Below are 71686 nucleotides of genomic sequence, written 5' to 3' on the forward strand. Positions count from 1 at the left end.
TCACATATAATATCGTTCCTCCTGCCAATCACGTATCTCTGAACAGCAATCCCCTCCGCTTTCAAAATATTTACGACTATTTTTACGAGGAGATAACGATAATAACGTATAACATGCGTGCACGCATGCCGCACATTTCTATAGTTTTATACCCGTAAGCGCGGTTTTGATGAGAAAAAGTAATTTGACAAAACGACGAATCACGAGTGAAGGCAAAATCTCATTGAAATTTTGAATATACGAAAATAGTAGAAGTTATTTTTAAATTCTCGCGCACCGTAAGTTGCCGAGATTCGTTTGAAAGAAAGGTCTCACATTCGGTACTTATCAAATAATTATGTCCCTGAGTAAACGAATGTCTCTTAAAAATTTATACAAAAATACTTGTGAATTTGTAGAAAACAGTATTCTGAATCAAATGAACTCTCGTAGAGTGAAATCGAACGAATCTAATAGATTTTTAACAATTTTAAAGCGATATGAAGTGAAGCATCGATATCTAAGCTTTTGTTTATAACTTCAGTATTTTCAATTTTACATTTATAAAGACACTCTGGTAACTTACGAATATAATAATTTGACGAACGAAGAACGATACAACTGTCTCGAAACAGAATTGACAATAAGTTGTTGACCAAATAATGTTACTCGAGAACCAATGCTGCTCGTCATAAAATAATTATCAAGCTTAGTAATTTTGTTGGTCAGAAAAATAATTACCTATCAATTAGTGTAATACAACCAATTGGTTCGAAATATTAGCGTAGCGCTCAACTTTGCGAGTGGATACATAATTATTTTTCAAACAATATTTCGTGATCAATGGGCTCGTTAAAAATGAGAAACGAACAATAATGACTGATTTCGCGTAATAACGTAGAACGTGTATAGAATCGGGTGATTGTAGTAATGAAAATATACGACTCGACCCCAAAGACGCGAAGGGGAGAAAAAGACTCGTCGAGGAAAATGAAAAAACAGGGGCTTTTTAATGAATTGCGTGGGCAGTTGAGGACGCTTAGGCGGAAAGCGCATTAAATTAATTTATGTACTGAAGGGAAAAAAATCATATTGAAGTTAAAGCGCCGTTGCTGTGTTTGGTCCACCTCTGCTCACGCGGACGTAAAAATTAAGCAATAATGATGAGATAAAAAATTATACGAACTCGGAAGTGACTCGGAAGAAAACGGCGCCCTTTAACCGCGTTAATTGTAATGGCATTAATCAAGGTAATGGTGCCGCAAACTCTTCCGCGCTTTAATTAGCCAAAGTTCAAACGATAAACAATAGGGTTGGCAGTAGTTATATTTTGCAATTCCACGCTTGTACCTTTACGTCTGATCCTCATGAGGACCCGACGATATGGAACCAGACTACAAACAGTAAGTAAGCTAGAATTATAATGCAGACGCACGATTTAATTGTAAATTGAAATGCTACGGTTGCTTTATTCAAATAAACGCCTGATGCGGCAAGCAACATTTCACTAGATTCATAATAACGAAGGATTTGAGCTTTTGAAGAGAATTTAATCCACCATCGGTTTGTCGGTTATTGAGTTACAGCTGTAAAACGACAGTGGTCATAAGTGCCTGTTATCGAATTACTCAGAAGGCAGTCCAATTGTTAACCAACCGCCCCAGTTTTGAATTTCACAATCAGGAAAGGCCGGTAAATACTGTACTTACATAATAAAATACGCTGCGGTATTACATACGAGGTGTGTATATTACATGCATACATGTATGTAGGAGAGGTCATGGCATTCACTTGTAAATCAAGTTAATAATTACAATTCATTAGCATTGATTTTGCGCTCAGAAAAACTCATTTTTCTTATAGTTACTGAAAAATTATATCAGGCATCGTTGCAATAATAAGTTAAATGTTGTTGGAATGACACGAAAATTTAGTACGAGTCATTATTCAGTGTGATTACTGTTGTCAGTACTAAATAAACTGGGTATTGCAAAGTCAACTCTTCCTGTTCGAATTATATTATTGTTTCAGTTAAATCAATCCTTAACGGGAATCAATAAAAATCACTTGAAATTAATATTAACAAATGGAAGCTACGAAGCATTAATTGCTCAACATTAACATGTGATTTCAATAATTCGAGATGATTTCCAACGATTTCAGATATTCAATATCCATATACGTAAAATAATAAAATAATCATCTGACACGTAGATGAATTGACTCGATTTTTTTCGTACAGTTGGTATATGCTAATAGAAATTTCGAAATTTCTTTCATTGCTTAGATGAAAATGAAGATAATCTTATTGCATTTATATAGATGCTTGCGAACTTTCACCGTTCAACTCACTTTCTTCCGACTCTAAACTTTGAACTCTCGACCGCCTCGTAACTCCGATATCGCATCAGAATTCAAATAATGCCGGGTTCATTCAAAAGCTCGCCAGACACGCCGGCCGTTGCTCTACTTACTATCGTTGCGTACGACCGCACCGGCGTCTCTACTACTGGCTACAACGCTTACGTTAGATATACTCGTGCTGCCTCTTTGCATCGGGAGGTGAGCCGCTTTCGACCTTGAAAACTCTTGAAAAGGAGGCGAGTTCAATGGCTCATTTTCGTGGGAACACCATTTTTGCAGTACTTTTTTTTGTTTCCGAGAAAAACAAGGATAAACTCGTGCAAAATGTTTACAGAACACAGTGTTGTAGAAAATTACGGTTTTCCACATTACACCAGAATAATACGCTAGATAACAAATTCATGATGCTTCCGCGAGAAACTGTCAAATTTTAATAATAAACCAAAAAACTTTTTTTTATATCACATTGATCAGGCTCAATTTAAGAATGAACCAATGTAGGAAGAGACCCAGAGTTTAATAACTTTGAACGATGGAATTATAAAAAATTTTCTCAAATTGTTGGTATACGTTATTCGAATTTGCTCGGAATAATTGTTATTCCATATTGGGAAACGTTATTTCATTCGCACTCACCGCATCATTGCTGTAATATCTCGTTTAAGTTTTGTTCTTTTACGTTCGGTTGGCTAATTTTATCCCAGTTTCAACAACTTATAAGCTGGAAAGTTAACGCCTCCTAAAAGGCGCGCGTCGCGGCAAAATGAGTGCTAATACACCTCCCTGCGCACCTATTACACTTTGCCAGTTTATAATGCTTGTATAGTATGCATATACAATTGCAGTGCCAGAAAGTTTAAACGTGGTTCATCGTATATTACCGTGATAGATTGTGAACATAATTTTACAGTTTCTAAATATCGTTACGTCTTATTTATTCTCGATCTGATATTTCAACGTCAATCACTTTTGACTGGCAATTACTCTTCACGTGCAGATTCAGAATTTATGGTGTAACGCCTTAGAGTCGCGGAGAAATTTGTGCTCGACTCAAAATCGAAATAATCAGAAATAAGAATATTGCACGAATTGCGACCATTCGCTAAGTTCATCGATTATAAATTATGCTGTAATCATTTGCACCGATGCTGTAAATCTCATCAGCCAATAAATAATTTGCAGTAAAAATTTCTACGTCTGTATGTCAAATATAAAAGCTAATCGTATCACGGTGAACAAATTAGCATCGTATTGTCTGGAAATTAACAAATTATTCTCTAACCAAATAACAAAGTTTTAAAATTGAAACGAACGTTCCGAGAGAGTCTGTGAAATTGGAATTATGAATTGTGACGAAAACTTTTTCATACTGTATAATAGAACATTTTTCAAAATTAATCTTTGATTCAATAAGAAGTTTATTGGAACAGCTTTTACAATTCAAAATAAATTTCTGTCAAACTAATAAATTTCATTCGATTTTTCTGAAATTTACTGACCATCGAAATCACTTCTATTCGGTCCAATAGATTCTCAAACAGGTTCGAATCACCATAAATTTTTTATCTGGATGCAAAACTCGTTATTACATATCGTCGAAAATGGGTATAAATTTTTATCAAGCTTCCGTCGTACAAACCGTAAATCATAGAATGACACATGCAGTGTGATCATTGACACAAAATTCGGAAAAAATAAGCACGAAAAACGCTGTGGAAATTCGTTTTCTCATTCTTCAGGAACTTTCACGCAAAATTTGTATCGTCATCAACACTGTAAAAATATTCGGCGTGTAACATAACACTGTTCAATGTTGAATTCAACACCATTTGGTGTTACTTTACAAAGAGCAACACTTTCTTAGATGCAAGATTTTTGTACAACTTATGCTGCACACCTGTGCGTAACAATGGTGTCACACCGGGGTCACTGGAGACCCCACGTCAAGGATCATTGCGAAGAAACGGAGATATCGATTCGAATAACTTGACAATATTCTGGGATACTCTTTAACTATTATACTTCAAGATGAATTAGTTATCTTTAGCAAAATGAAATTTTGAATATGCAACAAAAATCAAAAACAACAAAATACCGGAAAATGAATGATTCTAGTCAAAAAATCATAACTCAGTGAATTTTCAACATTTTGAGCTGAGAGTTGATGGATTAACTCTTGAGATACAGATGTTTAAGAAAAAAAGGAGATACTGCGTAATGAAAAAAAGGTATTTATTTGAGTGAGTGAAATTGAATTTTTGGCAAAAGAATGATTTAACAATTTTTACGATATTTCATTATTTATCTTAGATCAAATCAGATTATTTCGGACAATTTTCATATGGAATTTATGGTGAAGACGACGTGAGGTCAATTTTACCCCGGTGTGCAGCGGGTTTCGTGGTGTTGTCCCCTATCGGCCATGGGAAAAAAATTTCATTCAACGCGAAACAAAGTGGGCAAGCAATGAATTGAAGAGGACTTAATTTGAACATGGTATTTTTTCCAAGACCCGATAAACGAGGTCCAATGATTCTCGATTTTCAAACAAGGACCGAGCAATATTCACTGAGAGTTGTTAGAGTGCACAGCTTTAGAATGAGAATGCGGAACGTACAGTCATAAATGCTTTTGATAGAAAAACGTGATAAAGAAAAGATTTACAAAGCGTCAATCATTTACAGATGCAAAATTTGGAACCCTGAATTTCTAATGTAAACACCAAAACACCAACGTATTTTAACAATCGTCAGAGAAATTCCATTATTTTATTATTTTTCACTGATTCTGACCAGCAATAACTCATTTTATTTGCAGATGAATTTTCCGTAAATCGAGTTAGATTCTGGATAACAATAATTGACCCGTTGCTAAATCACAAGTTTATTATCTGTAAACTAAAACGTATTTTTCAACCAATTGACGTGCTTAAAAAATGGTAATTTGCCACGTCTTAATTCGTGAATAAATTAATCTATTGTTCAAAAAAGTCATACAATAATTAAAAAAAAAAATAAAAATAGCAGAATAATACGTGATTTCTCTGTATTGTGACTAACGGGATGTTTACAGTTGAAATTCGTCGTTTAAACATTTTTTTTCCACACTGCACGGATTTGTTTTTTTTTCTTTTTTATTCTTGATTAGGTTGAACTCGGCGAGGATAAGTTACACTTTTCGAACCTTTGTTTAGTCATATTTTTCATTCGACACATTTTCGAGCCGACCGTACGTCCATCACGTGCATCCTTATAAACACGTTCAGGGTTGTTCCATAATATCTCTGAAGTGTTTTTTAAAGCGAATTAAAACGCGGCGCGCACATGGTGTCTAGGTTCCCGGGGCTATTAAACTCGAGGTGTTTCCTGCTCCCATTCGCTCGTTTCTGCGGGGGGGGAGGGGCAGGGGGAGGGAGGAGGGGGTTGAAAAACTTCCCACGCATGTTTCTGCGGGGCATTCCTTCGGTGCGGATGATTTTCGAGAAGCTTACCCTCAGAGACAGCCCTCGACCCTCCCGGCTGGACGTCCGTCCGTCGATGCACGTCGGAGGCTGAGCGCGAACTGAACTTTCGAACCGAGGGCTGCCACCCCCACCACCGAAACGCCACCCTCTCGCGCTGCTGTCAACCAGGACTTGTGGACCAACTTCTCCCGCTGAAGACCCGCCGCCGTTAACCCCGATTTAAACTTATCCAACACTATTGCGTCACACCGAAGGCTGTATCAAGTGCCCGGACCCCTCGAGCACCCCAGAAATTTCATTAATTTCTTAAATCTGCCAATTTTTCCACCCTCTACAGAAGAAATATAAATACCTACATCTTTCGGATTGACATGCACAAGTCACAGCGATTTGAGTATTCGACAAATTGGAAAGTATCGGGATTTTTCATCCCTTGGTTGTAAAAGTTGTTTACCGCAACAGTAAAAATGATCCCACGCTAATGGAAATGTTCCGATTGTATTAAGCGAACTGCGATGAACGTGAATTTTTTACTCTTTGAAGGCGTACCAATTTTTCAAATGAAATAATCGTTAATTGGCCATACGAACTTACCTGGGATTGAGAAGGAAAACGCCAGGAGAAGACATGAACGATCGGCTGCCGGATGGTAATTGATCAGTGAATTAAACAGTGATGTAGCCGCTTCGTATTTCTGACTTTCCAATAATTATCCCTATAGTGTTACATTTCGCGATGAAAATTAAACCCACGCTACATTTTAGATCCTCTAAAATTGATTATAGCGTCTTCAAAAATTCGATATTGTCCATGAAGCCATTTTCACGCAAATACACGTGTTGAAAAATTCTAGAAAACGGTGAGTGATAATGTGAGTGACGAATCGTGTTTCGAAGTCGAAAAGGATGTTTTTCTACACGACGTTTTTCAAGAATACAAACGCAATAGGTACTCTGCTTTACGATCGTGACTAAACAACGCAAAACTGTGTAATAACATAATGAGCTTAATACTGATCAATAATTCATGGGCGTTTGATGGATCGACCGAAACTTATTAGAACCCAGATAATTTGGGGTTACAGCGATGAAGACGCGTCCTGGATCATAAGGATCGCATTACGCCTGAGGATGTCACTGCTAGGTGATCAAACTTGCGATCATTGCCTCAATAATCGTCCGTCTCGAAACTTCCGACTCGATTTTAACATCCTCCTCTCGCAACGGTCTCGCAGATTACCATTTAATTACCGACAGGGGATCAGACTCCGGGAAGTTTCGTTCGTGCAGTAGTCGATGGAAAAAAGGTTCAGGTTGAATTCGTAATTTGCTTCCCATTGAAATATACGTGTGTACAAACACCCTCGAAGAAAATATTCGCACCCCCCGGAATCCACAATGACGTACAATTTGGATACAACAAAAAAGAACCCGAAATTTCTTCCCTCGTACAACTTTTTCCTTTAATTTTTTCAATCGTGCAACAAACGTTGTACGAAAATGATGAAAATATAATATTCGTCGTACATTTTTCTCCTGCAGGGTTGTTTTCACGTCAGCTCTTATTGTGCCGATGTATAAGAATAAGCTCCTCCCCTTTAGAAAATTGATTCCGATGGGAAGTGAAAATATGTTTTATACATTATCCACGACCAGCTAAAGCGCTGCGATCCTGAGATCACGGAAAATGCTTGGCTTGACTCTGTTTAAAAACCCGAATCAATTCATGTCGTCGAGACTAACGAGCTGCTCCGTTTGAAAGCACAGCGTCCATCGATGTGTCAAAATTCCTTCAACACCATTGCGTGTCACTTCTATTATACACATAACTCTGAGACTTCAGATACTCGAAATTTGGCCATCACAAAATAGGTCCCCTCATCATCGATTCGGTTAAAAATTCACTTTAATTCAAATGGAAGGTTTCCCTGCATTTTTTAAGTGGCATTATTGACGTGTAAAATTGCCGATTGACTGTCAATAAACGAATCCCGATATTCGTTTCTGTTTCTAATTCAGTTAGTGCACCCGTAAATAGAGAGCTGACATTAAACCAGCTTTGCAATATTCATGCGCTTCATTGTTAGACACTTTCCAAATTTTACGTCAGATAATACGATTAATTATTTACACGGCAGACATGTGACGGCTAAAAAGTTGCCATGTATTACTAAAAACTTGTTTTCAACTAAAATGAAAAGACAAAAACGAAATTTGAAAAAAATACCATCATCGTGATTACTCGCCCTACATATGTAAACTGTAAATGATTTCGACAGCGAACATTGAGGGCCATTTTAAAAAAATGCCACATTCTTTATAGCTATGCGCGATAACGGCGCTTTATTGATTGTCGGGACAAATCAGATCAAGATTGTTTACATCCACTGTTTGCCCGTTCCTCGGTGCCGGTCAAGCTGAACTAACAACGGACAGTGTAGAGCTTGTGCGAAGGGTGTGTTAGGCGTGTATCTTCCAGCTCAAGCTGCTGCGATGATCAGCTTTGAGAAGTAGATTTCCGACCAAGGCGTTGCGTTGCCATGCAGTTTCATGGAAAGACGGAGAGCTGGACAAAGACTTCGTCAAAATATTTGGGCCGGTATGTAAATCTCACGTTTGTTTAGCTAAAATGTGGACCGAATGGCTCGTGGATTTGAAAAAATCCTAACGAATCACTGCTAAAATGTAGGGTAGAAAGTTGATAGAATCACAAGTTCCGAACAAGGTTGCAAAAATTGAAAAAAAATAGAGGAAGAAGAAAAATAAAAAACTAAGCGCTCCTTAGTGCATCTTCCGAAATTCGATGGATCTATAATACGTATGGCTTATACGCGCACGTAATCTAAGGATTTATAATGGATTTCTCAGTAAGTCCGTCATCCACTTATTTGCAGAGAAATCGATGAAATGAGGGTAATAAAAGAGAATAACATTTTCTTTTGTACGACTCTATCGTTCGGGCTTGCTGCTTTCCTCATTCTCCACTCCGAAATGCCCACGAACATCCCTTTAGCCGGTTTCTCGGTTCCTCATCCGCATTGGTTTTGGCTTATATACGCGAGGCTTTTATTTATTCAAGGGATATCTGCCTACGAAGAAACACTTGCAAGCTTTTACCCTCTTCTTCTTTCTGTGCTTTTTTTCAACATTGTTTTTCTGTTTATTTGTCCCCCTGCTGCCTCGCCAAAGGAACACATTTATAAAGTAGACTAACAAAACATTCATAAATATTCGTGGAGCATTTTTTTTCAAATTTCAGCCTGTCATCACCTCTACTGTTTTTTCACACCCCTCTACAGAAGTCGTACAACTATTTTGTAGAAATTATAGAAATGAAAAGCATCTCTTTCACCGTCTAGAAAATGGATTTCTTAGGGAGTGAAATTTATATAGAGATTGCTGAATTTTTCTACAGATGCTGCGTAAATTTTGTGGTGTCGCTCTTTTTGTCGTGGGAATTAAAATTATTTGTTAGAAAGTATGAAATCTTATATTACTTACTTGTGCGAGTGAAATAGAACATTTCATTGACAATAAGTGCTATTTGAATTGAAATAAGAAAATGCTGAAGAAGAGTACAGATTATCGCAGATAATAAATATTCAGACACCAGCCACAAAAACGTTTCTAAATAACTGTTCATTTCTTTATTAAATTTTTACAATTTGTTTGCGTTCTTCTCTGACAGAACAAAAAAAAAAAAAAAAACGCTTCACAGCCTCGTGTAAGTATGACGGGAAAAGAAATGTCTTTGAAGAACTGAGGGTGTCTCGAGGGAATTTTCTCGATAACGCAATTTTATTACGGCAGTTGCCTAGTCTTTTGAAGTATAATCAGGTAAAAGTTGGGATTTGTGAGACCTCCCCTCCCGGAGTTACATGCGTATACTTTCAGTCAAAACGGAGGCAGTTGTATAAAACATCGCTTCAACCGCTGCTTCGATTTTATTTCTTTTGATCTGTAATTGTTTACAAAAGTCTTCCTATGGGAATAAACACAGCTTACTGGTTGATGCCGCATTCAAATTACCATAGCCAATAATTTCTTTGTCAGTAGGATTCAAAGAACAAGCAGAATTTGTTATATCTTTTTTCTTTTACCATCTATTAAAAGATAAATGTCGCAACAAGTTTTTTGTTCATACGTTCAAATATAGGTAGATCTAAACCTGTGTTTCCTCATTTTTATTCAAAAGAAATGCGGGGTCAGAAAGCTCACGCCTTGAAATTTTTGCAAAAATATTTTTGCACCTGAAAAACGTTAAAAACCAACTATTATTATACACATTAAGCTATACGTATTCTTCTTAGATAAATTCAAAATCAACATTTCGGCAGCTAAAAGACAACAGATTTGAATTGGTCACGACAGCAGATATGCTTCGATGTATTTGTTATAAAAACAGTATGCAAAAAAATGATTCGCCCTTTTCCTTTTCAGACCTGCCAAATAGTGATATGTTGACGCTCATGGTATATGGAATTTATAATAAATAGAATAATTTTCTCTGATTTTCTATACATTTACCTAGATTATATTTGTTTTTCAGCAAAAAATCGTACAGCAATTTGGACAGTGTTTTCACATAACTGGTACGTATATATTCAATCAAGTAAACTATTGCATCTTGCAGACATTACGAAACAAATGTTTCCCATTGTTTGCGTATGCGTGTAACTGAAATGCTTTTTATTCGCATGATCCTCCGCATCGGTTCACACCACGCTGGTTTCGCATCATACAAATATATGTACGGTATGCTAAAAATGTCAAAATATACGTATTCACTTTTCGGAATACAATATACCCAACCCGAAATATCGGAACGGTCGGAGATCCCGCTCGAAGGTGGATTTTGTATCCCGTATGCAGCATCATCTATAAATATATACAAGTACTAGGTTATACAGATGTATACATACGTACTACACAAATTATTTAGTATACATGCATCTATGCATACAGCACACACATAAGTATAGGCATGCGGCTCACGTCACGTACACTTAACTTGTTGGATTCTGACTGATCATGGGCACGTGTATTTGGCCTGAACGCGAATTTCGTTGAGAACCGCTTGATACGTCGGTAACGCGCGTACTGACACTGTTATATCCGACTCACTCGATATGTTGGCGCACCATTTTACCGATATCTCAAACGGTTCTCATCGTATTTCGTGTTTGCGTCAAATACACGTGCCCCTGAATCGCTCAGAATCCGACACGTTAAGTGTACGTATACGTATACACACCACAGGTCCATAAGCCCGTTGCAATTTACAATATTAAATTATTCATGAATCTCTTCGCCCCAGTGGCGGCTGGCGCACTCTTCGCTTTATAGACACTCGGCGAGCGCGAAGATCGTGAATTTACATTTCACTGCTGAGCATGAATCCTCCCGTCGCTCGCTCATCTCGTCCATTCCCATACGGGCAGGGATGTACGCATTCACGTAGGTATTATACATCTTACATACATGCATACATATCGCATCCTCGTCCTCGTGCATTTGTATGCCTGTTGAGTGTGCCAGGATAGAAATATCCACGCACCGTAAAACGAGGATGGGGTTTCGATAACTTACAGCTCCCGGAGCTCTTTTACTAATTACCGCCATAATAATAATATGAATAAATTTAAATAACATGAGCTGAGATAATAACAATTTATGGAACGGTTTTGTAATTAGAACGTTCAAAATGCACAGAAACAAATTTTCGGAATAGACATTATAGGGATTACGGATATATAAAATACTTGATGATAATTTTCAACACTGTTGAGGCAAACGAGAATGATGACAATATGAATCCTCGAATGACATATGTAGATAATTTTCAACAGCCTCTTGTCAATACTTACTGTTATATCGTACAAAATGATGAAGTTGTACCTCCATTTTTAAATCAGATTTCAACAGTGAAAGTTTGCATCATCACAGAATCTAAAAATGCATTACTTTACACTCATAAACATTCTTTATGCCCAGACTTGCGATCTCTTTTTTTTTATCAGATAGTTACTTTCGTTATGTGATCGAAGTTAGTAACATTTTCCTGTATGTTCAGGAAAAATCTTCACTCTGCGACATTAGGATTGTCTGAAATTTAATAAACCACACTGAACCAAACATACCCATATTTTTCTAAAGCAAACTATTCGAAGGTCATTCTAAAACTGTAAAATAATGACATTTTGTCTGATATTTCGAGACATTAATGTTACTTACTTCCACCTCTTTTGTCGTACCAAGTTTTCTCTAAGACCATACAAAGTCACAAGAGACTCTCTAGAAGTTAGATGTTCGTTACAGTATGTGGTCAACGTCTTGAGGGCATTTGGGATTACAGATTGCAATAGTTGATGATGGTATACCGTTTTAGGGGCATTTTTAACCTTTTAAGGACGGGGATTTTTGCGTTGGAATCGACCTTTTATTTTACACGAAATTTGTGTATAATATCAATGAATTTCTCACGTCGAGTGTCCGGGTTAATTACTCGTTTATCGATGCTATATATTTTGCGTAATTGTGCTCATCATTTTTTGTATTTCTAAAAGAAAACATTATTGCTACATCTTTTTTCTCTTTGAAATTGCTCCCAGTAAATTCATTTTATTTTCTACGATTACTCTCCACGTGAAACCACGAAACACTCCAAATTATTGGCCGTTTTACACTCATTAGCGTTTATTGAGAATTAAGAGCGGATTTGGGCTGATTATTCCGAGTGATATTTGAAGAATCATGTAATATTTTCAAAAAGTTGAATAACCTTGAAAAATACCAAATAGTCTATAAACTTTTCTGCAATTCACTAAATAGCGAGTAGAGAACAAGCATCATTTTGGAAATGGAAATAAGTTAGAGGTTTTATTTACAGAGCAATAAATACATAGGTACATTAGTATAAATATATGATTTTTTGTTTATATAAAGATGGATTCTTACTCTGTAATACATACGTTATTGTAAATATAGGTATTAGCTTATGTTGTATAAATATTAATTCTTTATCTGTTACAGTATATTTTCTTCCAGTTTTTAAGAATTTTCATATCCCAAACCACATTTTAAAAAATATACATTCATAATTATACACTAGTACTTAACCACTAATATGAATAATTCGTTTCCACTTTGTCTTAGCACGCCGCGTTTGTTTTCGAATAAAAACTTCTATTTCATCTTACAAATTTGGCCGCTGTCACAAATCAAGCATTACAAGCAAAAGCTTCCATGGTATGTTGACCATCTGTACCAACAACATTGTGCGTTCAGTATAACTATATCGTTATATATATGGAAATCTTGTATATACTTGCATTTTTGGACTCATTGAGTAATTCCCAAAATCCAAGTGAGCTAAATTTACAAAATACTGATCGGAAGTCAGTTATTCGAGTGATAAAATAAGCTCCGAATTGTTCAGGCAACTATCACATTGACAAATTGTATTAAACTGGATTTGTTGGGTCCGTTGTAAATAGCTTTGGCAGTATAGTATAAAAAAAAAAATTACGACTATTCTTATCACCGAATAGATTTATCTTCTTGCTTTCGATTAGGTTAAATATCCTGTATCAAAATCACACTTGAAACGTTACATTAATTACGTATTCGATAATTCGATGACTTCACATCATAATGTATGGTAACATTATCATTCAACAACCTATAAGCAAATAGAGTTAATTCGTTATTCAGCATTTAGGACAATGACTTAGCTGCTATAGTGACTCGCCGGTAACGATTAACGTTTTCATTTCGCTGAAATAATATTAGTTCGTTATCGAACAGAGTATATCACGTATAAAAATGAGTATGTTGATAATATGTCGAAATAAAAAAATAAATGCATAACGACACACCGAAATTAAATAAAATTAATTTTCGGTACAAGTACACTTAGCACTATAACTGGATGCTCAAGTAGATGTCTCAGTTCCCAAATTTACTCAATCCATGTTCACGTAATGACCGGTTATGGTTGAAGTTTGATGATATCTTCGTCTTCCGGCAAAATCTTCATTCTCTTCGTTAAGTTGAGAGGAAGATATTTCTACACCTGGATGATTTGGTGTTACTACAATTTGCTCGTAATCCGAAACTCGTTTCCTGAAGTCAGAATCGGAAAGTAGTGAATGATATGGAAGTAAGCATGTGATGAAAAAAAAAAAGCACAGAAAAGAAAACGAATAACAAAAGCAAACGAAGCTTACCCCATCAATTTTAGTATTGCATTTTTGAGCCATTTGAAAAATTTAAATTCAGCAGATATTCCCGGTTTCACTGCAGGATTAGCATGGCCAATGTAACTCCATACAAGAAATACAACAATGATATTAGCTATCGCATAGCCCCAGTGAACCAAAAACATGATCAGCAACTTCACCAGAGCCTAAAATTTGGTAATAAGTAGATGTAAAGTTACTGAAGCTTGGTGGAAAAATATTATATATACATAAATTGTAATAGTTATTATAAGATTCTAAAAATTACTAACCCCGATTAAAGAAGCCCATCTATTGCATAGAGGACTGTACCAATTTCCCAACTTATTGTGTATATGAGGCCGTTCTTCTGTGTTCACAACGCTCGCATTTTCATCAGCAGCTGGAGAAGAAACCTGACTTGTGCTTTCTGAGATGCTTGAATTACGCTGGAAAAATTTGTAAACGGTATCGACATAAATTTATTTGAATACTGATATACAACCAATTTTTTCCTCATTGTATCGCTTCATTTCGCTGCGTTTAAAAAACGCCTCATAGCTCATGTAATTGCTTGAATTTATGATTGTTGTAGAAAAATCCCATACAAAGAAAAAGGTGGCCCAACTAAAATATCAGGCTCCGAATCTAGATGCCACACCACAAAGTAAGATAAACTCACAGCTAAAGTTTTATGTCTGATTCTCTCAGGAAACAGACTATCCAAATCGTTGTCAATTTCCGTTGATTCATTCTGACCCGCAGCTCCGTAGCCTCGATCAAAAGTCGGCGTTTGATTCCGAAATCTTTGTTCTCTGATGTGTTGCAAGTCAAACGTTTGTGCCAGTGCAAAATATGCGTAATCCATACATGCATACGTTAGTAAAAACGGCATAGTCACAATAGGTGCCAGAGTGTTGATTTGCCCCGTTACTATGAATGTCAATGTGATAACAGCGACCACCACCATAGCGTATACGGGAACTTTGTTGGGACCTTTCTGTAAAGTGATCCATCAACATGGTTTGTCATTACTACTTATTCTTCATCTTTTTGTTCTTTGATCGACTTAGTAAGCCGCTAATGAGCAGTACAAAGGACTCACTCCTCTTTGCAAGCAGTTGATTCCTGGTATTACATTCTGACTTGCAATGGATTGTAGAACTCTAGGAGTGCCATACATAGCACCTAAGCAGCTACTAAATGACGAAACGTATAATCCAGCCAATAGTAAAACGGATATTAAAGAAACAGTCGACGCTATCATGAAGTCATTGCGTAAAGTTTCCCTGGTGCAAGTTGCTCCGAGAAATAATGAAAAGCAAAGGTAGAGAATTGTCCTGAAAAATAAAAATACCTTTGGTTTTGCCCGTTGTCTGGTGATGGATCTTTTTCAAAGTAAACCCAGTTGCAGTTCATGGAATTGACATTACTCACCCAGTTCCTAGAGCTGATAACGTGCCATTTGGAATATCTGTTGACGGATGTCTCAAATCACCACTCATATTTATTCCTGCAAGTACCCCAGTAACGGTGGGAAAAAAAACACCGAACACTGTGAACCAACTATAGCCATCTTGGTAATCGGGTAAAGTGTTGTTTCTCAAATTTCCAGATAGCCAACCTTCGAAACCAGCCTCTGCAACAAATAGTTAATATAAAAATGTAACATATTACCACAGCTAAATGTCAATAGCTCATCAATCGTTCAGTATCAGCAGCAACATATACTGACCCACTTGTAAATATATCGGTTTTATACTGATGATTCTATGAAAGAATAAGCTCAAAACATTTCCATGAGATTCAGCAAGATGCTGATAACTGTGTTTCATTGCCTTGTTTTAATAAACGTTATCACCTTTTGCTACTGATGCTGGTTACTATCTTGAGCTTCATATTCGATTAAACTTTGTGACACTCACCAATGTTTACATGGACAAAGCTGCCGACCATAAAATCCAACCCTGCCAATAGTAGGATTAACAATAAAATAAACTGTAACTTGATGACCCATTTAACACCGGCTAAGTTAATTACTGACAAGAGTATTACAGCTGCGCTAGCAAAACCTCTTTGGGCCCATGTGGATTCCAACCCCACCAGACCAGCCATGGATTCGCCAAAACCCAAAACATTTAGGGCGCAACCAACAGCCTGATCAATAGAAAAGACATTAAAACATTTGTGATTGAGAATTATTTTGGAATCGATTAATTCTCGAAAACATGCCAATGATAAATTTTCTCCATGAAAAAAATTCTACTTACTTGACCAAAACAGTAAAGTAGTCCTATAGACCCACCAAATCGGGATCCAAGGACATGTGATAATAAGAAATAAACACCTCCGCTTTCTACACGACATCGTTCACAAATCCCAACGGCAGAAAGAACGGATACCAGTGCAACGCAAACTGTGAAGCATAAGATCAAAACCAGTTATTATTTTTAGAGCTCCTCGTTATCAGACGTTCGTATAGTTGAATAAAAGTTGAACGATAACAGATTGCTGAGAATATTTTGAAATAATTTTATTTTTAGCTAATCAACTGGAAAAGAGAAAGGTAAAACTCTTTCCGAAATTACGATCTTATGACCTGTTTGAGACACAATGATGCATAATACTTGTGAACAACAGAACTGGAAACAATTTGAAAATTGAAGGTAAGAATAAAATGAATCGAATATTTCAGCGATGATAGACCCTCAAAAACAAGGCTAAGTATGATATATATAATGTGATACAATGAATCATTTGATTTGATAAACACTCACCGGTTGACAGAATTATCAGTACAGCATTTAAGACGCCAGCTTGTCCAACAATCCAACCAGACCTCAAAAATACAATGACGCCAAAAATGTTGATTAAACAAGATGTGAAGACCCCGTCCCAAGTTCCAAACAAAACTGGTTGCGATATGAAAAAGTTCGATTTCCACCATGGATCTGAACTCTAATTGAAAAAAAAAAAAAAAAAACAATCTTAGACCAATGAGAAACAAAAATGCACAAGGTTGTTCAAATGCCTGAATGAGTTAGACTTTTTGAGTAATCTTTAAAATTGTGGCCCAGAAAGATGACCAAACAATTTTGAGAAACAATTAAAACTGCTGTGAAATTTACACAAAAATCAACGATTACTACTGAATTCTTAACATTTGTTGTTCAATAGAGGATAAAAGTTTGGAATGAGTAAAGCACAGTATAGTAGTAAAAGATACTAGTTATCACAAGATTAAATCATTTCATACTATTTCATTCAACCAAAAAGGGAAAATGTTTAAGTTCTTCAGGTCAAGAATTGGAACTTTGAATGAATCTACTGAAAATCTAATACTTTTAAAGAATTGTAATCATTGAACTCTATTGCACTATTCTGTTTAGAAGTAACGTATTAATTAAAAGAAACTCGTCTATTCCTTTAATTCGTTACTTTTTTATTTGTCAACATTTGTCGCAGGGTGATGTGAATATTCTCAGTGAGGAAACTAGAAACATAAGATAAATAAAAATCATAGAAATAATGTCCAAGCGAGCTTTCTTTATAGCTCACATGTTCTTGGGCAAAGAGCTCGTTTGCTCCTGTCGACTGGTACATCTCAGGACCAAATTCTTCGTAACCACCAGTTTCTCTTCTAAAGGTTCTTCGATTTCCTCCACTGCCAAGTCCATACCTTGACCACTCGACATTTTGGTCATGCACTGCAGCAGTGTTTTCATTACCTCCTTGTGATTCCATATTAACTTTTTAAGTCTAATCAAATTTCATGACTGAACGCCGTGGCAATATATGTTTATGTCAATATTGCTTTCAGGTATTTTGCAGCTTCGCAAAATAATCAATAACTTTACAATATATTACAATGAATTTAGAGAATTATAAGTGTATTTAATTAATTTTCATAGAAATATATTAATAAAAATATTAATAGGAAAATATTAAACAATCTGTCGTAAAGTAGAAAGTAGCTGTATTTCACAGAATGTAGGTTATGTCCGTAATCCATTCACAGAACATCGGCACTTGCAACTCTTCTGCATGATTATGTGGCAAGAAGTGGAAGATAATAAGTGTTGCGAATGATAGAGGTATATCGCAGCAATGAGTCACTTCACAAATACGGATGTGTATACATATGGACACCTAACGCGAAGAAACAGAAAAGATGTCAAAGAAATTACACACACGAAATAAAGTATTGATTACTTGTCAAAGTTGGGCAGTATCACCGATAATGTTTTTTTCAAGCCAGTACATAACCTACTGAGCATTGTAAATAATTTGTCAAAAATATTTCAACATTCATAAACGGTAAATATATCAGCGTGATTCATAAAACTGACAACTCGAGAGGACAGCCATTTTTGTGACGTAGCAATAGCACTAGATGACATCATAGGCAATGAGCGATTTCAGCTGGTCGTCCGCGAGTTGGTTTAGTAGTGCTGAAAATTAAACAAGGTGATTTTTAGACATCAGTAAGGTAAGCATTTAAAGTAATGAGGTAAAGAAAGCCGACAGCATCTCCGGTATATATCTGAGGCCCTTTGATTTTTTTTAGGGCCTTTCTAAGGATCTCCCCTAAATTCCCAGTCCTCAATCCACCAGGTAGCGTTCTGCAACTTTTAACCCGCTGCTGACAGTAAAATTCAATTCAGGGTACATCAACAAGATCGCACCGACATTCGTAGCAGCCGAAGTAGTGTCTGTATGGAAGCTTGAGATTGAGTCGGTACAAAGTAAGTACGTAAGACTACTTGTCGGCTGCAACTGAGAAATGTCGATCGGCTCGATTATCCCCGCAGAAGACGCGTAACCGCGTCCACCGCCAACCGCTTTCAACGACCACCGCCAACCACCCCCAACTACCTCCGATCACCTCTTACCACCTCCGACCACCTCCTACCACCCCCTACCACCTCCGAACACCTCCTACGACCCCTTCCACCTTCTACCATCCCCTACCACATTCTACAACCCCCTACCACCTCCGACCATCTCCGAATACCTCCTACCAGTTCCTAACACCTCCTACCACCCGCTACCACCTCATACCACCTCCGACTACCTTCAATCACCTTCGATTACCTCCGTCCTCCTAGTCCACCTCGTCCTTCGCCTCCACCTCTTTCGAAGTCGAATTTTACCACGTAGCGGACCAGGAGCGCAGGAACCACGGATCGCTTGTCCCTAAATTCGAGCGTTGACTGAAGAATATAAAGACAGTTGCTCTAATGGCTTTGGTGTGACAACCGATAATCTTCGTGCGCTTAAGCTCCCTTAGATGTTCCAAGGGTAGAGTTGAGAACTTATTGCAGAACATCAGAGAGATACCGATTTCGACATGATGCAGGCTACATTCACCTTCCGAGTAACACAGCTTCGCAATGGTAAGCCCAAGCCAGTACTTGGCCGTCTGTACTGATCGACTTGTCGGCGATACAAGAAATTAATAACGAGAATAAATTTCTTCCAAAATTCGGAGCAAAACAGTCATTTAATTAAAGCATAGGTACCCGAGAGAAGAATGTACTCGTATACATATTTATATCAGATGTAATAATGATGCAGAGACCAAACAGTACACATGTATATGCTGTCCTAGTACGATATTAATATACATATATGATCCATTTACGATTAATACGTGATGCATACTATAAATTTTATAATTTTCCAAAAGACAAACGGAATCATCTACAATAATACGTCTATCATATGGAAATAGAAGAATTAGTCATTTCGAAATGAGATTCTGTTCGACATGCGCTCGATGTATTCCATAACATTGATATTCATAATTATTCGAACAAATTTTCATTTGCTCACTCGATCTTGAATTTTCGTAGGCATAGAATCGAAACGCTGTTTTAGCTAGTCGCAAGTGAAGTACCTACTTTGGGTAGAGCAGCAGAATTGTTTTCGAAGAGTGTTCGTATGAAAAAGAATTCAGAGTAACTGTAACACATCACGGATGCGCTAATTTTGATCGAAATGAAACGGTTAAAGACCTGAAAACGTGATTGTCGGTATTTTTTATTTTTTTGATAGGGAGTAAAAGAACGAAGCTTCTTAAAACTTCGAGTGTATTTTATCACACATTTGAAAGGTACGAGCAAAAATTTTGACCATCCAAGTGTCGCAGATCGGCAGGGTTATTAACTGACTCGTTAACTGAAGCATATATCTTCAGTCAAAGGTTGACCATCGAAGAGCCTAGCCGCTTCAGTCGGGAATTGGCAGGAAAGATGAAGTGCGTATTTCTTGTCTGAAATGTAGAAACTAAAATCATTATACATCATGTCATATTATACATAGTATTGAAGTTCAAAACTAGAGTTTGGATGTTCGGATGTGCAGAATGTGACGTCGCCGAAATTTTTTTTTCTCTTGACGTCATCGATCTATATAGACGAAAATCAGCTAACCGAATTCCTCAGTCTGGAAACAACCGCGCAGTAGAGAGGACGTATGAAAACCGCACTCCGCAGATTTCGAGTACCGGGTTCTCTACCTCCTGAATCCTGCGCTCTGAGTCCACTTTCTGGTGTAACTCGAGTTCCAGGACAAGCGCTGGGTGGTTCCTGCACTCCAGGTCCGCTACCTGGTGAAACTCGACTTCATAACAAGCGCTCCATAGTTTCTGCGCTCCAGGTCCGCCACCTGGTGAAACTCGACTTCCAGGACAAGCGCACCGTAGTTTCTGCGCTCAAGGTCGACTACCTAGTCAAACTTGACATCCAGGACAAGCGCTGCGTGGTTCCTACGCTCCAGGTCCGCTACCTGGTGAATCTTGACTCTCGGAGGACAACAAAGACGAGGAGAACAAGGTGAACGAGGAGGACGAAGATTTCTGCACAGTGAGTATAGATAACATTCGTGTAATATTTAATGGAAATTGTAAATATATTTCATCTAAAATTTTTTGAGCTTGTCATGTACACAAAAAATTATTTCAATTCATTTTTCGGGCAAGCACAAATTCAGGAGCTACAAATGCGCTAGAAAAATTTATTCTATTATTAATTAATTATAAAAATCCTTACACAATATTTTTGCTGTGTTCTTATACTGAAAATGTTTATTTCTGTTCAAGGTATAACTCAAGGTGGTTATGGGTGGTTGTTCGAGGTGGTTGGCGATTGTTGGAGGTGGTCGGAGGTGGACGAGGAGGAGGACGAACTGAACTGAGTCTCAAAGCCCTGTTGACATAAAAGCAGCTATTCGATAGAAATTATAGTTTATAGTTTACACAGCCCATTGCATGATATTTCATTATAAATACATATGTTTCAATGTATTTAGGAATAATTTATCAAATATACAGAGGTCATGTGCAAATAATAAATGAATTCGACCGCAGTTTGATGTATTTATTAGAGCTTTAACAATAAATTTGAGCTTTGTTACTTCTTTTGTTTTATTATGGATAATCAAAAACATTTCCGACTAATCGTGCTGTGGAAGCATGGGGATTGAACCAAAGGTAGCAAAAGATTAGAAACAGTGTATGTAGAGTACGGGTATTTTTCTCATAATTCAAATAGAATAGAATACCACGCCTTGCGAATTAGCTTTCCAGTCAGAGATGAATGATGAATTTTAAGGACTGCATTATCGTTGTTGAATACTCTACGCCTTATCGGAAACGAAAATCTGTAACGATGAAATTGATGCACCGGATCATCGTCGACTTTAACTTTTGAAATGTCCTACCATTTTCGAACACCTCCTACCTCCCCCTGCCACCTCCGACCATCAATGGCCACTTTCGACCACCCCCTATCACCTTCTGCCAGCGCCGACCACCTCCTACCATTTCCGAACACCTCCAACCATCCTATTTAGCTATATTACCAGATTAGCTATGATATGAAAAGAGAAGAATTATTCATTTCGGAATGGGATTCTATTCGACGCGCGCTCGATGTATTCCATAACATTAGTATTCATAATTATTCCAACAACTTTTCATTTGCTCTCTCGATCTTGAATTTTCATAGGCATAGAATCGAAACGTTTTAACTGGTCGCAAGTAAAGTATCTGCGTTGGGTAGAGGAGCAGAATTGTTTTTCGAAAAGTATTCGGATGAAAAAAAATTCAGAGTAGCTGTAATACATCACGGATGCGCTAATTTTGAACGAGATGAAATGGATGCTTCGTATATGAGACGGTATTTAACTCTGCGTAGTGGTTTAAAGACCTAGAAAGGTGATAGGGAGAGAAAGAACGACGCTTCTTAACACTTCGAGTGTATTTTAACACACATTTGAAAGATACGAGCGAAATTTTTCATCATCCAACTGTCGCAGAACGGCAGCGTTATTAGCCGACCCGTTCACTGAAGAATATATCTTCAGTCAACGGCTGACCATCGAAGGGCCTGGCCGCTTGAGTCTGGAATCGGCAGGAGAGATAAAGTGTGTGTTTCTTGTATGAAATGTGAAAGCTAAAATCATTATACATCATGTCATATCATCATACCTCATACATCATACCTCATACATCATACATCGTACATCGTACATCATACATCATACATCATCATACCTAGTATTACAGTTCGAAACCAAAGTTTGAATTTTCGGATGTTCGGAAAGTGACGTCACCAATCTGAAATCGGCTAGCCGAGTTCCTCAGTCTGGTAACAACCGCGCAGTAGAGCGGACGGTTGAGAGTCGCGCTCCGCAAATTTCGAGTACCGGGTTCTCAACCTCCCGGATCCCGCGCTTCGGGTCCGCTACGCGGTGAAACTCGACTTCCAGGATAAGCGCTCCGTGGTTCCTGGTTCATGTTTACAATAAATTATTTCAATTCGTTTTTCGCGCAACCCCAAATTCGGTTGCTGTCAGTCCGCTAATAAAATTTCTCGACTTCCAGGATAAGCGCTCCGTGGTTCCTGGTTCATGTTTACAATAAATTATTTCAATTCGTTTTTCGCGCAACCCCAAATTCGGTTGCTGTCAGTCCGCTAATAAAATTTCTCGACTTCCAGGATAAGCGCTCCGTGGTTCCTGGTTCATGTTTACAATAAATTATTTCAATTCGTTTTTCGCGCAACCCCAAATTCGGTTGCTGTCAGTCCGCTAATAAAATTTCTCGACTTCCAGGATAAGCGCTCCGTGGTTCCTGGTTCATGTTTACAATAAATTATTTCAATTCGTCTTTCGCGCAACCCCAAATTCGGTAGCTGTCAATCCGCTAATAAAATTTCTCGACTTACAGGATAAGCGCTCCGTGGTTCCTGGTTCATGTTTACAATAAATTATTTCAATTCGTTTTTCGCGCAACCCCAAATTCGGTAGCTGTCAGTCCGCTAATAAAATTTCTCGACTTCCAGGATAAGCGCTCCGTGGTTCCTGGTTCATGTTTACAATAAATTATTTCAATTCGTTTTTCGCGCAACCCCAAATTCGGTTGCTGTCAGTCCGCTAATAAAATTTCTCGACTTCCAGGATAAGCGCTCCGTGGTTCCTGGTTCTTGTTTACAATAAATTATTTCAATTCGTTTTTCGCGCAACCCCAAATTCGGTAGCTGTCAGTCCGCTAATAAAATTTCTCGACTTCCAGGATAAGCGCTCCGTGGTTCCTGGTTCATGTTTACAATAAATTATTTCAATTCGTTTTTCGCGCAACCCCAAATTCGGTAGCTGTCAGTCCGCTAATAAAATTTCTCGACTTCCAGGATAAGCGCTCCGTGGTTCCTGGTTCATGTTTACAATAAATTATTTCAATTCGTTTTTCGCGCAACCCCAAATTCGGTAGCTGTCAGTCCGCTAATAAAATTTCTCGACTTCCAGGATAAGCGCTCCGTGGTTCCTGGTTCATGTTTACAATAAATTATTTCAATTCGTTTTTCGCGCAACCCCAAATTCGGTTGCTGTCAGTCCGCTAATAAAATTTCTCGACTTCCAGGATAAGCGCTCCGTGGTTCCTGGTTCATGTTTACAATAAATTATTTCAATTCGTTTTTCGCGCAACCCCAAATTCGGTTGCTGTCAGTCCGCTAATAAAATTTCTCGACTTCCAGGATAAGCGCTCCGTGGTTCCTGGTTCATGTTTACAATAAATTATTTCAATTCGTTTTTCGCGCAACCCCAAATTCGGTTGCTGTCAGTCCGCTAATAAAATTTCTCGACTTCCAGGATAAGCGCTCCGTGGTTCCTGGTTCATGTTTACAATAAATTATTTCAATTCGTTTTTCGCGCAACCCCAAATTCGGTAGCCGTCAGTCCGCTAATAAAATTTCTCGACTTCCAGGATAAGGTTGCTGGGTAAGTAAAACACTTTTATAATATTTGATGGCAATTGTAATTATATTTTATCTGAAATATTACAAACTTGTCACGTTTACAATAAATTATTTCAATTCATTTTTCGTGCAAGCACATATTTAGTAGCTATAAATAATCTTATACAATTTATTACATTATTAATTAATTAAATAATATTCTTATAATATTTAATGGCAATTGTAATTATATTTCATCTGAAATATTACAAACTTGTCACGTTTACAATAAATTATTTCAATTTATTTTTCGTGCAAGCACATATTCAGTGGCTTTGAATGATCTTGTACAATTAATTATATTATTAATTAATTGAATAATTACATTAATCCTTACACAATATTTTTGATGTGTTCCTATACTAACAATATTCATTACTATTCCAGGTATTACCCGGGGTGGTCGGAGGTGGACAAGGAGGAGGACGAGCTGGACGAGGAGGAGGACGAGGTGGACGAGGAGGAGGCGGGGTGGGTCGTGGGAGAGGACCTCTCCTCTCCTCAGAGGAGGGGAGGGGGAAGGGCCGGGAAGGGGGAGAGGTGGGCGGGGAGGGTCAAGGGACGGGAAGGGCAGGGAAGGGAAGGGAAGGGAAGGGAAGGGAAGGGAAGGGGAGGGTGGCGGGGCGAGGGGGAGGGAGGGAGGGAGGGAGGGAGGGAGGGAGGGAGGGAGAGAGTAGAGGACGGATGTCGATGCAAGCTCGTTAAAGTTAATAAAGCAAAACACCCCCCCGCCCGCCCCTTCCCTCTCCCTCCCTCCCTCCCACCCTCCCGCCCTTCCTTCCCCCCTCCCTCCCCCGCCCCGCCGCCCTCTCTTCCCCTCCCCTCCCCTGCCCTTCCCTTCCCTTCCCTTCCCTTCCCTTCCCTTCCCTTCCCTTCCCTTCCCTTCCCTTCCCTACCCTTCCCTTCCCGTCCCTTCCCTTCCCTTTCCCCTCCCCGCCCACCTCTCCCCCTTCCCTGCCCCTTCCCCTCCCCTCCTCTGAGGAGAGGAGAGGTCCTCTCCCACGACCCACCCCGCCTCCTCCTCGTCCACCTCGTCCTCCTCCTCGTCCACCTGGTCTTCCTCCTCGTCCAGCTCGTCCTCCTCCTCGTCCACCTCCGACCACCTCGGGTAATACCTGGAATAGTAATGAATATTTTTAGTATAGGAACACATCAAAAATATTGTGTGAGGATTAATGTAATTAATCAATTAATTAATAATATAATAAATTGTACAAGATTATTCATAGCTACTGAATATGTGCTTGCACGAAAAATGAATTGAAATAATTTATTGTGAACGTGACAAGTTTGTAATATTTCAGATGAAATATAATTACAATAGCCATAAAATATTATAAAAGTGTTTTACTCACCCAGCACGAATCCTCGTCCTCCTCGTCCTCCTCCTCGTCCACCTCCGACCACCTTCAACCACCTCAGGTTATACCTTGAATAGTAATAAATATTGTCAGTACAAAAACACATCGAAAATATTGTGTAAGGATTAATATAATTGAGTAATTGATGAAATAATTAATTAATAATATAATAAATTGTATAAGCTTATTCGTAGCTACTGAATTTGTGCTAGCACGAAAAATGAATTGAAATAATTTATTGTAAAGGTGACAAGTTTGTAATATTTCAGATGAAATATAATCACAATTGCCATCAAATATTATAAGAATATTGATTAATTAAGTAATAATATAATAAATTGTATAAGATTATCCATAGCTACTAAATATGTGCTTGCACAAAAAATTAATTGAAATAATTTATTGTGAACGTGTCAAGTTAGTAATATTTCAGATGAAATATAATTACAATTGCCATCAAATATTATAAAAGTGTTTTACTCACCCAGCAACCTTATCCTGGAAGTCGAGAAATTTTATTAGCGTACTGACAGCTACCGAATTTGGGGTTGCGCGAAAAACGAATTAAAATAATTTATTGTAAACATGAACCAGGAACCACGGAGCGCTTATCCTGGAAGTCGAGAAATTTTATTAGCGGACTGACAGCTACCGAATTTGGGGTTGCGCGAAAAACGAATTGAAATAATTTATTGTAAACATGAACCAGGAACCACGGAGCGCTTATCCTGGAAGTCGAGAAATTTTATTAGCGGACTGACAGCAACCGAATTTGGGGTTGCGCGAAAAACGAATTGAAATAATTTATTGTAAACATGAACCAGGAACCACGGAGCGCTTATCCTGGAAGTCGAGAAATTTTATTAGCGGACTGACAGCAACCGAATTTGGGGTTGCGCGAAAAACGAATTGAAATAATTTATTGTAAACATGAACCAGGAACCACGGAGCGCTTATCCTGGAAGTCGAGAAATTTTATTAGCGGACTGACAGCAACCGAATTTGGGGTTGCGCGAAAAACGAATTGAAATAATTTATTGTAAACATGAACCAGGAACCACGGAGCGCTTATCCTGGAAGTCGAGAAATTTTATTAGCGGACTGACAGCAACCGAATTTGGGGTTGCGCGAAAAACGAATTGAAATAATTTATTGTAAACATGAACCAGGAACCACGGAGCGCTTATCCTGGAAGTCGAGAAATTTTATTAGCGGACTGACAGCAACCGAATTTGGGGTTGCGCGAAAAACGAATTGAAATAATTTATTGTAAACATGAACCAGGAACCACGGAGCGCTTATCCTGGAAGTCGAGAAATTTTATTAGCGGACTGACAGCTACCGAATTTGGGGTTGCGCGAAAAACGAATTGAAATAATTTATTGTAAACATGAACCAGGAACCACGGAGCGCTTATCCTGGAAGTCGAGAAATTTTATTAGCGGACTGACAGCAACCGAATTTGGGGTTGCGCGAAAAACGAATTGAAATAATTTATTGTAAACATGAACCAGGAACCACGGAGCGCTTATCCTGGAAGTCGAGAAATTTTATTAGCGGACTGACAGCTACCGAATTTGGGGTTGCGCGAAAAACGAATTGAAATAATTTATTGTAAACATGAACCAGGAACCACGGAGCGCTTATCCTGGAAGTCGAGAAATTTTATTAGCGGACTGACAGCAACCGAATTTGGGGTTGCGCGAAAAACGAATTGAAATAATTTATTGTAAACATGAACCAGGAACCACGGAGCGCTTATCCTGGAAGTCGAGAAATTTTATTAGCGGACTGACAGCTACCGAATTTGGGGTTGCGCGAAAAACGAATTGAAATAATTTATTGTAAACATGAACCAGGAACCACGGAGCGCTTATCCTGGAAGTCGAGTTTCACCGCGTAGCGGACCCGAAGCGCGGGATCCGGGAGGTTGAGAACCCGGTACTCGAAATACGTAGCGGACCCGAAGCGCGGGATCCGGGAGGTTGAGAACCCGGTACTCGAAATTTGCGGAGCGCGACTCTCAACCGTCCGCTCTACTGCGCGGTTGTTACCAGACTGAGGAACTCGGCTAGCCGATTTCAGATTGGTGACGTCACTTTCCGAACATCCGAAAATTCAAACTTTGGTTTCGAACTGTAATACTAGGTATGATGATGTATGATGTATGATGTACGATGTACGATGTATGATGTATGAGGTATGATGTATGAGGTATGATGATATGACATGATGTATAATGATTTTAGCTTTCACATTTCATACAAGAAATACGCACTTTATCTCTCCTGCCGATTCCAGACTCAAGCGGCCAGGCCCTTCGATGGTCAGCCGTTGACTCAAGATATATTCTTCAGTGAACGGGTCGGCTAATAACGCTGCCGTTCTGCGACAGTTGGATGATGAAAAATTTCGCTCGTATCTTTCAAATGTGTGTTAAAATACACTCGAAGTGTTAAGAAGCGTCGTTCTTTCTCTCCCTATCACCTTTCTAGGTCTTTAAACCACTACGCAGAGTTAAATACCGTCTCATATACGAAGCATCCATTTCATCTCGATCAAAATTAGCGCATTCGTGATGTATTACAGTTACTCTGAATGTTTTTCCAATGAACACTTCTCGAAAAACAACTTTGCTTCTCTACCCAACGTAGAGTGTTCACTTGCGACTAGCTAAAATAGCATTTCGGTTCTATGCCTACGAAAATTCAAGATCGAGAGAGCAAATGAAAAGTTGTTGGAATAATTATGAATATTAATGTTATGGAATACATCTAGGGCGTGTCAAATAGAATTCCATTTCGAAATGAATAATTCTTCTGTTTTCGTATCATAGCCGATTATTGTAGATAATCTAGTTTGTCTCCTGGAAAATTATGTAATTTATAATATGCATCGTGTATTAATCGTAAATGGATCATATATATTAATATCGTACTAGGACAGCATATACATGTGTACTGTTTGGTCTCTTCATCATTATTACATCTGATATAAATATGTATACATTCTTCTCTCGGGTACCTATGCTTTAATTAAATGACTGTTTTGCTCCGAATTTTGGAAGAAATTTATTCTCGTTATTAATTTCTTGTATCGCCGACAAGTCGATAAGTACAGACGGCCAAGTACTGGCTTGGGCTTACCATTGCGAAGACTGTGTTACTCGGAAAGTAAATGCAGCCAGCGTCGTGCCGAAATCGGTAACTCTTATGTTCTGCAATAAGTTCTCAACTCTACCGTTGGAACATCTCAGAAGGCGCAAGCGCAAGACGATTTTCGGTCGTCACACCACAGCCCATAAGAGACAACTGTCTTTATATTCTTCAGTCAACGAATGTACTAAATTATTTTGGACTACGTAAATAGTTGAGGTTTTGTATACTGCGATTTCACTGACTACTGAGTCACCAGAAATATTGAATTGTTGAACTCAGCACACTTCACTCCCAAGGGTACTTCTTCACTCCGACTACAACTGCTAATTCATATCATGCTCTTTTGCTGTGCTAGCGCTATTCTGGTGGGTTGTTGAACTGTTACTTGCAGCTCACAACTGGACACTTTTTCAACTTGTCCCCAATACGTTCACTGACGTATATCCTCAGTCAATGTTTCGTGGCCATACGGCTCATTACGGATACCTCTGGCGGCAGTTGATTCAAACACCGAACTCAAAAGTTTGCTTCAACGGCTACAAGAGCGAAATACCAAAGGCAAACCAATCATGCGGGGATTCTCCGTTGTATAGTAAAAATATCTGAAACTACTTCTGAATGAAAATGGCCGAAACGCGGGCAAGCAAAAGGATAAAAACCAACACATTCAAGTCTTCGTTCGTGTCAGGTACTTGTTCGAATAAAGTACAAATAATTCAAGCCTTAATTGAGTTTGTCGTCATCCAAAAAGCATGGCAATCACAAATCATTACAAACCCTCACTTTCCATTATTCATAAATTACGTATATGTAATATATTTCGATCAACCCCGTTCACCAAAGTATTTAATGATTCATTCGATATTTCATTGTGATTTCATCTTCTGTCAAATACCACTGTCAAGCATTGATGCTTCTGTGTAAACAAGTTCACTAATCCTACATTGTTGCTGCCCAAAAAAACCCGACGAAAGGTCTAATCTGAGTGGTACTATAAATTCTACTCACAAAGCAAGTTTTCACATAATGCGGTAAATCGAAAGAACACTTCACTCTGAGCTATTTTAAATGTCAAAAATAGTATTTTTTGCAACAAGTGCGTGTATAACAGAGTTTGATCATCGCACACGTGGGTTGACCAGGCCGGCCCAAGTGTCTCGCGATTATAGTATACAAGAGTGTACAATTCTACATAGCAGTTGCCAAGAGCATTTTCTGATGCATGGTGCGTGAAATTCATAAAAAATCTCAGTGGTGGGCTAAGAATTACAGAAATAATAATCAGACATACATTGTTGCAATGTATCAGAGGTGACCAGCGGTCGGAAGCGGGTCGAAGGATGCAGGGGTGAATCCTCACCCTGGGAACCCCCCCCCCTCCCATACCTAAGAATATTCTTTTAAAAATAAAATCGATTCATGGAAATATGACTAAAATAATTATCTTGCATATATTCTATATTGTAGCAACATCAGTCATTCACATGATAAATAATCAATATTCACTTTTTTTTTTTTATTCACAGTTGCCATTCAAATTCCAAAAATAAATGATCATTCATATTTGCAACCTTAATAACTTAAATGGTAAATGATGAATGTTTACCATTAGGGCAACTCTCATTATATTTCTCAGTCAACGCTAGGTGTTTTCGACGTCTACGCACGTCAGAATATTGATTTGCTTGGTCTGATAGGAAATTACTATACCACAGTTCCGCGTTACGTGTCTCACCATTTTTCGATATCGCTGTGGTGTCTACCACGGTCTTACATACAGGTCTCGCGGCTCAATAGAATTCCAATGGTAGAGAGTGGCTCCTCTGTCGAAGAAAAATCCAGATGGAGCTGCGATCGAGGGATGCATCAACATAACCTACAATGTTTGAATAAGCCACGGTCTTAGGATTCCACGCCCATGTGACGCGCGAGCGCGACTATCGTCATCCTTGTCGCACCGGGCATCCCTCGATCGCAGCGACGCTAGCGGCTTGACACGTTAAGAGGCCCACGTCGAAACTCAGAGTCGCAAGACCTGTATGTAAGACCGTGGTGTCTACTGGTGTCTACTACGTGATCAAATGCACCAACCTTGTAAAACCAACTAGTGACCGATTTATTTTTTGGAATATCAACGCAGCTACTGAAACGAGAAGATAAATGCCATTTATCTGGAGTACAAACTTTTCGATTGAAGTCAAAGATCTTTATTCCTACCTCTGACGGGTATGCGCGTTGAAGTAGTTTATACGAAATAACATACGAAACAATTTGTCTAGGAGTATTTATAGCTGCAGTGTGGCAAACGTTGATTACACTCTACTCTAGTACAGAGAGAAACCTACCCGAGCACCTGTAGATTGGTGTGCTTGTTGAAGTGTTCGAAAAAACATCTGCGTTCAATGTGGCCAGTCCTTGAGGTCACTCTGTTCTACTTTGTGAGCACACCGTGGAACACTCTGGAAGGAAGAAGACGCTCGGCAGTGAGTGATCAAATGGCCGCACGCCTGCAGTGAGGTTCGATCGCCCGAGTTTACTTTTTTTCATACATCACGGAATTTGAACTACTTTCATTCGAAACATGTCTTTTCCTGGTTCTATCGCGTTCGATGAGTACGGAAGACCTTTTATTATCTTGCGTGATCAAGACAAGCAGAGTCGCTTGACCGGCAATGATGCGATTAAGGTGAGGCATGCACATGTTTTATAATTTCCATTGATTACATTTTCTGTTATAAGTTTCTGATCACACTGATTATAACTATTCCATTTATTAATTCAGATAAATTGCATTATTTCGTGCACACTAATTTACTTAATTTCACCAAAGTGCTGATCGCGTGGTGGCTTTGCAATTTTGTACGCGTCACGTGTTCGTAAACCGGTAGAGCCTCGCGCATTCGTGATATTTTACTTCGAACTTTGGGGTTATGTTGTTCATTTAACACCCTCATGTGAGCTGCAAACCGTCAATTTCACAACGATTATGAATTTATCGCTAATTATGATTGGCATTTTAACAATGAATCCAATCACAGCTTCTGTCTTATAACCATATAAGGAATTTCTATGCCTGTTCCCCCCTCATTCGTTCAGTCGGCTATAGACATTGCTGCATAATACGTACGTCGCACAGTGGTCCAAAAGCCCGAATTCCTGGTCAAAACTAATAACTCAAATATTTCTCAGTGAAAATTGCTAGTATTACTATACCTATAGTTTTTTGGCTTGCTGGTTTCGAAAATGAATGCAAAAATGCGAAATTCAAAATGGCGGCCCCGAAATGGCGGATATTTTTTACAAAAAATGGTACGAATTTTTAGGAATTCATAGTGCGAATGTTTTTTGGGTCGCTGATTCCGAAAAAAAAAATAAAAATGCAAAATTCAAAATGGCGGACGTTAAATGGCGGATGTTTTTCGCGAAAAATGATACTAATTCGCTGAAATTCATACTAGTAATGTTTTTGGGGTCGCCGATTCCGAAAACGAATGTAAAAATGCGAAATTAAAAATGGTGGACCGAAAATGGCGGGAATATTTCGTGAAAAATGGTACAACTTTGTTAAAAGTGATATTTTGTAAATTAATTTCTTTAATTCATACAGATTTTTTTCTTATAAAACAAAACAACATAATTTTTAAAGATACATACTAATCACTATCTGAATTCTCATCGACGTCGTTTCGATGAATGACGTTGTCTGCGTCGCCCCGCTACACTAATCCCATGAGGCGGGCCACGAGGCTCCGACCGAGTCGACAAAACACTGCTTCAAAGACTGCGTATTTTTGACCAATGGAGCAAAAACGAGCAGGCGATGCCAACAGTTTCACATTCTCTATACTTTTTCACACTAGGAATCGTTGAGATCTCCGCAGGATCTCCGGGGATCATAACTAATTCTCTCATAACTAATTCAATGAAATAGGTTATTTTGCAGCACTCGTATTGCATCATTAATATCATCGCCATAAATTCCGAAACTTGGTTCATTCACAAAATTTATGTGATTCACTTACGGGCTATTCCGCGTCAACCGGATCAGTCATCTCTCAGATATTTTTTTAATTTGGCATGTGGATTGTGTAGGGGGAGTTAGATTTTTGTGCCAAAGCGCGAATCTCATAATGCAAAATTCGATTTTTTATTAACAATAACAAATTAGACTTCCATTTTTTTCAAAAATTCATAACTTTGGCAAAAAATTAGATACAATATATTTTTTTTTTTCAAATTACGCGGAAAGCTCCATAGAATTTAAAAAAAAATACGAAATGGTAAAAAAAAGTTGTTATCAATTGTTTATTTAACAATTAATTTTTCAAAGATTTTTAAAACAGTGACTGACACGATCAAAAAATTTTTTTAAAATTCTGACATGTTCCTTGAACTGTACTACAACCTGTGAATTAATTCCAGAGGGGTGTTTTTCTTCGTTTTCGAGTAAAAAATCATTAAAGGTGTCGATGCGCGTGAAATTGCGGCGCGCCGAGTCTCTACGTAATGGCGGGCGGCCGGTTGCCGTCCACCGCTACCCCGCGATGGCGTCGCAGCGTTATTTTAGGGTCATTTTCACGATGTAGGACATGATTGAAGAATCTGAAAAAAATACTGTACCTTCACAAGGCCTGCTCAAAGCGATAAGTGAAGTTTCAGGAATGTGTTTTTCACCGTTTTTTGATTACAGAGATTCAAAATAACGGTTACACACCATGAGAGTGCACATAAATGATAATAATTACATAACTTGCTACTTATTTTAAAATAAAATCACATTCCTGAAACTTCACTTATCGCTTTGAGCAGGCCTTGTGAAGGTACAGTATTTTTTTCAGATTCTTCAATCATGTCCTACATCGTGAAAATGACTCTAAAATAACGCTGCGACGCCACCGCGGGGTAGCGGTGGACGGCAACCGGCCGCCCGCCATTACGTAGAGACTCGGCGCGCCGCAATTTCACGCGCATCGACACCTTTAATGATTTTTTACTCGAAAACGAAGAAAAACACCCCTATGGAATTAATTCACAGGTTGTAGTACAGTTCAAGGAACATGTCAGAATTTTAAAAAAATTTTTTGATCGTGTCAGTCACTGTTTTAAAAATCTTTGAAAAATTAATTGTTAAATAAACAATTGATAACAACTTTTTTTTACCATTTCGTATTTTTTTTTAAATTCTATGGAGCTTTCCGCGTAATTTGAAAAAAAAAAATATATTGTATCTAATTTTTTGCCAAAGTTATGAATTTTTGAAAAAAATGGGAGTCTAATTTGTTATTGTTAATAAAAAATCGAATTTTGCATTATGAGATTCGCGCTTTGGCACAAAAATCTAACTCCCCCTACACAATCCACATGCGAAATTAAAAAAAATTTTTATATGAAATTTGCCTGTGATTTTTAATAAAGTGTGCAAGATAAAATAAAATGTGAGAAACTGAACCGTTGAGTGATTCGATTAATGGACCACGCTTACTGATGTGTTTCTTACAAGCTAGTTCACTTACAATCTGTATTAATATTTTAACAGATTCACATGATTTAAAAATTGTGTTATTGTACTTCATCACAATGCATTATTATTGGTAGTATTTTTTCGATGACTATGTATTTACTGTATGTTTTTTTGTAACTCATTGTTACTCAAGCATAACAAATAGAACAAGGTTGTGAAAATTTCAAAAGTTTTAGATGCGAACATAAGTAATATAGTTTTACATAACAATTTAAACATCATTGAAGAAATGTTTTCTGCCATCTTGAAACATTTTTTGAGTGGTTGGTAGTAAACTTGATTAATTATATTAAACGAGAGAAAGATGGGAAATAGTATTTTCGCAGTATTCGTTAAACTATTGCGGTCTGAGCTTGTAAGATTAATGCAACATTTATGCATTTCCAGGAATCAATGTTATATTGCGATTTTAAGATTGTCCGGAGTTCAATAGATCATAGTAAATTCCACTAAAGTAAGACATATATCGGTATTCTTGGAATTCTACATTTGTAAATTCCACCTAGAATTTCAAAACAGTGATTTCTGTTTCAATATTTTATTGTGTTGATATCATAAACCCGAAGTGCTGTAAAAACTTTCATTCTACAATAAAATCTTGTTGCAAACCGTGAATAGTTAAGTTAATAATAAGTTATAAGAGAACCTGTAATACATTTTTGAGGGTGAAAACTTGATACAATTCTACAGAAGATTTGTAATCTAACATAAGTACAGGGATCAAGCTTATACATTGGTATATTTACATTGGAGTTGTAGTTTAAAATTAAATGTACGTTGCTAGTACTTGTGTGTAATTATGCAGTTGACTGATTCTCATGATATATCAAAATAACTGAATTTCGTTCTCTCTTCTCTAGTCGCATATCTTGGCAGCTCGGAGTATTGCCAATACTTTAAAAACATCTTTGGGTCCCAAAGGTTTGGACAAGATGTTAGTTAGTTCCGATGGTGATGTAACAGTAACCAATGATGGAGCTACGATCTTGAAAAACATGGACGTAGATCATGAAATCGCCAAGTTGATGGTGCAGCTTTCTCAATCGCAGGATGATGAGATAGGCGATGGCACAACTGGTGTTGTTGGTAAGAACATCAAATCTACATTTAAATCATAAAACATTAAAAATGACATATAGGATGCAAAAGTGAGGAATAATAAGAAAAAAAAAATTGGTATGAAAATTACAAACAAAAGGAATACAAGGCAATTTCAGTAACAATGAATTGGAATCAAGGATTGTAAATTAACAAAGTATATACGAGTAAATGGTTGAATAGCGGGTGAATTTCAAACATCTATTCTTCAATTCGATTGGGTTTGTTTTATTCAAAAGTATATTGATCGAGTTTCTTTTATACATATTATGTTTGCTTTGAATCAAATTATTGTCAGAAAAAAATATGTAATCAAACGTCAAACTACATACCGTGGAATAAAACAAACTCCAACAGAATTCAGTAATTTTTTATCAAGATCCGATGCAAATTTCTATAATTCACCCACTTCTCTAGCTGTTAGGTATGAATATATACTAGGGTGGGTCAAAAAAATGAAGTATTTTTTTTTTTGGATTCGACACACGAAAACTAGTTCCTAGCTACCTCTAGAAAGTACTTACCAAATCTAAGCTCTTAATATTAACGGGAAGGTTATGCTCATCATAGTTTTCCATTTTCAATTTAGTCTTATATAAAAATGGCCATATCTTATCACCAATAGATTGTTAAATTAGTTGCATCGTCAATATTTATAGGAAATTGAACGCTCTACAAAAATGGTCTCTTATACTTTTTTCATTAATCTAACCATTTAAAAGATATTCAAGGTGAAAGGTTGAAGTATTTTAAGGAAAATAACTTTTTGTTTTGAATTTTGTAACTTACTAAAAAATAATTATTGTCAAATGAGTTTCAGATATTTTCATAGGAAATTGAACGCTCTACAAAAAAGGTTTCTTGTGGTTAATCGATTACTGTAACCATTTAGAAGATATTCGCAGTAGAATCCCAATGCCAGAGAATTGAATAGTCTACGGCAGATTTGCATTTTTACAGTAATGGTATATTTGAAGGCTTGGTTTTCATCAACTTCTGCGATTGCAGCTGCTAATAACGATTTAGAATTTTTAAAACAACTGATTGAATACAAAAAGATTGATGCTTCAATTTCATCAGCAACTATTGACAAAATGACTTCACATTTGTGGTATTTAAATGATGAACTCGCCATTTTATCACTGTTTGATAATACTGTTCCACTTGATATGAAAAAGAAAATAGTCGAAGCTGTAAAAACTCGAGATGGTATTAAATCTAAAGTTAAAAGATTTGAAATCGATCGAAAGAACATAAATTCAATCATTCAAAAGGATTTGAGTGACTTTATTTCTCAGAGATCATTGAATTTATTTAAAATATTCGACCTACCATATGATTTTCTTGATCTTGACATTGAATTGTGGACTTCCGATGACAGTTATAAAGAAAATGAAGACTATTTTAGGCAATTAAAAGTTGTAAATGACGCAGCAGAGCGTGGAGTAGCGCTGGTATCTGAATACAACCAATGCTTGACAAAAAACGAAGACCAGTTTCAATATTTATTGCAAGTTGTCAAGGAACATCGAGCAAAATTTCCGAATTGCAATAAAAGTCAATTTTTATAACTTAAACAAAAAGAAAAAATATATTTTTGTATCAATACTGTATTGAATTATAAAATTTCATATGGTAAAATAGAATTTTTTTTTTCTGCTGATATATTTGATGATATTTCTTAAATAAAAACCTTCTCTTTCTGGAATAGATCATAAATTATCTCAAAATCCATCAAATAAATGGATAAATTGGAAATAATTATTTAAAAACTATTAAAATCAACAGGCATTGGGATTCTACTGCGAATATCTTCTAAATGGTTACAGTAATCGATTAACCACAAGAAACCTTTTTTGTAGAGCGTTCAATTTCCTATGAAAATATCTGAAACTCATTTGACAATAATTATTTTTTAGTAAGTTACAAAATTCAAAACAAAAAGTTATTTTCCTTAAAATACTTCAACCTTTCACCTTGAATATCTTTTAAATGGTTAGATTAATGAAAAAAGTATAAGAGACCATTTTTGTAGAGCGTTCAATTTCCTATAAATATTGACGATGCAACTAATTTAACAATCTATTGGTGATAAGATATGGCCATTTTTATATAAGACTAAATTGAAAATGGAAAACTATGATGAGCATAACCTTCCCGTTAATATTAAGAGCTTAGATTTGGTAAGTACTTTCTAGAGGTAGCTAGGAACTAGTTTTCGTGTGTCGAATCCAAAAAAAAAAAATACTTGATTTTTTTGACCCACCCTAATATATACGCATCTAAAGAACTTTCTACACTGCGATGAAGCATGTTGAGACGTGTGAATCTCTATTGTCTCGAGAAACTGATGTGTAAACAATACAAAAATCATGCAACATTAAGTTTCATCGATCTGAGACTCTGAACCATTGGGCAGCTATTCTTAATTGACTGCACGCACTGATATGTCTCACATCTGTATTCATGCCATTATGAAAATTCGTCTGTTTTGGGCAATTTAACTAAAGCAAACTCGCTATTTCCAAACTTTGGAATAATTTGAGCATTTCAATTTTCACAATATGATGCATGAGTACATATATACTTTATTATTGTGCTTTACTGAATTTAAAACGATTCCCAAGTCACAAAGACGATTTTTCTTACAAATACAATGTCACAAACTTCAGCTTCACTGTATCGTAATATTGTCGTAAATTTTGTCACTTCTCTTACCTTAGTATTGGCTGGCGCGCTAATGGAGCAAGCTGAACAGCTCTTAGACAAAGGAATTCACCCAATCCGAATAGCTGATGGTTTCGAGCTTGCAGCCCAATGTGCGAACAACCATTTAGACACTATTGCGGAGGCTTTCCCAGTCAACCTCAAAGACTTGGAACCTCTAATCAAGACTGCCATGACTACTCTTGGTTCCAAAATGTAAGTGCAAGTTGAGATAATATTGCGTCAACTTGTCAATATTACATATCAAATTCTTCCAAACATCCAGTGTTGTATTTCGTTAATTTTTTATTCATTATTATTACAGCATCAACAAGTGTCACCGACAAATGGCGGAGATTGCTGTGAATGCAGTGATGGCTGTCGCTGATTTGGAGACACGAGACGTCAATTTTGAATTGATCAAACTAGAGGGTAAAGTTGGAGGACGCCTTGAAGACACAATGTTAGTTCGTGGCGTTGTTGTAGACAAAGACTTCAGTCATCCTCAAATGCCTAAGGTAATTACTATCGCCTTTTATCGATCGATTTTTTTGTCGTTTTTTTCTTTTTCTTCCCCATTCAAGATCCTGCGAGTAATCGCATTTACAGAGTTCGTGATTATGAAATTCATATGTTAATTTAAGGAACAAGTTACACTAATTCTAATCATTCGAAGTTGACTTACAAAAGCGTCCGCTTTTGCATCGTAAAAATTTGACCTTCTAAACTTTTGCACTATTAGTTTGAATTGTTGTATTGATATATCTGCAAGGAGAATTTCAGCAGTTTCTTCAATGTACTGCCTGACCAGACACCTTTCCATATTATCAGCATGTTTGATTCTCGTGTATTTGAGTAATTGAAAAACTCAAATGCTGTATCGATTTTGCAATAAGCATTTTAAAAATACAGTTTATACAGTTAAAATTTCAATTGAGATCAACATCCTATGTGATGTTATTGAACAAACTGGTTGCAGAATAGTGTAAATTTTTATTAAAATCGTTAGAAACGGTGAGTATAACACTGTTTCCATACTCGATGTGTTACAGAGGTTGGAGAATGTGAAATTGGCAATTCTTACTTGTCCATTTGAGCCGCCAAAACCGAAAACTAAACATAAGCTTGACGTGACTTCTGTAGAGGACTACAGAGCATTACGAGAATACGAACGTGAAAAATTCACTCAAATGGTATCTCAAGTCAAACAAGCCGGGGCAACGCTCGCTATTTGCCAGTGGGGATTTGACGACGAAGCCAATCACCTTCTCCTCCAGGAACACCTGCCCGCTGTGCGGTGGGTCGGTGGTCCCGAAATCGAGGTGCTTATAAGTTTATTTTATTCTGCGGCATCTAAAAATTCGATAAAAGTGTCGGTGAAATTTATTCAATTTTGAACTATTGAATCTACTCGGTCAATTTAATCCAAAAAGTGTGACATACGTATCGTTAATTTATTCACATGAATTTTTTCATAAAGGTAAGTGAAGACTGTCATGCATCATCCATCATGTTACCAAAATTCGAAATTCTGAGCATTCAGTTCCATTTATAAACAACCCAATGATGTGAAAGCGCAATAGAAGGGGGTAGCATTGCGAAACCAAGCGTCTGGTTCTCTTAATTATGAGTCCTCTAATTCATTCGAAAATGTATATACTTAATTTTTCGAACTTATTGTGGGCTTCATTTGAGCACAAAGTCGACTTGGGACGTATCTGTTGCAGTGGCCCTAATGATCAATGATTATGAGAGCTGAGGGTTTTTTCACTTCCTTCATTAATTAACTGTAATCATAGATATTGTCAAAAAAGAAAGAATTTTTATAATGCTGATTATTCAATCCTCAGTTGATTGCCATCGCTACCGGCGGTCGTATCGTTCCTCGATTCGAAGAATTGACTCCTGATAAATTGGGATACGCGGGTGTGGTCAGAGAGTTGACTTTTGGAACCACAAAGGACCGCATGCTCGTCATTGAGGAATGCAAAAACTCACGAGCAGTAACCATATTCATTCGTGGAGGCAATAAAATGGTAAGTATGCATTTTTTTTTTCACATTACGATCAGACGCCTAATTTATAAAAATAGTCTTGTTAAAAAATATGGCAAGGAGAATTTCAGCGATGTCATTCAATGCGTCTAACTGGCCAGACACCTTGCAAAAAAAAATAGCACAGTTTGCATATAAGCATTTGATTGATAATAAAAAAAAATTCATTGCATATCGAATTGTGTTACAAAATTTTCTTTATAAAATATTGATTAAGTTTAGTTGCAGCATTCATTCTAGTCCGAAAGAAATCGTCGACGCTTAATATAGTTTTTGATCATTGTCCCTTTCATTAAAGCACACTGTACTCCGTAAGCACATTTATTACTGTCAACAGATTATTGAGGAAGCGAAACGTTCGATCCATGATGCACTTTGTGCTGTGCGCAATCTTGTAACGGATGGAAGAATAGTTTATGGAGGTGGAGCAGCTGAAGTTTCCTGTGCATTGGCATGCGCCGCTCATGCCGACAAGATCAGCACCCTTGAGCAGTATGCATTCCGTGCATTTGCTGATGCGCTCGAGGCCATCCCCATGGCATTGGCAGAAAACGCAGGACTTTCTCCTGTCGATGCTCTTGCTGAAGCCAAGGCGCGCCAGTTGACAGAATCAAACTCTAGTCTTGGAATTGATTGCATGAACGTTGGCACAACCGGTAGGTGTATTTTGTTGAAAATGTACCTTCTGTGTTTGCTTGGTTGCTTTTTTTTCTATGTAAACAAATCCGTTTTTAACAAACTGAAATCTTTAAAATTAAAGTTCTTTTTTTTATTTTTCAGACATGAAAGTCCAGAACGTCATTGAATCTCTGAAGAGTAAGCAGCAGCAAATCTTACTTGCTACGCAATTAGTGAAAATGATATTGAAGATCGATGATATCAGGTCTCCCAGTGACAACGGTATGGGATGTTAAATCTGCCGAACATTCGCAATAAAGATTGTTCAAATTTTCACGACACGTTAACGCGGCTGGATTATTGTATTATTAATACGCTTCATTTGAATTGTTACTGATAGTTATTAAACATCACCCAGACCGCTTACTACGCTCTAATTAAACAATTAATTGACTTCATGCTGAGATTAATTTATAATAAAATAAAGCTATAATTGACATAAAAAAAAAACGGAACCTACCTAATTAATCTCATCATTCGGATTGTTATTCATCCCAAGCAGTGTTCCGACGATAAAACTTATCCCGCGATGGTGGTTACATTTTATTATATGTACATAGTACCTATAGTGATTAGGTAAGGATTTCACAAAGATACAATCTGGTTATTCGGCTCAGACTCCCGCACAATTTAGTCACAATAAAAATAGATTCCGAAAACTGAAAACTCTGATAAATATTTAGAGCTGCAAAGGATTATCAAAAACCGATTGTGGTCTGAACTGAATATACAACTTGTACTCGTGCGTTTGATATAGAAGACACGTTGCACACAAACACATTTTGTATTCGATTAGGTATGTCGTAATTTTTCTTATAGTACGTATGTAACATGCATAATGACTCGCTTCAACATTTTTAAAGTATCTACGAGTAACGGTTATCTTACGTTTGAAATTTGGCATGAGATACGCAACTATTCAAGCCAAATGATGATATCGAGACACGGAAAAGAACGCAGTATTGTAATTTTTTAATTTCATATTGTTCATAATTATTACTAAACTCAAATTTTGGCATTGATGTAATAATGACAAGATGTCAACAGACTCTAGAAACCGGTAATAGTCTGACAACCGATAGAAAAATGTCTGGAACTCCAAGTTATTATCCTTAACTTCGCGTGCTTTCATTTGTAATTACAATACGTGTGTAATGTTACTTTTTTTATGAATAAATCGAAAATCAGAAACTGCGATTTCAGTTAATATCCGGAAACATCGTTCACTTCGCGCATCACAAATAAAATTTTTATCATTTTTTTTTACCCATGGTAAATTCTAGCTAAATAAATTAATATCTGACAAATATTTTATCCGATCATTGCTAATACTCGTACGTTTATATCTATCAATTGTAATTATCTATTCGATCAGATTGATTGAGATATCCCGATGTTACTCGGGGGCATTACATATCTATTTGTACTTGCAAACGTCCAACGATAAGAGTACGATTCGTTTCAGACAAACGTAGCGTCAACTTATTATATAAATCGATTGATCATTCAATTAGTTCTTAATCGTAATAAGCTATAACTCAACTTAAGCTTTGGCAACATTTTCAACGTAAAAGTAAATCTTGACATTCCTAGGTATTTCTATCGATAAACTTGAACAAACTGTAGCGCTACGAAATAAGCTATTGAATTTCCCCACAGGATTTGAATTTCACGCAACGTTTCTACTACTGGGGAAAAATAAACTACAATTAAGGAAAATTGTACCGATCTGACTACCAAGAAAAGTCAAAAACTATTAAATTTCGTCAACTTCTTACGGATAAATTTAAGCGTATTAATAGTGTGAGGTCGATCTTAAATTGTAATCTGAAAGGAAGGAAACTAAGATGCTTATTTTCTTTCTGTTTTCTCAATACGTTTGAATTTTGATTATCTTTTTTTTTTCTTTTTTTGGGAAAGAATAAAATACGATGCGTTCGTCCCAAATATTTCGAGATCAATTTCGTAACGCATATTTTATACCGCATGATGGTTTTGGCTCGGTTTGCGCACGGTTTATACGAAATAGTTAGTGTATTCATGGGGCATGACTCCTCTCCTCGGGTAAAAGGTGTGAGTGGTCGAATAGTTTAAGAGGTTGGTAATGTTGCTCATGTAGATGTCCGCGAAACGAAAGAGACGCCTAGAAAAGTAGGTCGGATTATGGTACGTCCTAAAGACTGAACCAAACTGTTGGTTGAATACGCGTTTGATATCGTTGCGTAGATTATCCCTTTCTCGCATCCATTCGTTCAACTGAACCTTCGCTTCCTTGCCCTCGTAATCCTGGTGATCCTCGATCAAAGCCGTTAGCATTTGCAGCCAATTCGCGTTTTTCTTAAACTCTGGATCGTTGAGATTGTCGATTTCGTGCTGAAATTAAATTTATATTTAAGTCCCTCTGAAAGAAATTGAAAGAACTGGAATCTCGATTCACCTTACACTTTAAGAAGATTCGTTTTCAAAAATTTGTTCATAATTCCAGTCTTTTTTATTCTTACATGATCTCAGAAATTTTCGTATCTGATGAATATAATAAATTGATCGATACTCGATGTACGACTGTCTCGTAATGAAATTGATACACGGTACTGATTTCCGCCAATTGTGTGAACTTTTTCAGATGCAAAAAGCTATGGTTTTCTCAACACAACTTGAATAATTTATTTTAAGAAATGGTTGAAAGTAAAAGTTTGGCATGGTCTATTTTTGATTCCTTCGGTTAGAACTGTGCCATAAAATAATTAGACAAATGTAAAATCAAGGTTGGAAATTAAAAGTAATTTGATGCAAAAAAAAAATCGAATTCGAGACATTTCTTAGTATCGATACAGATTATGACAAGATGATGGATCGGAGGACCAAATCAGTAAACGAAAATCACGAAAACTTTGACGTGTGCTTACGGTGAGTTCGGTGATGATGGCTCCCGTTCTCCAACCGTGTTCCAAGGTAACGTCCGCGAGGTCGCTGTAAGGATGATCACCAAAGTACAACACCTGGTGTCCCCTCCAGCCCGTCATGTCTTGGAGTTGTTTGACCGTTCCCTTACGATACACCAATTTTCTTACACGTTCTTTCAAATTAATTTCTAGTATTTTTGGACGAAGACTGAGATAACAGATCATTTACCTCGAGATAAATTGTGCCCTTCTCTAACTTGGTTACACGGTCCCAGAGCAGGGTGTGTTTTTTTTCATCGTATATGCGGAGTGGTCTCGTTTCGTCGGTGAAGAATCGGGGCTTTCGAGCTTGAACGATAACTACGTCGAAGTAATCCTTCCAGTCCTCACCCAGCAGGAACTTCATACCGACGTTTCTGCACAAGTAATCCGCAAGATTGTAATACGTCCATTATGAATTAAGAATGTACAATTTGTAATTTATACGACAGTATAAGTGAAAATTACATTGTAATTTGTAATTGGAGGTAGATAAAATTGTGCTGGCCACTAAAAATAGTCATAAAAATTCTGTAACGTATCCCTGACTTTATCTGAGCAAATTGTAATTTTTCCCTGACTAAAATTCAAACTAATAATATCAATTCAAGTATCCTCGAGTGAAGCTTCGAATTCATCGATACTCAATATAAAAATATAAAATATGTCGCATTTTGTAATAAAAACGAAATTTTGTTAAGTGAGAAAAAGATGAATTACATTTTATAAATTACAAAATAGGAAGTAATGGGTGATTTGTCTTTTATGATTTCATATCACTCGGATTACAAATTGTAACTGGGCGGTAACCAATACTTTCCTGCACGGAGTCAGCGATCTTTTCTGATCGATGGATCATAAATCTGCAACGTGCATTTTTTCAATTCTGCAGCGACAATAAATCCACTTACACGAAAGGAAACGGACTGTTGGTCACGAGGAACATCTTCTTCTTGATGCTCTTCAATCTGTCGAAAAACTTTCTCATGTCCTTATTTTTTTCCAAAAAATCGCCAACATTCTTGACCACAGTTTGGTGCATTATTGGATGGCAGCTTTGCACCGAATTCTGGAACGATACAATTCCAATGCAATGCGTGTTGTTGAACGTCAACATGTGCGCTAATTCTTCGGATTATGGTGGAAAAAATCACAAAAGTTTTACATCGCTCTCACCTTTACATCACGGAAAAGTATCTCGGGATGATAGTCGATGTGATTTTTCACAAAGTATTCAGCAACGTTACATAAGAGACCCATTTCTGGTACAGAAAACAGATCAGCCAGTTGAACCATCTTCGTTGATCGTGGATCCTGCGATCGATATGTGATAAATATGAAATAAATAATCGTTTTGCCATTTTCTACAGTCACATTATTTCTTTTTAGTTATCTTGACTATTATATTTCAAATTTTGACTCACCTGCTTGGTCTAGAACACAATCCAAATTTCGTGTTTCCAAATTCAACAGTCTCATGCAATCAAAAGAAACTCATGTTAAACACAGCTAAAATTTAAATCGTGTACGCAAAATTTTCGAAATTCACGTTATTCCTTATGTCACCATTTCATTGAATACCGAAAACGGTTGTTATATATTTTAGGTATGAACATGAAATTTCACAAAAAAGTTCAAACTCAGAACTCCCGATAGATATGTACATTTTTTTCTTCTATTTTGCACTGCGCCAAATATGAAAAAAACGGGATATTATGTGAAATTGAATGGAAAAATAAAATGCTACGAAATAAGTAAGTTTGATTCTTTGACTACTGAGAAACGAAATGAAGTAGATGCATTCGACAGCAAAACGATCAAATTGAACATAAATACAAACTCATGAGATCTGGTTGGTCGAGTCGCCGCTGTCCGTTTATTAGCTACGGGTGGAACGTGGAGATGACATGCAACGGAAATGGTAAAAACAAAGAGAAAAATCAGCAATCGTATTTAATATGCGCTCCAAGATTCTCCATTATTCATCACCTGAGTGTGTTTATTCGGTGCCTCTACGTAGGCGATGGGTATTATCCTGTTTTTGTAGAGCCTCAAGACCTCCTCATCAGGCACCCGCTGCAAACCCCGGTACACTGTGCCCAGCTGAATTTGCAAGAAACTGTCCAGTTTCAAAAGTAACCCTTTTTCTATGTCGTAGTGCAAACCTCGAACTGCGAATCCCTCCGGGTATTCCAGCTTCCCGATTTCCTCCGGATACTGCTTAGCCAAATTACGTAATTACCAGATTTTGCACGTCGCAATGCTTTAATATTTGGATGATTACAGACACTTTTTCAAAATATGTCACATTAATTACGGTAGAGGATTTTTCCGCCTATAAGAACTTGTTCGTAAATTAATATTTGAATAAATTCACAGCTTCTATTCCTATGCCGTAGAATCGAAATGTTAAAACATTTTTTTGATATCACCGTTTTTGTAACGAAATTTTTACTGAATTTAAATACGATGAATTTTTCATATTATTTTCCAGAAAAGTTGTAGAGATATTGAGACGAATGTAAGAAATATCTCTACGCTTTCTTGTGTTTTATGAAAACGTTCACTAAAATACATTTTTGAATTGAATTATAGATGTTTTTATCAAATAGATTTTTCAAAATAGTATATTCGAAGAATCTATTCCAAAAAATTTCTAGTGGTTAACCAAATTTGATGTATATCATATATTTTCACCTTCACCCAAAAAAACTCATATTTTCATAATACATACTCTCATTTTTTTTTTGATTCAACCCAAGAAAATTTATCACTAGAAGCAACCCAATTTTAGTTGAATATGAAACTAATAGAAGGTTTATCTGCTATTCATTAAGATTCATTTGAAACAATGAAATTTCTTGCTCCCAAAACTCTATGCTTTACTGACAACATTCTATTGGATTTATCGAAAGTAAAAATGTGCCTGAAATTAAGTGAAGTCGATTCGCCGTCACTGAATCTTTGATATATATTTATAGAGAGTTAAAAATTAGTTTCCACCAGTACTCCGTTTTTCTAGGTATACAAGAGAAATAAATTTTCGAAGAAAGTTTAGAAAATAAGAATAAATAGAGGGAAATGACAATATCAAGTTGGAAATATATTAAAAAGCTTATCGACAAAGTTCAGATTTTGACAGAGAACATTTTTGTACGCCTGTGCGATTTGTCTGCACAACATTGTGTCTAATTTTACAAACTTTGGTGAAAACGTTTCAGAAATAGAAAATAGAAATGTAATTGAAACCATGCTCTTGGAAACCATATTTGACTCATCGTCAGAGCAACCGAACAGATTTAAATGAAATCATACAGTACCCAATAAGTATTACTAAATAATAAATCAGAAAACATGTGATAAATAGTTTGAAGAAGTTGTGCTAAAAAATGTCGGCTATGAATAGGAAAAATGCTGTCACCTTGTATTTTTGAATGAGCATGTCGCGTCCCAGGTTGTAGAGCAGGTAGTCCATCGACGGTTTGTAACATGCCAGTGTGTAGTCATAATCGAAGCCATAGACTTGCACCTCCTCCAGGTCGAGCTCATTGCACGCGAAAACACCGTTTGCATTAACGTCCAATGGTAATTTTTTTGCTAAACAAGAGAATTTTTGTCGCAAATTTATTATCGGCCACATTCTGAAAGGTTCCTAATCTACGGCCACCGAGGAAAATTATATAAATGCATCATCTATTACGGAACATAAAATCATCACTTGGTTTGCAAATTCCTTGTAAAATTGGCGAGCTGAATATTTCTTCGCACCGTTAATCGTGCATTTTTCAACGCTTTAATTTTTGTCCGGTAAATAAAATATTTTCTTACTTCTATCGCTAACTGTCGCTGTAGGCTTTACTACAGATATAAGCGATGATTGTTATAAAAGGAAATGTTTGGAAATTATAAGCACGTGTGTAGGTACATGTGAAATGGAATTAATAATAGTTCAGCGAATTAAATTTTAATTACCAGTTTTCTTGCCACATGAGAATAATACATTATACATATTTTATGCGGAATGATAATCGGCGTGTAAATAATTCAACATGTCGTTTCGCACCCATGAAGACTGCGATGAAAATCTCTCTCATCCATGCATGTAGATATGGAACATTATTTTTGTAATCGAATAAGATTTCAAGACTGAATTTTTTGTGTGCTTAATTTTGATTCATTTCATTCCACCTATTAAAAGTACAGATCACGATCATTTAATAAAAATTTTATCTCAATTTCTTCTCGAGTTACAAAGTTTTTAAAAATTTCCTGTTTCAATTCTTCACAATTTAAAACTAACTCAAAAACCATATGAGAAAGTAAGATATTTAAAAAAGTCTCGCCACATTTTTTGCTTTTGATTCTTGGATCGTAGATTCACATAGTAAAATATTTTAAACATTCCATCTTATGAAAATAACCAAATATTTTAAATTGTGACGTAAAAAAATTTGAATTTTTGATTTCTTGTTACGAATTCTGAGACAAGTACCAATATAGACAGACAATCGGTTACATTTCAATTACTTGTTTAAATATAAATTTTAAGATCATTTCTCAAAAACGGTTAATTTCGGATTATGTGAAATATTCACTCCATAAAATTTGTGGTGGATAGAGCGATGCTTACTGACGAGCTAATACATTTTCATTCACTCTTTCGATAGGCGAAACGAAATAACTAAAAATCCAGCAAATACTAAAAATCAATCTCAAAATCTTGTTCATTTTAAAAAATAATACCCCGTACGTGTTCGAAAACTGACATGCACATTGTACACACAATATACAATTACAGTAATTGTTACTGATTTTCAGACGACGATAAGTAAAACAAGGCGGTGTTAATGACCAGTCAACCTGCAGGCTAATGATAAACGTGCTTTCACTTCACGTACAACCACGTACATATTCAACACGGCATGTATACTCACGTTTATACATATATGTAAGCTACTCGGCAACGGGCTGGTAACACCCAATTGCTTATGTGGATCACGTATGTAGAATTGTACACGTACATTCATACTTGAACATAAAGGTGTGTACGTCTCGGTCGATTCATCTAGCCGTTGAATTGGCTAGCTATGTATTACAGGTATTTTTTCTACTATTTTTCAATACATCGTACATAGTACATGTATCATAGTATGATTACATTCTTTTATCAATTTAAAAAAAAAAAATAGTTTTATACAGTTATACACATGTTACATTCCACGAGGATTTTGAATTATGCATTGAAATATTGCAGTAGATATATGTTTGCAGTTTCTCACGTTTGCTGCATAAATGTCAAGCGATTTTTATCACGATTTGATAATTGAATACATCTGAGATAGTTGCGAACTTATTGTTCGTGCGCATATTCTGCATATCCGCGCAAACTTGCAGGTTTGAAAATCAGTTGGAACAAATACAGGAAACTGTAGATAATTTTTTTTTTTTTTTTGACAGTGTGCGTTTCGAATGGGTAGGTTTAAAGTTTACACGACGCAAGTGGGACAAACAGCATTTTACGAAATTGCTATACAGGCATGATTTATGTTGCATTCGGTCTTTACGGTGGTTTTAATGATCGTATAACCATTATACGTTACACGTATATGTATTGGGATTTTTAATCAACTATCGAATAAATAATGTTTTAGAAACTTCATAGAAACATAAAAGTAGGCACGTATAAGTAATTGTAAATCAGTATGACGTACTGCAATTATAAATTAAACGATACATAAAGATTTCTGGGTGCAAAATTGGATTTTAGTGAAAACTAGATTTAGAATTATATTCTTCCATACCGGTTTAGAATATTTTTAGAGAAAGTTAAAACATTTTGAAATCCAGTACTATTTTAGAATGATACTCAGAGTTGGCATCGTAATTATTTATCTTCAACGGATGAAAGTATGCAATCGTTGAAAATCCATACACGTTAGAGTTTTTTAAAATAGACATATTTTCCATGAAAATTCGAAAATTATAATATGTTTTTCACCTTACATTTACAACTATAATATGGTGTTTCATTTGTTAAGTCAATGGGATACTAATCGTACACTGCGTAAATTTTATTTTCAATTTTCTGTCCAAGCAATTAATGATGTGAAAAAAAAATAAAATAAATGACACGGTTGTCGCATGGAATAAATATTTTTCGCTCCAGGCTGCTGTTTCTGTTTACTATCGTAGGTTCTGCGAAAAGTACTATGATCCAATTCTCATCACCGTGTAAATTTTCTAAACGACAATGGCAGCTTAATTTACATCTCTTAAATCTTCTATGGATGACACAATTACCCACGTATAAGTATTTAATGATTCCGTTGTTCGGACTTCAGAGCCACAGCTCTTATCGACGAGTGGTATCAGTGTCAGTGGGTGATGATTGGAATAGCTTAATGCCCAGCTGACCAATCTTGATCAGCGAGTTACAACCGCTGCATTGCGTTCCTATTTATTTTGCAGTTAAGGAATTGGAGTTGAATACGTTTTTCATCTGTCGGAGACGTATTATACAAATCGGCGATGTAACATCGCGAAAAAAAATTGCACGTGTATAAATAAACTCACGGATGCGTGCAACGAGCTATTATATGTAATGAGTACGGAAGAGGGGACGAATTGCAGAACCCTATTATATGTGATTAGATGAGGGATTACGTGATTTTATGGGACTCTTGGGCCCCGTGACATGGTACTTAACGGTGGTTATATCTTGCGATTTTCGTACGGTAACGACGTTGAAGATGTTAGGCAAACAGTCTGGTCAAGACATTTATCGACCATAGAATTAGAAAATTGGCAATCAAACGTTCGAAACTTGCGATTTGTAACAATGATGGGAGAGTTTAGTTATTGAGAAGCTACTCGAGGGAACTGTTTTGCCGTTTTTCGAAACTTGAGTACATATATTATACATACGTATGTCAAATAAATGATTTTCAATAAGATATCGTAATGAAATGCAAATGAGGAATTAATTCAGTGTAATTATTATCTTGAAGATACGGTTCAAAGTCGCTCATTGATTTGATTACAAATGTTACGAGGTTTCCAGCGTTTCAAAACACGAGCCTTCATCGTATGGATTGGTGAAATTTCAATAAATGGTCATGATTTTTTAGGAAAAATTTGTACAAAAAAAAAAAAAAAAAATCATGAAAATTTGCTCTACAAGTAGTAGAAACAAATATGTACAAAGGTTTGAAATGGTTCATAAAGATTAAATTACCTTTATGTGCATATCACTGATGATTCATTTATGCATTCATTTTTTTCATTTCTATTTGTTTAATTCTGGTTTCCATTAGATAATTAAAACACGAATCGATCGGTATTTTTCACATTCATCAAATGTCATTTCTTCGTGTCACCCGATACAACGACAATGCTAATTGTATATTTGTGGCAACAGTTCCGGCAACAGTCATACTAGAAACTCTCACGATCCAACGTGTTACGTGAACAAATGTTTGACAAGAACATCGCGCTCAAGTAATTTGCACGCCAGGCGAAACACGTGTTACGGTACCTAGCTTGGCGTTGAGCCTAAAAATATTTTAAGGCTTCGAAATACACCAACTTTTATACTTTACTGCAATTCCAATGATGTTTCACAAATTTTTTGCAATTGGAGTCACATCAATTCTCTAATGATATAAAAAATCCTTAATTTTGAGGGTATAAGAGAGGGACGAGAATTTCACGTTTTGAGCACAAAAATCATTACTACAACGGAAAGCCTGCATTGACCAGAGTCTATAACGATATGAGCCACAATACTTTATGGTACACTCCGCACATTCTATTTCTACAACTAAATTGGCAAGAATATGAAGTACAAGGTTGTAGAGTTGGGAAAAAATTAATAAATGAGTAAATTACAAAAAAAAAAAAATATTTATCCAATGATCAAATATAAATGATGAAAACTGACTTGACTGTACGAGGATACAATAAAGGATGTGAGCCGTTGAAAATATTTATACAAAGTTTTGTACGTACAAATTGTATAATGTATTCAGAAACGCAATTTTAACTGCATATTTCTGTGTATAAGGTACGCACGTAACATATAATATCCCCTCACTCTATGTTAAACTAAACGGAATTTGAACCGTGCCGTATAATTACCTACCGACAATGCTATCGCGAAAATAAATATTCATTTCGCCAAAACTGTTATATAATTGTTTGTTTATTCATCGTACGCAATGATTTATTGAAATCACCAAGCTTCGAATGATCGGGTTGAATTTAAGCACAAAAATATGCCCTCGCCATACATAAACTTCAGGAACCGTAAATTTGAACTGTACCACTTCAGTTATTGACAGATTCAAACAAATCATGTCATTGTCGTTGTCTTGTCGTAGGTAATATTATTATTAATATTGCAATATTTCAACATGACCAAATGTGCTATGAATGTCCAATTTTGACGAATTATCATTTCTTTCGTAAACATAGTTTATTCTTTCCAGAAAGAATTTTTGTTTACAGCTTTTCAAACAGTTTGTCTTTTTCCAAATATTTCAATTTTAAATGTCAATGTAAATTAATAATAGTTTATGAGCAATAAGCTAATAAAGACCTGTTCAAGAAATGCGAGTATTAAAAAAACGAGGAGTAAGAAGAAGTGACTTTTAATTAATCGAAACTCAGCGACCAATATGCCCTGGCATTAAACAACCAAATTTCTAAATAATGTTATCCCTCGAAAGTTTTTAATTTATGCCTGGGTTATTGCAGTTTGAATTTACAGGTTTTATGGAATTATCTTTATTAGAGAATACTGTTCTAATTAATTTAAGCTCAATTAACTTGATTGACGGTCTGAATCGTGCGGCGTCTGAATCATCATTCGTAATATTTTTGGCCAAAAATTTTAAAGAGTAAATTGTGCAGGATATACATAATTAATAAAAGGTAAACAATCAGAATCAAGCTGCCATGAAACTGCTATGATACGAATACACTGAATACCGTGAAATTTTGCATCTTATTGCTAGCTTACTCACGCATTGTTTACACAGCATTCGAAACACGTTTGTTTCTTCGATACCGATACTCAAGATTATAACACTTGTACGTATGTATATAGTTTGGGTTAAATAATGATACAACAGTGGGACAAAGTCAGCAACTAGACTAAATTCAGATAAATTCAATGAAAATATTTATCCTTTATCATCGACGTGAAATTAACAATACTGCAAATTATGATTGATATATGATCATTGGTGTTGCAGACGAGTGAAATTATTATAAAAATTTTCCTGAATCCAAAACCGTATGAACTCTGATTCGGATCGATTATAGCATATTTTTTGAGGCTTTGTACGATAATCAAATAAATTGACACTCGAAGTGACATTCGACGCGGTCGGTAAGGAAGAGTTGACTTTAGCGATCTTTTGTTGTTTAAGAAGACACTACCGTCAGTCTTTATCGACCGCGTCAAACTCACTTACTTTGAATATTATTGAAGCCTTACTCGTGTAATGTAGAGATCAGTGCGCAGAATTGACGTGAAAACGTCGCAGACTGTGCAATTCTATATGCAATGTCAAAGAAATATGTAAACAACATTTTTTTTCATGCGGAAATAACTCTAGAAGTTGTATTGCTACATTGAGTGGTAATTCAATTACAGAAACACAATTTCAAATACATCATGTTTGCAAAAAAAAAAAAAAAGATTTTAAGTAATCTTATTCCAGTGTGTTCACGTCAGTCTGCGTAGACTTTGATGATACTCGAAAACAGTGACATTTTACTCTATCGGTAAAAACCGGTCATATGAAATTTAATGTTGTTTCGGACCACGGTTTTACGTGCAGATCTGAAAACTCCACCGTTTTTCGTTGGTCGGGAGTGTCACCTTAATCGCGACCAAATCTGTATTTCCCCGTCTGTCTGTTAGGTACGCTATCACGTCGGGGTAGTATAATATTTATAGATATACACAGGACTTGACTTTATTCCCAGTGACGTAAAAAAAATGTCAAAAGTGTGTCACGTCCTAAACTGTTGGAAAAAATTTAAAAACGTTGAAAATGTAAATTAAAAATGTATCATAATCCGCTTATTCGTGCTCCTATTATATTTCATAATCCATTTAGACCGCTGAAAATAAAGTACAATAAGACAACCTACATTCAATGAGAATTGCAGGTACATACAATACATCTGAAAAACAAAGTACACAAAATAATACAGTAACAATTATCGCGTATTACGTATTTTAAGCTGTACAAGAAATGCATCTCGCTAACACTTGTTGCGCCTCAGTTTCGCATTTTTTAACGCGAGTGTACGCGGATCAATCGCGAAGAGCAGCGAGAGCACGCGTGCTCGAATCATCGAACTGGAGCATCGGGGAGACTAGGCTAGGCTACCAGCTAATAATCATCGCGCATGCGCCAAGTTCTCGACCTGCGCAACGCGACTAGAATCTCAGGTTCCGCTAGGCGGCCGCGTGCTCTCGCGTCTCGCGTCGTTCTGTTACCGCAGCGATCGCGTCTCACGTATCATCGAGGGAATAAAGTTTTCTACTCACATTCACACTTCGCCTTGGTGTTCAAGTAGTTCTGACGCATCGTTTCGCGCGATATTTTTCTGTGACTGTAACCCGGCTGCTGGGTGTATTTCCTGGCTCCATTTCTGCACAGATATCTTGTATTCCTCGCTGCGCCGCTCAGGAGCAACACTACCGTAGCTTTGCCAAACATGGTGGACCGATGACGCTGCCGGGCCAACTGGTCCGATTGCTAGGGAGCTCTCTCTGTTCATTCGTGACGTTGAACAGAAATACGCACGGAATACCTGGCCGGCTAGTCTTCGTCCGGCGTGATGCCCTTCATTTCTCGTTGCGCAATTTTTGCCAATTCTCACGGCGTCCTTGATTCGTCAACGCTTATCGTCACGGATATGTAATACGCGAATGTCACTCCGCGATAGATATTCACTCGCGCACATGCCTCTCGCGATATTCGAAACGCTCTGCGCCGCTGCACTGCGCGATTCTTGTTTCCGGTATTTTTCACGTTGTGTCGGCGCCTCTGTCCGCGGCGCCCTTTTCAACGCTCGATCTTTGCTAATTAGTATCTGGATCTAGAACATTCTCGCGGATATTAGCGGACTCGACGCTGACTAGATTGTACCGTGATTAGGTGAAAGCAAATTTTTCACATCTTTGTTTCCGGGAAAAATTCATAGCTCTAATCTGTGTATTATCTGATTTTACCATGTCTAATTTATACCTTTAAGCGGAGCTAATTAGTTGTATAAATATATATCGTTGAACTAGATGTATAATTCATAGTTATAAATACATTTTTATAATATACACCCATTAGATCGGACTAGATGGACAAAATTTTGACGTTATAATTAGAGGTATTCATTTTTCTCAGGCTTATTCATTCTTATATCGAATTACTTTCTGAATTGCAGCGTCCTGTGACCTCAATATTAGGATTGTATTACTTTCATTCCACAGAATTTGATTGTTTCCGAACATTCTATCATATGCGAGTAAAATCTTCTTCAAATGAATAAAAACTGTTGTTACTTCGCGAAAAATTATAATTTCTTTGTCAATAAGTCACTCAAAGTCAGCTTATGGGGTGTAAGGGATTAATCTTGATTTTTGACTATACTCGCTTAACTGTAACCAAAAAATCTTCATTACATGCTACCATTTCCTGTGATTATAGCCACTAGTACTCCATTTTCTTGCAACAGTTACGATGATTTCATATTGTTACAACAATAAATTGATATTCAAGTTTTATTTAACTGAAAACATCGAGTTAACTAATCAAACAGATTTAATGTTGCATTCACTACAAAATGCGGTTTTTACAACTATAATCACACGCAACAGTTATTTGCTTAACTGCGAACAATACTTAAACCGTTCTTACAGTAATACTCATTTTACTAGAATTCCATGGTAATTAAAAAAATTGCAATTTTTTTCAGCGTACATCGTGAATATTTTTCTAAATTCCACTTCACATTTATATACACCAGAAACTGAAGTGATTGACTTGATCTAATTTCAGAATCAATTTTGCTTTAACAACGTTTACATGTTTGTTACGCAGTGTCGCAAATTGATGTATAAACAAATAGTGCTGCAAAAAATCGTCGAATACGTAACGATTAACGTAATTCAGAGATTTGTACAACAAATACCGAAGAATGCGTGAGGCGATTTCAGCCAACGTGTGTTTAAGCATCTATTTCTCTACTTACGAAAGAGAGAACTGAACCGACTGTTACTCCGCGTGGGGGGCAACGTGCAGGAACGTAGAAAGTCACGGAAATAGAGTGAATATAGTCTTGAAGGAATTTGGCGCGAGGTACAGGCTGCCAAATGACAGCGTGTGTCAAGAAATTTAAATTCCTCGAGCATGCCCTGCTTAATTTGAGCTTGTAAACGTGTAGCGAGCAAAGAATTGTAGCAATCATACATGTATGCCACGCTGAATATTTCATCACACTAAATCAGTCGGACTCTAAAATTAAATGCTGATAAGCACCACAGAGTAAACCAACTTCAGTGTTGTCTAATTTTTTCGCGCAAGATGATTCTGACGGAAATTTTGATCTGCTGCTACATTCTTTACATTCCTTTCTCAGAGAGAAATAAATCACTGCTGTTGTATAAGAGAAAATTTAAATTAAGAATGTCTAATTGTTTTCAAATCAAACCCAAATTCGAGCACTTCATGAATTTTTTCAAATAAGTTTGCACAAAAAGTAGGCGTCGAATTCGAACACTTCGAAAACTTCGCGAAATTATAATACGAGAAAATTTTCAATTTCAGGAACACTAATCATTACACTTATAGTAATACAGTGAAGATCCAGAATGATAAAGTTTTTTGAAAAAATGATTCCGAAGTCTGATAGTCACATAAAACATAATTATAAGCGAAAAATTATGTCATTATCCTACTGGAAAGAACTGTAGCTCGTATTTTCTCTTGATAAAAAATGAACATAGGTACTCGTTTATCGTAAAAAAAAACTTTATACACCAAGTATTTATTTCGCAGTTTGATTCTCAGCGCTGCGGTAGAAAATATTTAGAACGCTAGCATCTCGAAGAGCAAACATGTGCCGATGTCTCGTGCGAGAAAGCAGTGGTGTTTCATCCTTATTTCTGGTATAATAATACACATCTACCGGGTGCAGTATTAAACACAGAGTTATGCAGGAGGCGCTTTCTTCGTTCCTCAAAGCTGTGTATCATGTAATTCAAGAAAATATTGTATTCATGTAATTACGATGTGTTAATTATTCTGTAATATTTTTGTCTTTTTTTAACTGTACAGTAGACTTTTTCAAAAAAACCTTCGTTTCTTTTCAGTCTCCCACCACATGAAACCATAGTTTATAACATAATATTAATCCTCGTGAAAGCAAATTGCCGTGCAATTTTTTGAAGCGGTGCCGCATTGAGTCTTTGTATTAGTCACTTTATTAACACGTAAGAAATCCAGTTGAAGTCGGAGATCAAAAAAAGAAAAAAGGTTTTTTTTTGGCAGTCTACTGCACACATTTCCCTTTAAATTGGAATAACAAAGACATGTAGATTTTGTTTTTTCGCAAATTTTTTCTCTTTCGAAATCGTAGTTTTATGTATCTGCGATGTTAGGATAAAATTTACACCGCTATTCGACGATGCTACTCTTTGAATGAAAAATATCGTATGTCAGATATCGTTGCATGAAATACGATGGAGAAAAGTGAAGTAGAAACTCGTCGCTGTCAGTCCGCACAAGTTCAGCTACGCGTCATGTTCTTCTTGATAAGTACATATCTTTCACGTCATCAAGATATCCCGCGAACTCTCAAGGCTGGTGATGAAATGTACCAAGTGTCATCATCTGCTGCATGGATTTTTCAATATTATACCGAGTTTGGAGGAATGACAATTACGTAAAGGCAAATTGCGATAGCATGTTTCAATTTGAATGTACAAAATAAATATCAGAAGAAAATTTGAAAAATTGTAATAAATAAAACATTTGTACCTTGACAAAATCCTATTTACGAATAATTATTTCCCTTCTTTCGATTATACTATAATCTTGACCATTTTGAAGATATTTGAAATAAAACATGGATATTCAAGTTCTTTTTATAATTCCGGTATTATCTATTTTCGTATCTATGAAAGATATTTATAACTTGCGAATGTAATGATTTGATAAATACTCAATGCGTGACTGTCTTGTGATGAGATTATTAAGTAATATCGATGTTCGGTCTACCAACCTCCTTAAAAGGGAGGGGGGGTTCGGTGTAATTTTCATAATACCGCGTTTCTTGTTTTTGAAATGGTTGAAAAAGGTCGTATGAAGAAGTTCTCACAAGATTTATATCACGATAGTACATAATGTATGCGTTCTAAACTGAAAGTCTATGCGCAAGAAATTTTTGGCAGTAATACACAAGAAATCTCTGGCCAAATGTAATTTCTGTTTCAGTACACATACTACCTTAAGAACCAAATCATATAGGGTGGAATTTTTTATTACATCTCTTTTACTTATTCGAGAAACTAGAACATAGTTTTTATCAAAATTTCACAGAAGTCTCCCTTCAAGGATTATGAGCGTGGTGTGACATGACCGATTCAAGAGATTTTCCAATAATCTATCTCATTCGTTCGTAAAACTGATTTAATGCGAAAAATAACCTCAAAATCTGCCCGTCTCGCGGCGAATTGAATAGATAAAAAATCCGTACGACATTTATTCAGCTCTAAATAAGCAGAGCACACTTTCCGACAATAGCACAATCATTTTACAAGAAACTCCAAGCCGGTTCAGAGTTTTACAAACGAATGAGATGGATTTCCGACAAAACCCTAAACCGGTCACGTGACATCACGCTTAAAACGCGTTAAAGGAGTCTTCAAAGATTGAATAGCGCGTCAAGCTTATTATACGAAGCGTTGCACGTCAGCTGGGGATGGCAACTAATGATTGACGAGCGCTCTCGCAGAGAAAGAGAGAAAGAGAGAGAGAGAGAGAGAGAGAGAGAGAGAGAGAGAGAGAGAGATTCGGTGGTTATATACGTCTCGTCGGCATGCCGCTGCTTTCGAAGGAAGGCTACGCTATGTATGTTATACGTATCTGATCATTCGACGATCCATCGGGCTCGCCATCACTGCGTCTCACATTAGAGGAGCTGCTGACCCCGTTGTCTTTTTCTGCACATTAATCCACGTTACAAGTATCGCATTTATGCCGCCCCGCTGAAACGCAGTCGTTAAAATCTACAGGAAGAATCTGAGCCGTCATCGGTCCTCGACGTCGTCTTTAGCTGCACGTCTTGATACGTACCTACGCCTGCATTATTATACGCTGCAATTCATCCGCTACGACGGTTATTCACTCGGGGGAAATCAGTCGGTTTAAAATTCCAGCGTTTAAATTTAGAACCGGAAATAGAATTCAATGCCAACGTTTATGATTGGTGCAGGATCGAAATCCTATTTTCCAGGTTCAGGAAAGCAGCGAAATTCCACCATGAAAATTACGCGGTCACGTGGGAAATTTTCACCAGAAATAAAGCGGCACGGAGGAAATTTCGTGAATTAAAAACCATGAAATCACTAAAATCTGGGGAAAAGAGTTGAGGCATTAGGAAATTATGTTATATATAGATTTTATCACGATCTCAGCTTTCTTTACCGCGCAATACTTCAAAATGTTCTTTCTAATTTGTCATTGGAAAGCGAAGAAACTATAGAGATTTAACCAGCTCTGATTACTTGTTATATCGTTAAAATCACCGAATTTGGATACGATGCAGAAAAGACCCACAAATTTTACGAGCGACGATCGCCTGTCGTTTGAGTTATGTCACTCCTTAGTATTTGCAGGGTATCGTACTGAAAGAAAAATTATGAAAGAGCAATCAGCATTTATTGCGATACTTAATAAAAATTTTACGACACAGGGTGACAATTGCGTGTTTGGAGATTTTAATCTGCAATGAAGCAACAATGCTATTTGTAAGACCGATTAGTCTAAGTAATAGACTAATGTCAGATAGATCAATAATCGTGATTGGTTCTAACTAAAATTGAATTTGAAACATGCACGAAAATTGTGAAGTAGCTGAAGAGTTATTTCACATCCGCACGTAAATCGCCAAGTATTATACAGAGTCAAGCTTAATCGACTTGCGCAGTACGTGGATTCATAATATTCTAAAACTGAGAAGAAAAAAGCAACATCATTTAAATTGCCTCGACAAGATGCGATCTTTTTTTCTAACACTTTTTGCGTGGGCAAAATGGCCATTGCAAGATAAATGGCTCATCAACTCAAGAATTTTAAAGTCCAAAAAACCGAGGATTTTCACGATCTTATATTGTTCGTATTTTAAAAATGAGATGTCCGACAAAACTCACCTTGTGCTAATATGTAGCTTAAATTTTGGAGTTTTACGAATAAATGAGCTCATCAGAGCACATGAGTCTTGATCTGAAAATAAAGATTGCGAAATTCACCTTTTGGTTAAAAATTTTCTCATTGAATATTCGTTTTCTGTTCATTGAATATAGAATCCGTAGAAAACATGCGATACATTTTTTGCAAAAATCTCAGAAAAAGATTTGGAGAATCTCAGAAAAACTCCAAAGAGAGGTTATAAACAAAAACCGCAAAGAATATCGTATGAGTAATTTAATTTGTATTTAAAAAAAGAAGTGAATTATGCTATCGCCTCAAAAAATTTACTTTTTTGTTAAAAACTTAATGGCTCAATATGAATTTGAAGCCTTGGTAGAAAATTACATTCGTTTAAGATTTACATATGAACATCACGGAAATAATTAATTTTAGCATTTTTAGTGTAGAAGTGTCTAAATATTCTGACCACGTTCCAGCGTTTTTCCTGACCTTATTAATTTCACGAAACTAATCGTAAAATGTACTAGAAAGACAAACATTCATTCAATTACCAAGGCAGAATTTCGGGTTTCTAATTTATGTTCAAGTTGCCGATAAGAGCTTGACCCTAAAGTGTGAAAACGTCGTTCTAGTCAAATCACAGCGATTATGAGGGTTTCTCACAACTGCCGGCTTCTAATGTGGAACAGGAAAGGAAAATGATTTACTGAAAACCCAAACTCTTCAAAAATTAATATTCAGGGTGACGTTAAGGAAAGATTAACCCTTGGAGTCATAGTAGGAAGTATTCTTACCACCTATTTTATGTAAAATTTTTGTATCTTTAGAGAATTTTTCAATATATTTCTTTGAGGTTGTTAGAAACAAACTGATATTAAAAAATCGTGAATTGAAGGAATAATTCATTTCCGAGAAAGTTACACATCTACATGTCTTACATAAATTATCAGTTTTTGGTGTCGCTGATTACGAATCCCAAATCTAATTAAAAAAATTCAAGATGGCGGATCGGATCTAGTGGATGAAAATTTCAAATTCGATCGAATCCGGAGAAAAAACCCTGACCAGGGTTTTTTTGGGGTCAGTGATTACGAATCTGAAATCAGATTTTGAAAATTCGGTATGGCAAATCTAATCAGCGACTGGAAAAATCCCCGCATATAATTTCTTGACCGGAATCTCAAAGTTTGAAATTTTCGTCCGCCATAGTGGATCTGCCATTTTGAATTTTTCAAATCCGACTTCACATTCGTAATCAGTGATCCCAAAAACCATGAAATCCTATTTTATTATAAAAGTTGATTCAGCGCAACGATGTGTGACTCCAAGGGTTAATATGGTCATCGAGATACGCGTGTTCGATTTGACAGAGGCACGTGCATGCACGCGGAGACGCCGCAGTGCAGAAGCGGAACTAAGTAGGTCGGCGTCTTTGGAACTGTAACATATCGACGCTTCTCATCGGCGTTTTTCTCGCGGGAAAGCTGCGCGATGTTCGGATATGGAAGTGATCACCTGATTGGCAGCTCAATTCCTGCCTCGCCGTTTCCATGCTCGTTCCGTTTTCCTGGAACGTCTGCAATGCACCGACCCGGGTCGTTGGCCCCTTCCGCAGGGCTTGAGCCACCGGTTTCTTTGATACAATTTGCCCGCTGGTCTTCTTTATCATGGACAATAGACTGTTACAGATTAGGGTAGTATCTTACTTTTGGCAGAAGAAGAAGGTTTAAACATTTACATAAACGATACCGAGGTGTCGAATTCTTAGCTCAAGCTTCGGAGGCTTTTGATCTGAATTTTTCTCAAAAAATAACGGTCATCCTGATTTCTCGGCAAAATTTTTCCGAAAGAGAAAAAAACAAATTCAAAGATGGAATCTGAAACATTCTAGTGGTACGTTTGACTATACTTATATATCTCTATGTCCTACTTCTGGAGCGATTGTAGCTTAATCGCTTCCTCATTTTTCTCTCGTTTGCAAAAGACTCAGACTTCGGGACAATATGTTCATCCTGAAATACGAAACAAAGCGAATCAAGAGCTGTTCACTTTGTAAAATCATCGTCCGCTGTTTACGTAAATCGAAGAAGTACCGCATGAAACCATTCTGGAAGAATGGAATCAAAATCGTTTGAAACTATCGTAATCGTATGAAATCATACAGTACAGTCATGCGAAGTTAGTGGAACCTTGTAACCGTTAAAATCATTCGAAATGACTTGTTTTGAAAGTAATTAAAAGCTAATAGTCCTCGCTCAAAGTTCGTGTCTAGTAGTAATTATACAAGAAAATTTTAAACATTTATACTTTACATTAATTATACTGGATGGCTTGGATAGTTTTTTTTTTTTTTTTCGAATTGTCACAAGTAACGCAAAAGGCGAAGGTGTGTTCATTTTTATATACAACTGGGTGAAAAGGATGGAACCATATTGAAAGCTTAAATTGAACAATTCTTTCTTTTTCCTTCGCCAATCGTATATTATATCAATGAATATTATTTATAAGTGAATGTAATTTTTTTTATACAGTTAGAAATTAAAGAGTGTATTCACGGAGCATCCGATTTTTTTATGGATAATTTCAACGTGTCCATGTGTTCGAAATATTTTTATAGCAAATACAGAAAAAAATATCCTGCATATAAAATTTTGCAATTCCAAACACATTTTGGTAGATACGACGCTATATCATTTGACACGTGATATTTCAACTCAAAGTGCTAGATTGAAATGTTGTTGACATTTTGAAATCGAACATCGTGGAAAAGAGATGTGATAGATCATAATCAGAAAATATACGATGAAAACAAGTGTCAGGTTTCGATAAGAAAAGAATAAAGTTATTCACTATTTTGTTTCACTCTGGCGTGTAATTCAAACTTGCGGGATTTCAGTTGGTACAAAATGCTTTGCATACGTGATATATTTTCATAGCGTTTAGAAAAAATATTTCACGTTATTACAGTTATCGAAAAATGCCGAATGAGGATTTTTTGTCATTTACAGATCAAAAAGTACCAAACATATTAATGTTTCCTACACACGATGAACACAATCCGAGCTCCATTTCAAATATTAATTAGCAGTTCAAACTATTTTTGCTTGATTTTAAAATAACATATCACTGAAAATATGTCTATAGCTTTCGCAAAATCGAATCAATCACCGTAGCAGTTTCAAATAGTCATTACTTAAAATCGGAACTGAAAAAGTAACACTAGCTTTTGACCAACACGGTCATAATTCCGGACTGCACGTTTGAGTTGTATCTTATTTTCACAGCAGTGGTAATCTATCAGATTTCAAAAACACTAGTACGAACCACTTTGCTAGAGCTGTAAATGAGGGGGAAAAAAAGAAAAAAAAAGAAAAGAAATTGGGGACGCAGTACATCGACAGCTCTCAAATGTTTCTGGTATAAATCAACTTGATAACCGCAATCTATAATTCGAAGTAAAACAAGTATAAGCATCCATCAGTTCGCGTCTCTGCAGGTATATTTTGGCCAAATAATTCCACTCTATCATAGAATCATTTTCTATAGCGATTGAAAACAGAATCAGGATTTTGCAATTACCTGTTTTCGTACGATTTAGCGTTTTTTTTTTTTTTTTTTTGCGTCTCTATCGAAGGCACAGGCGCGTCGATGTATCGTTAATAAATCGAAACATACCGATAAGTTACAGATATATCGAATGATGCCGGAGACGGCCGCGGCGAGATGCGAACGAACAAGGAACGCAGATTGCTCTGGGCGGTGTTCCCCTGACCCACTCTACGATTATCACAGATGTTGTGTGCCCGGCGCAGCATCCCACCTACCGTCTCGGTTGTAGTCATAGGCATGGATGGTACGGCGTGGATAACTAATGACGATGGTAAAAAAGGGTGGATGCAATAAAGTAGAATGGTCGCACGATAGACGAGTGAAGACTGAATTTTCAAACAGATGGTTATACCTATAGTTGGTAAAATTTTTAAAAGTGGACAGTCAAAATACAGAAAAGCCAAGGTACGGAATTCTGGCAGATTTAATTTAGCAGTAAAAAAAAAAAAAAAACGTGAAAATTTAGATGAAAATACGGAAAGCCTGAATACAGAATTATCGGAATAAATGTGGACATATATCAAAATACAGATGTTTAGATAAAAGTGGCAGAATTCAGGAATTCGAATATGTAAGTATAGAAAGCGAAAATATAGAATTGTCAGAATAAATCTACTAATATCGAAAATACAAAAATTCAGGTAAAAATATCGAACATAAACATAGAAAAATTTGTAAATTCAGACCGTTCTACATTCCGAGTTCATCAATTTTCACTCTTCTACATTTTGGAATCTTGTGAACAAGATTTTCGCCCTTACGAACATGTGATATTGTGATTCTGCTGCCGTTGTGAGCAATCCACTTTTGAGCCTCGACCCGTAAAAAAGAAACTGAATTATATATGAACACGTGAATAATCGACAACTCGCAGGTGCTTGTACTGTTTCATCGAAACCGCGCCACCGGATTATCGCGTTCGGTGCAGGGCTCGTTTTTGCGCCGAAGATTGATGGATCGCTCGGTGTGTTTTGCGCGGAGTGAATCTGTAATTTCTTTCCGCTAGAGATTGTTAGCCAAATCTCTATACTCTTGTCGATAAATCCAATGCTCCGGACAGGTCTAAGTGGGCCGAGAAACCGAGGGACGAACGGCTCGAGGCTGCTGGGATTCCATTTGGGAGTAATCCGATTTAGTTGGAGCTGATACGGATAGATTGGTACAAAATATGTGAAAGCGGAGCTGCACCAGAATCCGGTCTAACGCCGCTGATCACTCCGGTGATATTCCAAGGAACTTGAACGCGGGGCAAGGTTACAAGAATATTAAAAGTATCGTAAAAATTCATACCTGAGCTCCGCATTAATGGGTATATTTGGCACATCTGCATCTAAATCTTCATAAGACTGTCCAAAATCATCTACCGAGAGGAGATTGTGAAACTCGGCAGATTGAGCGTCTCACTGCGCATGCGCGAGGTTTTGCAGGCCTGCCAACTACAGTTGCTGCTATCAAACGCGGCCTGAGGAGGTTATGTAGGTGACGCGAATTCTTTTGGGTTAAGCACGTCGCGAATAGTCTATACAGTGATTCAAGAAGGTTTGGTAAAATTTTATTGCTAATTTACTGATGACCGAAGACAGCTGCGAGTTATCTTAAAGACATAATTTCAATCCGCTACTTGAAGCGGGAGAGCTTAACAACTCACGCCATGTTTCGAGTAGGTTGTCAACCCTGCCTTGAGGACGAAAATCTTCTTGGTTTATAATAAGTAATCGGAAGAATCTTTGGCAAAACCTTCATCTTATTTTGAATTCTTGAATATGTAGTACAAAAATGTATTATGTATTTGTTTGAGGTACTTGTAAAATAAAGAATCAAAGTTAGCATCGACAAGTTATTCTCCAATTTTCCACCTCAGCGCAAGATTTTGATTACAGAGTTATTATCGATGATCTGATTCCTTAAAACTGCGTGGGTAGCGAATACTATAAATATGCTAAGAATTTATTTGAGACAAAGTTTGCAGGATTAAATTTTCACGGGATTTGATGTATTATTAATGACAATGTATATTTTTTGTTTCTGTGCATAATACATTGGAAATGACATTTTAGAAATGTTTGTATTGCCAAGTTTCAAGATCTTTATGCTCCGTCAATGTATCAGCAACGTTTTTTTTCTCGACGAACTTATATTCTCCTCATTTTTATACAGACACTCACTCTGATCGAAAATTGTGAAAAAAGGAAAAACATCGAGTGATGAACTATAACCGATTCCAAAAAATTTAACACCGGTGTGGATATCGATAAAATTTGGCCAATAAACCTTCCAAAGCGATGACATTACCCGAAACGAAATGAGCTTTCGTTGGTAAAAGTCTGTCGGTGGGCGAGTATGAAATTCTTTTTATTCCTCCTCTATTCCACATGACTGGTTTGTATAACATTTGCATTATACACACTCGCATTTGGTAGTTTCGGTTCGTTTTAATCGGGCCCATGAGTCAGTAAATTGAGCTGTGTGCAGATACCGTAATGTGACCACCACTTATTTACCCATCTCCATTTCATTAGGTGCTGATTCGATTACCTTTCTTGATATTCAAGACGCTGCGTTTGTACTATTCCTTTTTATAATATCCCAGGCTCCGTATCTTCCTACGAATCTTACACTGATTTATTTTAAATAATTTCTAAATAAAACCTTTCAACGAACTCATAGTTTAACTAAAAATGAATCTGTTTAGTCTAAACATTTGCTTCACTCTCACGTACTAAAGGTTGAGTCAGTTTTGAATTCGGGATCCCTCTGCAATTTTCAGATAATAATAATAATAATGCGCTGTGCTTTTCACTCATACTTGATTCTTCAATGAAAAGAAAAAAAAAAGAAAAAAATCCTGTGATATTGAAAAAAAATTGAATCATCACCATTTTTAGAGACATGATATTCTCATTGAATTAATATTTTTAAATTACAAATTTGATAAATGTTCTCGAGGTGAATTGACTGTGATCATATTATACACTCTGGTAAAATTGATTACTTCCTTTTTGGCAAGTATACTATATGTATATCGAAACGTAGTACCTTAACTAATCAGCTTTTACTCTCAGATCGTTACATTAAAAATGAGATCATACAACGACATGCGAGGATTATTGGATCACGTATGGTTGTGTCTACGTGTAAACGATTATAGCATAATATCGTTACGCTAATCAAGGAGGAGAGATCTGCATCACCGAAGGTAGACACGCGTAGCCGCAAGAGAGGATGAGTCACGCGTGTGGCAAAACGAGGAGCTTCCGAACAGGTCTGCACAATTCGAATTAATCTTCCGAGCTCTGCAATTCCGATTTCTTATCCGCTGAGAACCCAAGCTTGAACAACGCTCAATTTTCATTATTTTCATTGTAATTTGATAATCATTTCATTCGACTCGGTTGCTACACTAAATCTGCGTTCTATCTACTTTTTTTTTACAGGATTGCCATTCTTCTGCTGATAATAAGGTTTGTGAGAAAGAAAGTAACGAATATATTTCTAGCCATCACTTCGGAATAAAGCTGAGGACGAGTGTTTTTCAAAAATCTCCTATCATCAGGATTCCTGCTGGCACAAACTTCTTTCAATTGCAGTTTTAGTCTGAAGAACAGAAGCTGCTGTATTATATAATTCGCGATCTTTGTAGGACTTGGTAAAAAATTTGGTGTATTCGGTTTAAAACAGGTTAGATTGAGTTTGGTGTTTTTGTGCTTTGATTCAAACCAATACTTAATTCGTCTAATAATAACTATTCCAATCATCCAACAATTTGTAAATCTAATTCAGGTATTTCGAGTCGATTAATCGAGATTTCCGACGCAGAGTTTTTTTCGATCAATCTAACAATCGGTACTTTCAATTCAGCGTTTATCCGATTAATCGATTAATCGGCTCTTTCAATCAATCGCATTCCTGTGAAATTGATAAATCAATCGATCGGACATACAATGAATCGAAGTTAACGATTAAGCGATTACAATTATCACACAGCCTTACTCTCGAAGCTGGGAAAAGCCAGAATTCTGGGTTCCGATCTACAGCCTATCAGATGAAGCTTTTCACGTTACACACAAGGTAATTGGAATACCTGAGCGGTGCAGCGAAGACTATAAAAAGGTTCGTGACTCGATGTACCTATACAAGAGAATTTCGAACCGTTCCCTATCTAGGCTAAGGAACAGCCTTGACCCGGTGGAGCGAGGCGCACGTGTACCAGCCGGACTTGTACCAGGAAGTGGGCAGGCAATGTGCTTCTTAGGACCCTCGATAATCGAGGAACCTGCGTGGGAAGAACCAACGAGAGCTACGAACGTTGCTGAAAACATTTTAGGAATTCGAGGACAATGTTTCTTTTCTTTCTTTATCATCGACCAGCTTCGAAAGTTGATCGAAAATATTCCAGAAATTCCAGGACAATTTTCCTTTTTTTTTTCATTATCCTTTTCGTCCATACTTTCGGAACAGTTGTGGTAGAATCTTGGAAAATAGATCATAAGAGTGAAATAAATTATTCTCAAACGCTGAAAGTCTGTGGAAATTTAGTTCCAATCAGATGTGAAAAATTGCGAGATGAATTTTGGATGTTTGGGTGAAACTATCAATTGATACGTACAGAAAATTTACAGAGATCTTCAAAGAGGCTTAGAGAATATTCTAGATTTTATAAAAGTTGGAGAAGTTTGCCAAGATTGCTTTAGAGAAAAGGAAAAAAAAATAAGAATACCGATGAAAATTTTTGGAAATACATTCCAATTCAGATATTATAGAAACCTACAATATTAGTTTTATAAACATTACATATAACTATAAATTGTTGCGTAAAATACAAACATTACAAACTTGTCCAGCGTCTTTCACCCGAAAATTCGTTTTATCATCAAAATTTCGTGCGGATTATTGGAGTGCGATTTCCTTCGGTATTCAGAAATCAAGACCGTTTCCGATTCACAAACAGACTTCCAAATCGAAGAATACAATGGGAAGTAAGGGGGAGGGAGGGGGGGGGGGGGGGGCGGGATGCATTTCCTCCCGAGTAGCTAAGCGGCGTTGACGGACCTTGTGCGCGGTCAAAGTCGTGGCCTACTTAACTTCCTGCCTCCAAGACTTTCTCCACGCGGTGCTCGCCCCTTCGTTCTGTTTAGCCTTTCTCACAAGTATTCGTTATTATTCACGCACACGCCGGCAGCTGCTGGCGTCTACGAAATTATAGATGCGCCAACCGCCTCGTGCATGCGTGTCTGATATAATCCGCGGTTTAAAACGCGATAAGGAGACTCTGTCAGTTACTCAGATTATTCGTAATCTTCGAGTGAATTCTCTGCCTTATAATGCGTGGAATAGACATCGTATTCATAGATGGTTAGGCTGAATTGGAAATCGAAATATCGAAGGACGCCATCTGGTGGCAGACAACGCACTATGAAAACCGTCTTGTATTTAATTATAAAAGATGTTTTTCAACCTGTATTTCACTCCACCTCGACTCAGTGTATCTAAACAATGATCTAACCACTTGCGCGAAATTTTCTGTCGCCTTAGATCCATCTAGCTTGGCTAAAACTGTAACCGAAACAATCAGCTGATCGCTCACTGAGACGCCATATTGCTCGGCCACGCGCAGATTTTGGATCTTGAAATATCACGTGAACGCTTTTTCACTTAAACTGAAATTTCTCCAAATAACGAAAGGAATTCATGCGAATTTTGGTGTCCATTCGTCAAAGTGTGAACTTTTTTTTGCGCTGCTCGAATATTCTTATTTCTTGGAGAGCTGCAGACGCCTCTGATTAAAACTAGCTCACATCGCTAATTTTTTAACGTAGTCTAAAAAACTTTAATTTCTTTCAAGGAAAAAATATGTATTGTTTTTATATTTCTATTTCCTCATTTGCAAACTTGTCTAATCATTTCATCGAATTATTCGTCTTGAGGATGTAAAAGATATTTAATATAGGTAAGAATTGATAACACTGAAAAATTGTGAAATCACCGTTTATAGAGTGAAACTAATGATGGAATCTTATGTTTATGAGTTGTTCGATAAATTTTTTTTTTTTTTAACGACGAAATAATGTTTTAATTCACTTCAATTTAATTGACTTCAGTCACAGCTGCTTTCAAACTTTTCTCGTGTCTTTTTTTTCAGCAGCGCGGAATGAACAAGGTGCAAAATCAATCATTTGTCGATTGTTACAAACATCAATCAAATGTTTTCCGATCGATCTATCGATCAGTATTTCCAACGGATCGAATCACCGATCGCGCGCGATTATAATCAGCGCTTTCGAATAATCGCTCTTCTGATAAATTTCATTCAGACTTGGCATAAAAAAGAATCGAGCAGCAATCTCAGCTTACACATAATTAAGTTTTATGTGGCATGCAGACAGGGGCTAACTAGAGCAAAAAATTTGATACGGCCTGCTGAATGCATAGAGATATCTTCATTACACTCACACACATGCGGCGCGGATTAGTTACACGCTCACTTATTTTTTTTTTTTCTTTCTTTCCTTCTCCTCAACTGTAGATTAATTTCCCACTTTAACGGAGCTCCAGCAGCGATTTGTTCAATCAACTCGCTAGTTGACCGCGCTGCACTGCCACGAAATTAATTTACTGGGTCAATACAATTGTGCCGCGGTCTTAACTTGAATGGGTTTCTCAACATACAAGCCGCGTGTGCCTACGCAGAGAATAAAATCACGGTAGCTGGCTCGGCTGTAAATAAATGTTTAAAAGCTGTCTTTGGCATCGTTTTATACGCATTTAATGTACGCAGAGCCACGATCACTTCGAGTATGTATCATACGTGACCCCGATACGTAAGCGGTGTGCTGCCTGTCCAACCTGCAGGCGACACTTCCGTGTGCTCATTAAAAAGTTGAGTAAAATTATGAGAGGAAAATTCCCAGTGGTGAAAACTTGCGTTTATCTTTTCCTGTTCTTCTATCTTTGATTATAAACACAATGAAATTGTAGGATGAAGAAATAAAAGCTTGCGTGAGGATTTTTTCTCTCTCTGACACCGAAAATCTATCTAGATATTTAAATTAGTTCGCGTATCAATTGGCTCGAACGAAATTTTCTTCTTTATAATCTTTTGTCATCCTGAGAGTTGAAACACTTTCAGAGTTTCTTAATTTTTTTTTTTAGAGTTACGAGATTTATTTAAAAGTCTTTTCAACCGTTCGAATCTCAAAAAAGAAACTACATTATTTTGAAAATTATTAAAGACACTTACAAAGATTTTGGAACTATCTTTCAGTTTTAGTTCTAATTAGTTTCGGTTATTCTATATTTATTAATTTTACACATTCACTTTTATTGCAGAAAATCCAGATTGACACAGAAAAATAACTGTTTGGAAATTTAATATAAGGATTTTGAAGGAATTGAGTTTCAAACATATGAGTACACGTTCTGCTTTATTGTATTCGTTTAATCAAATATCGACAATCCTATGTATAAACGATTTTTTGATTCAGCCCCGTAATGATCGGAAGAACAAATTGATTTGAAAACATTTGTGAATAAATTTGTTCAAAATTTGGGTAACTTCTACCTTTAACGACCCACGTGCAGTCGGATCAGCGACCTCAAAATTATACACTTCACGATTACAAACTTATGATAACTTATGTAACACGACCTCAGCTTCGAGTCGACTATAACCACGACGTGAAACGTTAAACAGGGTAATTCGTTCCATCCCGTTCAATTTGATTTCAATTATTATACGTATACTTGAATATGGGTTAGAAGCGAAATGGTTTTTGCGGTTCGCGAGTTGCAC

The 71686-nt window shown here is 36.7% G+C and overlaps 4 protein-coding genes across 13 annotated transcripts in view; 1 reads left to right on the forward strand and 3 right to left on the reverse strand.

Moving 5' to 3' along the window:
* LOC124302372 (Down syndrome cell adhesion molecule-like protein Dscam2) overlaps positions 1-5900 on the reverse strand; it is a 192071-nt gene extending 186171 nt beyond the window's left edge. Inside the window, exon 1 of the mRNA XM_046758499.1 lies at positions 5834-5900. The gene's annotated coding sequence lies outside the window, so the exon portion shown is untranslated. The remainder of the gene's footprint in view (positions 1-5833) is intronic.
* Positions 5901-12668: 6768 nt separating this feature from the next.
* Positions 12669-18601, reverse strand: LOC124302420 (solute carrier family 12 member 8). Of its 3 annotated transcripts, none has more exons than XM_046758608.1 (11): positions 18374-18601; positions 17583-18173; positions 16802-16982; positions 16295-16440; positions 15950-16181; positions 15462-15663; positions 15130-15364; positions 14707-15024; positions 14318-14473; positions 14034-14212; positions 12671-13929 (listed from the first exon to the last, which is right to left on the reverse strand). In XM_046758608.1, exons 2-11 carry the CDS (start codon positions 17766-17768, stop codon positions 13770-13772), a joined length of 1995 nt encoding a protein of 664 aa, XP_046614564.1. In that variant the 5' UTR covers positions 17769-18173; positions 18374-18601; the 3' UTR covers positions 12671-13769. The 3 variants fall into 3 exon arrangements, with proteins under 3 accessions (XP_046614565.1, XP_046614564.1, XP_046614563.1); XM_046758607.1 differs by having other exon boundaries at positions 18295-18426; XM_046758609.1 differs by lacking the exons at positions 14034-14212; positions 18374-18601 and having other exon boundaries at positions 12669-13929; positions 17583-18364.
* Positions 18602-31294: 12693 nt separating this feature from the next.
* On the forward strand, positions 31295-41302 carry LOC124302068 (T-complex protein 1 subunit epsilon-like). Of its 2 annotated transcripts, none has more exons than XM_046757837.1 (8): positions 31295-31527; positions 35223-35448; positions 38184-38382; positions 38492-38684; positions 39219-39488; positions 40017-40202; positions 40558-40876; positions 41001-41302. In XM_046757837.1, the coding sequence occupies exons 1-8, from the start codon at positions 31423-31425 to the stop codon at positions 41132-41134; spliced, it is 1632 nt and encodes a 543-aa protein (XP_046613793.1). In that variant the 5' UTR covers positions 31295-31422; the 3' UTR covers positions 41135-41302. The 2 variants fall into 2 exon arrangements, with proteins under 2 accessions (XP_046613793.1, XP_046613794.1); XM_046757838.1 differs by lacking the exon at positions 31295-31527 and adding an exon at positions 32377-32394.
* A 57-nt stretch (positions 41303-41359) lies between these two features.
* On the reverse strand, positions 41360-54940 carry LOC124302069 (5'-nucleotidase domain-containing protein 3). Of its 7 annotated transcripts, XM_046757846.1 has the most exons (10): positions 54121-54194; positions 54002-54034; positions 47262-47437; positions 45830-46057; positions 45265-45273; positions 45017-45154; positions 44752-44909; positions 44031-44217; positions 43805-43945; positions 41360-43271 (listed from the first exon to the last, which is right to left on the reverse strand). In XM_046757846.1, the coding sequence occupies exons 3-10, from the start codon at positions 47313-47315 to the stop codon at positions 42915-42917; spliced, it is 1272 nt and encodes a 423-aa protein (XP_046613802.1). In that variant the 5' UTR covers positions 47316-47437; positions 54002-54034; positions 54121-54194; the 3' UTR covers positions 41360-42914. The 7 variants fall into 7 exon arrangements, with proteins under 7 accessions (XP_046613802.1, XP_046613795.1, XP_046613800.1 ...); XM_046757839.1 differs by lacking the exons at positions 54002-54034; positions 54121-54194 and adding an exon at positions 54405-54940; XM_046757844.1 differs by lacking the exon at positions 54002-54034.
* Between the last annotated feature and the right edge of the window lie 16746 nt (positions 54941-71686).

The sequence above is a fragment of the Neodiprion virginianus genome, chromosome 4 (assembly GCF_021901495.1).
Source record: "Neodiprion virginianus isolate iyNeoVirg1 chromosome 4, iyNeoVirg1.1, whole genome shotgun sequence".
In the NCBI taxonomy this organism is placed as follows: domain Eukaryota; kingdom Metazoa; phylum Arthropoda; class Insecta; order Hymenoptera; family Diprionidae; genus Neodiprion; species Neodiprion virginianus.

Excerpts from the sequence above, each read along its gene's own strand:
- LOC124302420 (XM_046758608.1), bottom strand. The coding sequence starts at position 17,768 with ATGGAATCACAAGGAGGTAATGAAAACACTGCTGCAGTGCATGACCAA. Across the intron at positions 15,365-15,461 it reads TTATCAGCTCTAGGAACTGG|GACAATTCTCTACCTTTGCT; the intron begins GTGAGTAATGTC and ends TTTATTTTTCAG. Across the intron at positions 14,474-14,706 it reads TCAGACATAAAACTTTAGCT|CGTAATTCAAGCATCTCAGA; the intron begins GTGAGTTTATCT and ends AAATTTTTCCAG.
- LOC124302068 (XM_046757837.1), top strand. The coding sequence starts at position 31,423 with ATGTCTTTTCCTGGTTCTATCGCGTTCGATGAGTACGGAAGACCTTTT. Across the intron at positions 31,528-35,222 it reads CCGGCAATGATGCGATTAAG|TCGCATATCTTGGCAGCTCG; the intron begins GTGAGGCATGCA and ends TCTCTTCTCTAG. Across the intron at positions 35,449-38,183 it reads TGGCACAACTGGTGTTGTTG|TATTGGCTGGCGCGCTAATG; the intron begins GTAAGAACATCA and ends CTCTTACCTTAG.
- LOC124302069 (XM_046757839.1), bottom strand. The coding sequence starts at position 54,576 with ATGTTTGGCAAAGCTACGGTAGTGTTGCTCCTGAGCGGCGCAGCGAGG. Across the intron at positions 47,438-54,404 it reads CACCAAGGCGAAGTGTGAAT|CAAAAAAATTACCATTGGAC; the intron begins GTGAGTAGAAAA and ends TCTCTTGTTTAG. Across the intron at positions 43,272-43,804 it reads CCATCATCACCGAACTCACC|CACGAAATCGACAATCTCAA; the intron begins GTAAGCACACGT and ends ATTTAATTTCAG.